Below are 72,089 nucleotides of genomic sequence, written 5' to 3'. Positions count from 1 at the left end.
AAAATATCTGGGCACACCTAGGCCTATCTATATACATATACATACATACAGTGTTGGGATTAATAAAGTGACAACTTTTACAATATATATTACCATTATCCAAATTAATTCCTTAACCGTCTTCCTGCCATTGCCGAAGCCCTTCGGCAATTGAAGCATTAATTTGATATTAACGCTTGCTGCCATTGCCGAAGCCCTTCGGCAATTGCCCTTTATTAGTGCATATGATTGATCAAGCCATAATGCTACTCACGTTAGCCGGTTAGCTAGCACTGTTGTTAGCACTGCACTGGATCGTTCATATTAATTCACCGTCGCCATAAGAATCCATTCTATCCGTTTCTTTCAATCGCCTGTATCTCCTATTCCTTGTCCCAGATGGCATTTTTGGTCAAAACAGCGTTTCTTTGACGGCACGAGCCGACGTTGTGGAGTGCAAAAATGTACCTGCATTTTTCGATCATGTAAACAAAGGTTGTCTTGGCAACGTAAAGCTGGCAGGGATAAGCTCACTTCCGGTTGAGGCAAAATGTGGCTTTTCAAAATAAGAGCTCAAATTAAAAAAATGCTGGCATGAATTAGGTCCTAATTTCTCAATAGATGGCAGCAGTAAAAGGGTTAATTATATATATATTTTTTAAATACATTTTGGAGAAAAAATAGCTCATATGCAATGTGAAATGCCACCTAATTCTTAATCCTTTTCCTTGTCTTTATTATGGGCCTTCTTGTGAAAGCTGCATGCTTTTATTGTGAAGGGTCTCAGTTCTCACAGCCTGCATATTTCCACATGCTAAAAATAGCTGATCGACAAGCTCACAACGAGTTGCGTCAGCAACGCGTTGTGAGCTTGTCGATCAGCCATTTTCAGCATGCAAGCATAACACGTGTACGACGAAGAATAAATCAGGCATCACTGCGCTTCTGTGGAGGGAGGGAGATACATTTTGTTGGCCGAACGAGGCGATCATGTTTGGACATCTATGGACAGCTATTTTTCGTGGCACATTATGTTTAATCACAACAACGTCACGTTTACTTTAGTCAATGTTTGGGTCGGGACATGTATGTGTCTGCTGTCTACGTGCAAATGCGCTCTGCGCGCTCCAGTCTTTCTGGAGGGAGCGAAATGTCTTCTGCATGCACCTAAGCATTAACATTTCAATGGCCGAGGGTCGCTAGAGTCTATTGTTCCGTGTTGTTGTTATCGCACGTCTAATGGTTAGACGTGTGACAACGCAACAATAGGAAGCCTGCAGCCCAGTAGCTATAATATTGCTTTCTAACTTAGTGTTACTTTCTGACAAATCAGGCGGCACACCTGGACAGATCAAACGGCACAGTAAAGTGCCGCGGTACATAGGTTGAGAAACACTGCCCTAGGGGACACAAGGAGAACATGTGAGGGTACCTACCCTAGGGGACACGGGGATAACATGTGAGGGTACCTACCCTAGGGGACACGTGGAGAACATGTAAACTCCACACAGAAAGGCCCTTTTTCCAACCCCGCCTCGGGTATGGGCACTGATGACGTGGAGGAGGGAACACGCCCCCAGCACCCACAGCGTCCCCAGCGGGAATCGAACCCTGCAGGACCTTCTAGCTGTCAGGCAACAGCACTACCAACTGTGCCACCGTGCCCTGAACGCAGCATTTTTGTGGACAGCCATTTCTGATCACACCGTTTATGGTGCTTAGGTTTCCCCCAGGTGTGGTGGAGAACAGTGTTGTTTTACTCAGTCTCTTGAATAGTTTATTTAGTTTTATTCACATTTTAGTCACCTGGAATGTCTTAGTGTTAGTCTAGTTTTAGTCAACAAATTTTATTTTGGCGGGCCTTCATAATCATTGTTTTTTACACTTTGTTTTTGAAAATAGCCGATCTACAAGCCCACAACGTGTCGCGCTTGAGCTTGTAGATTGTCTATTTTCAGCATGCAACTAATTGTAAAATGACTTATACTGGAAATATATTGGTATATTTAGTCTTAGTTTTAGTCATCATAGCTTTTCCTTTAGTTTCCATTTAGTTTTCATCAGTGAAAAAATGTAGTTAACGAACATTTTCCGTCTTAGTCGACAAAATCAACACTGGTGGAGACGACGCTGGTGTGCCTGCAGAGTACCTGACTGACTGAAACTCTTGTCACAATGTTTGCAGTGACAACAGTCTTGTCAAAACTCGACTATTGTAACTCCCTCCTTACTGGCCTACCAGCATGTGCACTTAAGCCTCTCCAGCTGATCCAAAATGCAGCAGCTCGCTTGGTCTTCAACCAGCCAAAATTCTCACATGTCTCCCCCCTGCTCCGCTCCCTCCACTGGCTCCCGGTCGCTGCCCGCACAGAATACAAAACTCTGATGCTGGCATTCAAAGCAACCAAAGGTATGGCTCCCCTATATCTTACAAGTATGATTGAACCCTACAAACCCTCCCGCGCACTCAGATCAGCCAACGCAGGGAAACTGGAAGTACCGTCACTAAAAACGCCGGGACAACGCTCCACACGTCCCAAACTCTTCTCCCTTCTGGCTCCAAAACTGTGGAATGCACTTCCCATTGCAGTCAGAACTGCAGCATCACTCCCAATCTTCCGCCGTAGCCTGAAAACCCACCTTTTCAGACTCCATCATGGCCCATAGCACTTACCCTAACCCCTTAGATAGCATTTCTGTTGGCTTAGATAGCATTTGACACAGACTTATAGCATGTTATGTAGACAGCACTATAATTGTATTGTATATAGTCATAGCACGCCATAGTACATATGTATAGCATAGTAGTGAATATGTATAGTTTATTATGTATAGTGTATGTATAGTTTCATCATATAGATATTCCACTGTTACCTTCTTAGCTTACGCATGTTTCATGATAAATGCTTTTATGTGATGTATTCCCATGCTTTTGTTCTTGCTTAAATGTAAGTCGCTCTGGATTAAGAGCGTCTGCTAAATGCCTAAATTGTAAATTGTAAATTGTAAGGCTTTTCTCCAGTGTGGATACGCAGGTGTGTCTGTAAACAACATGTGTAATAAGGTTTAAGTACCAAATGCTACTCCTGATTGTGAATCCATACATATATCATATGTTCAGATTGGATCATTTAATCAAAAGTTACAACAGTTTACATATTTTGGTAGGGCTGATGGGGGTTGGCACCTGACTACGCCCCCTATAGGCCAATAATTTTATTTTGGTGATTGCCACTCGAACCAAAATGGTTCTATAGACCCTCACCTTCAAATTAGTTGTAAATGACAACTAAATTTAACATGGGGTTCCGTCTCCATGTTAAATAGGTGGCGTAGTCAGGTGCCAACCCACATCAGCCCTACCAAAATATGTAAACTGTTGTAACTTTTGAATAAATTATCCAATCTGAACATATGATGTATGTATGGATTCACAATCAGGAGTAGCATTTGGTAGTTAAACCTTATTACAGACCGTCATTTACAACTCAACAAAAGTTTAACTTTCACTTCTAATTTGTAGATAATGACCTATAGAACAATTTTAGTTCGAGTGGCAAGTCTACAAATTAAAAAATATATATATTTTTGCCAAATTTCCAAAATGGCCAAAATCGGAATTATGTTTATTTGAAAAATGTCTTAATTTTCTTATATTGCTGTTTTTTCTTTGTTTTTGCCACAGCACCTCCAGAATGCCTTTTTTTGCACTGTCAAGTGCTGTTGCCCTATACAGATGCGGACAAGTTGTATGCCAGAATGCACACTTTAGCTTCATGGATTCTGCATCTGGAAGTTCAAAGTCTGGGTGGGGAGAAGCGTCAATTGCTCTGAACTGACTTGCAAGGCCTATGATGTCTGTGTAGGCTCCTTCTCTACGACTGTCAACTGGATTTGCAAGAGGGCAAACAAGTATTTCCTCAGTTTGCTTTTGGCACAAAATGCACAACTGCCATTTCGTTGTCCCAGCCATAACAAACACATACTTTATCCAGGTTTAGTTTTCTGTTAGGGTCATATCATGAAAAATATATAGAAAATATTATATTACTATATTATTATATAACTTTTGTATTTAACAGTTTGCCGTTTGCAGTTTGCAGTTTGATAGATACAAGAAAACAGTCAGCAGTGCATATAGCTACATTCACATTTACCATTGTAATAATAATGAAAATAATGAAAACACAATTTCTTCCTCAGCATAATTGCTATACTGTATAGCTATACTTTAGTTTTAGCCTGTGCTATACCTACAGGCTACTTTGGTTAATGCTAGCTCATACTATTGGGATGTAGTACTTTGGCCACTTATCCCACATGACTACCCATATTCATAAAAAACACTTTAGGATCCTTCATGACATGTTTAACTTTTTTGCTTACCTTCAAAATATCAATACCACAAGAGAGCAATCAGTGCAGCTCATGCTCTTCTGCAGTATGCTTAGTCTTATAACTAACAAGCTACCAAGTCTGAACAATTAAGACACACCTGTTCCCCACATAATTATGTACTGCATTGTCTCATTTGTGTAAAATAGTATATATTGTCCTATTATATGTATTTTGTTTTTATACAATTAGTCATACATGATAACATAGGTATAGGCACCAACATCACCATTCTAGGTTCAACAGGATAGAAGTTAGGCGTAATGTAGTAATTCAATGGCAGTCATCTTTATTTTGTTTCTATATCAGATTATTCAAAACATTAATATTTGAAATCCAGTTGATTCCTCACACAGGATTAACTTTAAAACTTGATATAGCAAGAAAAACAAAGAAAAAACAGCAATATAAGAAAATTAAGACCTTTTTCAAATAAACATAATTCCGATTTTGGCCATTTTGGAAATTTGGCAAAGATATATATATTTTTTAATTTGTAGACTTGCCACTCGAACTAAAATTGTTCTATAGGTCATTATCTACAAATTAGAAGTGAAAGTTAAACCTTTGTTGAGTTGTAAATGACGGTCTGTCTAGGGACCCCACTACTAGTTTTTAGCTCGTTTTTCCTGCTATTTTTGTGGATATACACCAATATTGGGTGGAAACAAATATTATATGTGTAATAAGGTTTAAGTACCAAATGCTACTCCTGATTGTGAATCCATACATATATATCATATGTTCAGATTGGATAATTTAATCAAAAGTTACAAGAGTTTACATATTTTGTTAGGGCTGAGGGGGTTGGCACCTGACTACGCCCCCTATAGGCCAATAATTTTATTTTGGTGATTGCCACTCGAACCAAAATGGTTCTATAGATCCTCACCTTCAAATTAGTACTGAAAGTGAAACTTTTACATGAGTTGTAAATGACAACTAAATTTAACATGGAGACGGAACCCCAATATTGACCAATCCTGTACAGAAACCCCACCACTGTCTTCTAAAGTCTAATTGAACTTACATTGCAACTTAATAAAATAAAAAATATAAAGGTACAGGAAGTGCAGTAGTAGGCCTATACTTGTAAAAGACAAGATGTGAAGGCGTGTGTACTATTTATGAAGACTGTTTGCAATACTATAGGGGGTGGGTGGCAGTTTGTGTTTTGAAAACAATAGTTTTGGAAAACTGTTTTTCTTGTTGTTTCTTCACCAGAGTTTGTTCTATGTTACTTAAATAATGTAAGAATGTAAAAAATCCTCTTAATTGCTCTGCTGCAGTAACACTCCATTAATATCCACTTATTCAATATTGTTTAGACATAAATTATATTATCCAGATCCACATATATTATCCAGATAGTCAGATATTCTATATTTGATATAGATAGATCAATATATTAAATATGAAGCTTACAAAGCAATCTCACAGTTAGCAGTATTTCTAGAATGTTGCATATAGAGCATTGGGGGGAGGAGTCAGAGATGGGTGGAGGACATGCAGCCGTTTGTTAGGTTGTGATTGGTGGCTGATGATTCCATTGTTCTCCTCTTTGGCCAATCAACACCAAGCAGTTAGTGGTTCCACCTCAGACTCTCTAGTATAAGAAGAGTTTGTAGTTGTCAGTTCTCCACAACTCCTCCAGGATATCAATACTTTCTAATCTCATCTGACTGTGGACTCCAGGCTTGAAGCGAAGATGGACTCTCTCAATGCCACCTCAAACTATTCTGCTCAACAGGGAGGACCCAATGATCATCAAGACCTATGTAAGTTACTTACTGTGTCTATGGATATACATCATGCAATAAGGATTTTTTTTATCAAGTCATGTTTGTTTTTAGAATCGAATTATAAATTGATGCTAAATTGATAATTTGGTACATTAACTTCACACTAGTTTTTTGCTATATTTAAGGAATGCCTCTAAACAACAACATGTCTTTGTTTCCAAATTCAGTGTAGCATCATCAGTCTGGCTTCCCTGTTCTACCAGAGGTGAATGAACAAAGAAGCTTGGCTAAGCAAAAATGTCACTGTTGTGATCAGTGTGGTAAACGCTTCCCTACAATGCCCAGACTTAAAATACACCAGAGGATTCACACTGGAGAGAAACCCTATGGATGTGATCAGTGTGGACAACACTTCTCTCAGTTGTCCAACCTTAAAAAACAACAGAGAATTCACACTGGAGAGAAACCCTATGGATGTGATCAGTGTGGACAACACTTCTCTCAAACGTCCAGCCTTAAAAAACACCAGAGAATTCACACTGGAGAGAAACCCTATGGATGTGATCAGTGTGGACAACACTTCTCTATAATGGAACGCCTTAAAACACACCAAATAATTCATACTGGAGAGAAACCATATGGATGTGATCAGTGTGGACAACACTTCTCTCAGATGTCAAACCTTAAAACACACCAGAGAATACATACTGGAGAGAAACCATATGGATGTGTTCAGTGTGGACAACGCTTCTCTATAATGACAAACCTTAAAACGCACCAGATAATTCATAATGGAGAGAAACCCTATGGATGTGATCAGTGTGTACAACACTTCTCTACAATGGGCAACCTTAAAACACACCAAAGAATGCACACTGGAGAGAAACCCTATGGATGTGATCAGTGTGGACAACACTTCTCTAGAATGTCCAGCCTTAAAACCCACCAGAGAATTCATAATGGAGAGAAACCCTATGGATGTGATCAGTGTGGACAACACTTCTCTAGAATGGACACCCTTAAAACCCACCAGAGAGTTCACACTGGAGAGAAACCCAAATAATTGTGATGTGTGTGGAAAAGCTTTTTAGTAATTCTAATAATTTTGACTTTCACAAGGTTGTACACATTGGATTTAAACTGTTTACTCTTGTGTTCGAATTTTACTAATTTGAGCCACTGAAAATGTCCTGACCACATATGAATCCACATCCTCTGTATGTTTTAACAATAGTTTAAGGCTAAACTGTTAAAACGCATTACATGTATGTTGATACTAGATTAATTGGATGGTGATTAAACAAATGTTTCCATGTAGGCCTATAGATGAATTGCAAGTAAAAACATACAATTTAAACTGACTGTTATTTGTAGTACTACTCCTCATTCACTGAGTCAACAGTTTCCAGATAAATGACAAGGAAACCAAACCACCTCGTATCAAGTCCACAAATAGTGTGGATCTTGAGGTGTTTTCTTTTTTTTTGTGTGAAACAATTTGAACGCACAACAGACTGGATAGATGGATGGATAGATTACACTCCACTGCTGTTGCACTGCATGGTACTGTCACTTATGTCTGTTAAGAGACTGAATCTGTATCTGCTGCTGCAAATGTTCGACTCCTTGCAAAAGAAGCATTTCCAATTGTATTTATTATTCCCATGCACAATATGTATATTAGACATGTTATATATATGTGTTACGTCATGTTCACATCATTGGCTGCATTCCAACTGAGAGAAGAAATTAGAAGAAATTAGAAGAATTTTGTAAATAATTGTTCTATTGATATGTGTTTTAAGTTGTAAACATGGTTGAAATAAAACGTGTTACCTTGAAATAAATGCTGTGTACGTTCTTAAATATCCAGGTTTTAAAACATTTTTATATTTTCCTGAACTGACTAATGACCACATAATGTGGTCATTAGCAGGTGATCTATTCTATTTGATGATCAGCATCATCTTCTTCTATTCTATACAAAGCCAGACAACCATGTGATTAACACCTTTAATCTCCTCATTTTAATGCATTGTCTATGATGAAAGCATCAGCCATCATCATTTAGCCAATTCACATTTGAACCCGGTGAAAGAATGCAGGTTGTCGTCATTCTTTTGCATTCAAATTACTTTGAATGAAAGCTCAATCACAACCCATTGAAACTAATGTCACACTCCTGAGAGACCCACATTCCTTCAGAATAACTCTGCTGTTCACCTGCTAATGACCACATTATGCATGACTGAACTGACTGAGATCATTTTAATGTTCCTTGAGGAGTTTCAGCAGAGCTACAAATCACATGATTATCCCCCACATCGGAATGATGTGTATACAGATCTGTTGCACTAGCAACTGAGTTGGGAAATCCAACTTACAAAACCACAAGAATAAAAGTACTACAGATGGAAAAACAATTAAACAATTATCCATAATGTATAAATTATGTGGTGAGTAAGGGGTCTTTTTCGTGGAGGGCTCAGAATAGAATTTGGACTTAAGCTGTTTTTCGTCTGTAGTACTTGTGCATTTGCTGTCAGAAATTGTCATTTAGCTTGGGATAAGCTTTTGCAATATTTTTTGGATAATTGCTATAGTATAGTATTTCTACACATTTTCAACAAATCTCATCATAATATAAGCTTTTTTATGTCAATAAAGTAATTATAAACACAGGGGTGACCAGGTGACCATGTCACTCAGGGCAGTTATAGTGTATATACGTGTGTAAGCTGCAGAAAAACAGACAGGATATTCACAACAATTCAGTCTTAAGTAAACTCCCAGATCTAAGAAGAACATGTAACTACAGTGTTTGTTCAGTGTTTTTGAGTCTGAAAGCATTCTGTTTTAAATGTGGAGTTTAATAGATTACTCACATGGTATTTGATTTCCCCACTGATTAAATCCTGGCTCAGCATCACGTTAGCCACGACACAGCCCAGTGACCACATGTCAAGGGCCTCTGTTAGAGGCCCAGGAATACTTCTGGTGCTCTGTGGTTTGTAAAAGAAAATGACGTTTTACAATAACTACCATAATAACAATAAATACAATACAATAACTATCTCGTCAAATGCAGTCATTCTGGGTGCCTGCCATGCAATGGCAGAAACACAGGTTGAAATCCGCAACACATACTTAATCGTAATCAAGACACGAAACTTTGACGTCTATGGCCGGCCGCACGGTTTACCAAAGCCCCACAATATATACATCGAAACGTGCGGCTCGGCCGGGAATGGTGTGCTTGTGCTTTTCTTTCCGTTTCGGGTTACCGTGCCGACGTAATTCGCAATAAACGACGCGAAAAATGCCCCATGCAAAGTCAATGGGGAAACGCGGGTAAAAACAGAAAACGACACGTTACTTTGGAGCCACATTGCTCTGGCATACTGTTACGTAGAAACACGATTTAAACCTCAAACAGCACACGAGGCCATCGACTTTGTTGTGGTTCAGACGGAATTCGAATGCGTTGCACGGTTTGCCCGCTATCTCAGTTCAAAGTGTGTGTGGTCTGAGCAAAACTCTCGACTCTCAGTGTCGCACGGCCAGAGAGAGAGCGGGTCAGAGGGAGAAGCCAATGTGAAAACTGTAGCGAAATTCTCCGAACAAATCGTCCTCACGGCCAAAATATTAACTTTACACGCATGGGTTTTGGTAATTTTGTAGCCACACTCGTCCTCTTTCACCCAATGTCACAACCACAGCCCAGATTCATACGGTACGTGAACTACAGCCCTGAAAGCGACAGGTGTACCATCATAATGTGTCATAGAACTTCAGCAATTTTTTCATCACAAACACAATTTCTTAACTCGCTCTTATGACCACGTGTTTTATCGTACCAATACCACGATCGCACACGGCGTACCTCAATGTCTCGGGTCACTCACGGCGAAAACAAAAATCACATTCGACTTTTACTTTTTGCGCTAGAGCAATTTGTTCGGACCGTATGTCTGAACAAATTCTCTCATTGAGTCAGTGTGTTTTTTACTTTCAATAGTGGGTGCATTTGCATAGCGTATCCCAGCTGAAAATGATACATTGTTAATGATTCAAGGTCAAGTTGACCACCTCTCAAACACGCGCACACACGAACGCACATGCACGCACATGCACACATGTGCACGCACACACACACATTGAAAGTCAATGGAGAAAATCGGGGAAACACGTAACTCTGTCATTTCTCGACCGTTTCAGACGCGGGGTGGCTCGCCAGAACCGGGTTGCCCCCCTGAGCGCACACACACACGCACACGCACGCGCACGCACACACACAAACCCTGTCTTCCTATTGGCTGGCCTTTACACAGCTCCAACTATTGCTTACAACATGCTACAGCCTCAAATTTTGGTACATGGACGTAGACCATCAAGAGGAACAAGCTGTAATGGCTTAATTGCTTAAGCTCCGCCCCTCTGTATTCCTATTGGCTGGCCTTTACACAGCTATAACTTTTGTTTGCAACATGCTACAGTCTTGAAACTTGCTCCATGCACTTAGACCAAGTTGACCACCACTCGCACACACACACATTGAAAGTCAATGGAGAAAATCGGGGAAACACGTAACTGTCATTTCTCGACCGTTTCAGAAGCAGGGCGGCTCGCCGGAACCGGGCCGCCCCCCTGAACGAAACCAAATGGACCCTTACAGCTCAGACATCTTAGCATTAGCATGTTAGCATGATATCATTAGCATGTTAGCATTAGCATGTTAGCATGTTAGCATTAGCATGTTAGCATGTTAGCATTAGCATGTTAGCATGATAGCATTAGCATGTTAGCATTAGCATGTTAGCATGATAGCATTAGCATGTTAGCGTTAGCATGATATCATGTTAGCATTAGCATGTTAGCATGTTAGCATTAGCATGTTAGCATGATAGCATTAGCATGATAGCATTAGCATGTTAGCGTTAGCATGATATCATGTTAGCATTAGCATGTTAGCATGATAGCATTAGCATGTTAGCATTAGCATGTTAGCATGATAGCATTAGCATGTTAGCATGATAGCATTAGCATGTTAGCATTAGCATGTTAACATTAGCATGTTAGCATTAGCATGTTAGCGTTAGCATGATATCATGTTAGCATTAGCATGTTAGCATTAGCATGTTAGCATGATAGCATTAGCATGTTAGCATTAGCATGTTAGCATGATAGCATTAGCATGTTAGCATTAGCATGTTAGCATTAGCATGTTAGCATGATAGCATTAGCATGTTAGCATTAGCATGTTAGCATTAGAATGTTGGTGGCAACGTAATGCGCAATAAATAAATTGAAAGTCAATGGGGAGACCTGGCTCACATGTAACCATATGGACCCTTCTGAGAGGCTAAATGTCATCAAATGGTGGTCCGTGGCTCAAATGCTGCACAGACTTGGCGAGCTTCAGGCACCCAGTAAAATTTCTTGAAATTTTGTTTCTGTTTCAGTCATTAAATGTTCTTTCACATGCTTTCAGAAAACACATTAATTTAATGTATTTAGGATACATTACCATTCTGCACAGAATACAGTTTAAATTCACTTAAAGTATGCTTACAGTAAGCAGAGTTTCACTGGATAAAAATAGTCAGTTCAGAGAGCAAATCTATTAAATATAACGAACTACCTATTTATTAAGCTTACAATTACAAAAGTGTGAATCTGAACACTTTATTGTCAGACCATAAAAGTAAAATAAAGGTGAAACTCAGAGGTGAAAGAAGACAAAATGATGTGGGAGAATAGGCTACAGACATGACTTTATGAATATTTCATTTGTATCTCACTTGAAGATATAAACTGATGATATATGACCCGACTCACACATTACTGTTCACACTGCAATACATACACAACAAGCATCATGTTATACTATAGGCTACTATACTACAATTCATTTTTTATCATTATTAGTTCCATTCATTGTGAGAGCATGTTCCTTTTATATAAAGTAAATCTGACTGTGATCATACAGTTGAGTCAAATTCCAGATGGATAGCTCTTACATGTAACAGGGACCCAATACCCCCCCCCCCCCCCACACACACACACACACACACACACACACACACACACACACACACACACACACACACACACACACACACTCCCCCCATCAACAACTCACACCTTGGTTAAGGGGTTACCTGATTGGTCAGAGAGGGCCCTAAGTACCCTGACTAGACTGCATATTATATAGTCAGTGTTTTCTCCAGAGCAGATCATCTGAATCTAGAGGTGGAAGCAGCAGCATCTTCACTAAGTACCCTGACTAGACTGCATATAGGCTATAGTGTGGGGTCAGTGTTTTCTTCAGAGCAGATCATCTGAATCTACAGAAAGCAACAGGAGAAAGATCGAGGACTCAACAAACACACCATGACTACATTAATGACCAGGAGACAACAGGAGAGCAAAGGATTAAAACTCAAAGTAGGAGGTCTGAAAAAGCATCGATTTGAACCATACCAGCGCTCTTCAAGGACATGTACAGGTGAGGTTCAATGACCAAACATTTGCTCAACTGTGAGCATAACCATAATTGTATTAGTATGGTCTCTGAGTCACCTATAGTAAATATATACTATCGATGTCTCTATTCTGTAAGTCAAAATGCTAATGATATGATGATATTTATACATTTTATTAGGTTCCAAGTGAGGATACATTGCTAAATGTGGATTCAAAATGTCTCTTTTGTCAACTTCAGTTAAATTAGCAGTGATAACAGATAGCCTATAATGATTTCTGAAGCAACTGCTAGTTAAACTAAAAGTGGAGATATGTCTCAAAGATGCCAATGGTATGCCATTAAGGATTGAGGAGAACTCTGGTTGATTCTTCTATTTTGCATCATAATCCAATTGAGTCTAAATTCTCCGTCTGTCTCCTCTCTCTTTAGGTGGTTCCATGGACAAACCCATCGGACACTCCAGCATGTCCAGCTCTGAACCAGAGTGGGACACGTACGAGCCGGGCCTGTTCATCTCTGAAGACGTCCCGTCGCCAGCGGTCTACATTGACATCCTGACCACCAGCTCCCCCGTGCACTTTGACACAGAGTGGGGCACCGTCGAGCAGGACCTGTTCAAGTTTGTCATGTCGTGAGAAAATATGCCCACATTGTGAGCTTGTGTTTTCACTAGTTTGGATCCCGGGGAGACATAAAATTAATCTTTTGTGTCTGGAGATAAATTGTTTGGAAACAGTGTGTCAGGTATATAGGGGCCCTGTGGCACATATCATCCATACCACAGGTATATCTGGGCCTCAGTGTACTGTATATATCATCCATACTGTAATATTCTCACAGAATATGCTTATATTGATGCTCTATCTCCACCTAGCGTCTGTTAGATATAGCCACTGTGATTAGTTAGCGCTACTGCATGCTGGGAGTATCTAGAGGCACACAGCCAGTTGTGTGAAGTCAGCCTTCCGTATACAATGTGATCCACCGCAATTCTGGAATAAAAGCCTAATGATTACAGCACGTCATCCTTATTGATTGTACACATTGTGCAACACAAGACATGGTGTCAGAATAACTCGAACCCGAAAACAAAAAAACAAAAAAAAAAAGAGAAAGATGGACGTCGCTGGAGTGCCTTCACCCCGAATGGACTGGGATGCAAGCAACCTGCCCGAAGCATGGCGAAAATTCAAGTTACATGCAGACTTGATGTTTTCTGGTCCTTTCAAAAAGAAGAGTGAAGATGAAAAGTGCAGCTACTTGCTTCTCTGGATTGGAGATAAAGGCCGGGATGTCTACAATACATGGACGCTTACAGAGGAGGAACGTAAAGTATTGAAAACATACCATGACCGTTTCCAAGCGTATGTAGAGCCCAAAGTGAATGTGATTTTCGCTAGATACAAGTTCACCGAGAAAGTACAGGGAGCTAACGAGCCTTTTGAACAGTTCGTGACAGAATTGAGACTGCTTGTTAAAGACTGTAACTATCACGACAGTGAAGAGATGGTACGAGACCGTGTGGTTTTTGGGATTCATTCACCAAGAGTGAGAGAGAAGCTGCTCAACATCGGGTCCGATCTAACTTTGGATAGAGCAATATACATTGCCAGGACTCATGATATGGCACAAGCTCAGCTCAGGAGTTTTGCAAGCAGCAGTGCGAGCCCGCGCGAACAGGCTGTTCATGCAGTGAGCCGGCATTCTTCAAAGGGTGCCGCAAGGGAAACGCGCCAAGACTGGACAAGAGGAAGCCAAGCGCAATTCCCCAGGAATCCAACGGAGGGAGACAGAGGCCACTCTAAATCGTGTGGATACTGTGGAAACAGGGCTCATGGAAAAGACACTTGCCCAGCGAAAGGCAAGCAATGCAAAATCTGCGACAAGTGGAACCACTTTGCAAAGGTATGTCGTTCCAAAACAAGCAAAGTACACGCAGTTAGTGAAATTAATCAGGATCAAGATTCAGACAGCAGTGATGGTTTGTTTATTGATGCAGTGACACAAGGAAGCAACACCAAAAATACAGAGCAAGCCTATGCAAATATACAAGTTGGCCCAAAAAAGACTGTAGTTCGCTTCAAGTTGGATACTGGTGCTGACACAAATGTCATAACACCAGAGGTATTCAGATCTCTAGGAGTACAGGATGTACTGGAACCTTCACCACGCCCACTTTATGGCTATGGAGGTGAGCAACTCAGTGTCCGGGGCAAGTGCAACCTAAAATGCCAATACAAGGACATTAAGCTTATGTTGAAAGTGCATGTTGTCGACACACGTGCACCCCCAGTGCTAGGCTTAAAATCATGTTTGGATTTTGGACTGATTAAACTCATACTGTCAGTGTCTGGGGCACCAGATGTGTCCATTCTAGATGAGTTTGCAGATGTTTTCACAGGAATAGGACTATTTCCTGGTGAATGCACAATCCACCTCGACCCCAATGCAACGCCTGTGGTCCACGCACCAAGGCGTGTCCCCATCGCACTACGTGATCGTCTCAAGCTGGAGCTGCAAAGCATGGAAAAGCAGCATGTCATTGTCAAAGACAGAACCGACCGAATGGGTCAATTCAATGGTAGCAGCAGAAAAGCCACGCACAGGCAAGCTGAGAATATGTCTCGACCCCAAGGATCTGAACCAGGCTATCAAGAGGCCACATTATCCCTTGCCCACTCTCGACGACATCACAGCTAAGCTGGCTGGAGCCTGCTATTTCAGTGTCATGGATGCCAGGTCAGGCTACTGGGCGATTAAGCTCACAGAAGAGTCGTCCAAACTGACCACTTTCAACACAGTATTTGGGCGATACCGGTTCCTCCGCCTGCCTTTTGGGATTGTATCGGCCCAAGACGAGTTTCAACGGAGAGTCGACGAGACCTACGAGGGTCTACAAGGAGTCACAGCCATAGTGGATGATGTCCTTATTTTTGGTAAAACTAAAGATGAACACGACGAGAACCTCCGTGCCATGTTACAGCGCTCCAGAGAGCGAGGAGTCAAGCTCAACCCAGAGAAAAGCACTCTCTGTGCCACAGAAGTCAGCTATTTTGGGCACATCATCACCAAAGATGGAATCAAGCCAGACCCAGCCAAAGTCAGGGCTGTGAGAGACATGGAGCCACCCAAAGACAAAGGTGAGCTCGAAACAATTCTTGGCACGATCAATTATCTGTCAAAATTTGCACCTATGCTCTCAGATATCAATGCACCCCTGCGTCAGCTGATGAAGAACACAAGTGAATTCCTATGGGACGCACAGCATGATGCAGCATTCAAGAAAATGAAAGAGCTGATCACACGAGAGCCAGGCCCAGTTCTCACATTTTATGACCCCAGCAAGGAGCTCAGACTCCAAGTCGATGCATCAAAATATGGACTGGGTGCTGTCTTGCTACAAGAAGGAAAGCCCATCGGATATGCATCAAAATCACTCAGTGACAGTGAAGTGAACTACGCACAGATTGAGAAGGAGCTATACGCTATCTTGTTTGGATGCAAGCGCTTCCATCAGTATGTCTATGGCCGCCACACCATTGTGGAAAGCGACCACAAGCCACTGGAGTCCATTATGAAGAAACCACTTGCAGCAGCGCCCCCGAGGCTACAGAGAATGATTCTCCAGCTGCAGAGGTATGATTTCACCATTATCCACAGACCAGGCAAGGACATTCCTGTTGCAGACACACTGTCCAGGAAGTCACTTTCTGACCAGGATGACAGTATCAGAGAAGGTATGGACATGCAGGTGCACATGGTGTATAGCAACCTACCTGTCAGTGACACAAAGCTGACAGACATCAGAGCAGAGACTGAGAAAGACACACAGCTCATACTACTGAAAGAAACGATCAAGTCAGGCTGGCCTGAGGAAAGAAGAATGTGTCCTCAGAGCATAGCAGAATACTGGAATCACAGAAGTGAACTTTCTGTGATGAATGACATCATATTCAAGGGGGAGAAAATCATCATCCCTACCCCACTGCGCACAGAACTGTTATCCCGAATACATGCAGGTCACATGGGCATGGAAAAATGCAAGCTGAGAGCCCGTGACATCTTATTCTGGCCCGGGATGAACAAGCAGATAGAGGAGATGGTTGGGAAGTGCCCCACCTGTCTCACCTACAGACCTTCTAACACCAAAGAGCCCATGATTAGTCACCAGATCCCAGATAGGCCATGGCAAGCAGTGGCTACGGATCTGTTCACTTGGAACAATGACAACTACATCGTCACTGTGGATTATTACAGCCGATATTTCGAGCTAGACAAGCTACACAGCACAACGGCCTCCGCTGTTATCCACAAGCTGAAGGCAGCCTTTGCCAGGCATGGCATTCCTCAGAATGTATTTTCTGATGGAGGTCCCCAGTATAGCTGCAAGGAATTTGAGCTTTTTGCCAAAGAATGGGAGTTTACACATGTCACTAGCAGCCCATACTATCCTCGCAGCAATGGCCTCGCCGAGAAAGCCGTGCACATTGCCAAGTCACTCATGGAAAAGGCCAAAGCGGATAAAAAAAGACCCCTACCTCAGCCTACTCGAATACCGTAACACACCCGTGGACAACTTCAGATCACCAGCCCAACTGTTAATGAGCCGCCGCCTACGCTCAATCCTACCCAACACCCACCAACAGCTTCAACCAGAGGTCGTCAGCCACGGAGACGTCTACGCCAGGAGAGTCCAACAACAGCAACATCAGAAGAAGTACTACGATCGATCAGCGCGCCCGATGACATCACTGCAGCCAGGACAGAGCATCCGACTCCAAGAGCGTGGCCACTGGAAACCAGCATTCGTCATCAAGCCAGCTGATACGCACCGATCCTACCATGTACGTACCACCGAAGGACGAGAGTACAGACGAAACAAACTCCACCTTCTAGACACAAATGAAACACACGATGATGAGGTGGGCTCAGATGAACATTACACCACACCACATGCCCCACAGGCAACAGGTGACGCCCCACCTCCTGACGTGACTGTCCCTTATCAGACCAGGTACGGACGTACGGTCAAGCCTAAAAGCGTCATGGACTTGTAGGTAAAGTCACACAAGGACTGAGTTTTATGACATGACAGTGGTTAAAAAAAAAAAAAGTTGTGAAATGTCATTTGTCGTTGAGTTATACTTGGGTCATTTTGATTGATATTCGACGTTATTGATTTTCTGCATTTGAATGTTTTGTTGCATACAAAAAAAAAGAAAAAAAAGAAAAGGGAGGAAAAAGTTGAAATTTTTGGTTCTGTATTTGGGTCAGTGACGTGACACCCCAAAAAAAGTGTTTTTTTAAAACCTTTAAATAACAGGAATAAAAATGATTTACTTTTGTTCTACTCACTCTCATCTTTATGGAAACATATTTTGTTTTTAGATATTTTATTGGAATCAGAATTTATTCAGCATTTTGTTGTTTTGTACCTAAAATCGTCATATGGTGTGACATGACAATAATTGTTTATAAAATGAAAATGGAGTACAACTTTCTTAAGTTGCTCACTTTATCAAAGTCCTTTATCATAACTAACCTGTGATCCACTATAGTTTTGTGAAAATGTATTAAATCTGTATATTATTTTCGTAATCAACACTCAATGTGAGGCCCATGTTATCGGTCTTTCAATATATTTTGCATTTATTGTGACAAAACTTTCTCTAAAATTACACAAATATTTGTGACTCTTCCTTAGACTATTTGCTATGTAATCCATAAACATTAATGGTTTCATCATTAATAAAGGTATGATTTTTTCACTATTTGGAACGTCACACCAAATTATTTAGTGTCACACCGTATGATCATATCTTCATTTTTCAAAGCAAACTGTGTTTTAACCTACTTATTAGTGAGTACTGAACTTTACAGATTGATTAAACAATTACTCAGGAAAAACAGCAACAGGAAAATTGCTTTAACATTGAATAACATGGCAATGACTGAATAAAACGAAATTAAACACAATTTATTGTGGATAGTTGCAGATTTTAGGTGAAAATGTTTAAAACAAATGTTTAAATGGACAAAAGAAACATGTGACTTTGTTATTTATTGCTATATCTGTAGGAAATTACAGTTTTTATCATATGGTGTGACAAAAAAGTCATATGGCGTGACAGGAAAACAGTCACACCATTATGATAAAGTGTCACACCATATTACATTTTCTGCACTTAACATAACCTTGAGGCTACTAGCTAAACATTAGCATGCTAACAACATGCTAGCTATAACAAAGCAACATAGATTTACATGTAATTATGACCAAAAAATCTAATACCTTAAGCTTTTTTAATGAAAAAGGTGTCACACCCACAGACACTTGGAAGAGTCGCATTTGTCAGCGTTCCAACAAGATCGTATTTTATGAAAATGTTAAAATGATAATTCACCACAGGCACCTGTCATGCTATTGTAATGCAAGTGCTGAACAGCCTTACTGAAGAAGTACCTCTCTATCCCAATGGGTGTGTAAACAATTGCCTGTTGAAATTTCCCAAAATGGTGTCACACAATATGATTTTGGTTTGGGGGACAAAATATTTTTGATCAGAAATGGCTGAAAACATTATGCTTGGACTTTGAAAAGATTAGGCTCACAAATAGACATCTATATTATATTTATGGATTTTTTAAAATAATTTTAGCATTTTTATCCTTAGTTTTATTTAAGTTCCTACTTTGAGAAACAAGGCCAGGACAGTCGCACCATATGAGTTTTGCTGTGTTTGGTTGACAATTCTGAAGAAATGAGGAATGAAATGTTTTAATCTTGAGTATATTCACATGGACCATAATGTCCTGCACAATATTCAGAAGGTTTTTGACAAATATATTTCTTATTTATACATGAGTGACACTAAGGACAGCCAGGGACACCATGTCACGTCACCCACCCATTTACACTTTTTGTTTTCAAGGAATCTGCCTACTGATAACTGAATTTGAATATTTCTTTGCACTAGTTACAGTATGTATTTGGTCTACAGTATTTCTGAATATTATCACCAGTTTGTTTTGAGGCATCTAACAAGAACTTACTGCAAAGTTTTTCAAAAGAAGGGGGATGTAATATTCTCACAGAATATGCTTGTGTTGATGCTCTATCTCCACCTAGCGTCTGTTAGATATAGCCACTGTGATTGGTTAGTGCTACTGCATGCTGGGAGTATCTAGAGGGACACAGCCATCAGCCAGTTGTGGGAAGTCAGCTTCCCGTATACATGTCAATGTGATCCACCGCAACTCTGGAATAAAAGCCTAATGATTACAGCACGTCATCCTTATTGATTGTTACACACTGTGCAACACAAAACAGATGCGTGTGTTCATGAATATTCTGATTTATGGCAAATGTTAAATGAGGGTGCAAAGACATCAAACAGGACATGCTACATTTATAAATGCGCAACAACAATATGGCACTTGACATGTGCATAGAAATGCACAGAAATAACAACCACAGAACATGCGACATATAAATGAACGTGACAAAAAAGAACAGAACATGTACATACATATAACATGACAAAACAGAACATGCGACATTTAAATTTACAAAACAGAACACGCTACAAAACAGAACATGAAGCACATAGCACTCTCATTAATCACCGTAAAAATGTACTAATTTGGTGAATGTCCTGCGTACAAGTTTGCCTTGCTTAATTTGTTCAGTCTTCCTTCTTGCCAAATGATTCAGTCTGATTTTGCAGAACAAGGAAGATGCCATCTTAACCAGAACATGTACATGGTTTGATTCAACACACGTATCGAACATGTGGTCATGTCATTTGGGGAAAAGGTTTTTTCCTAAACAATCTTTCATTACTTGGTTTGCGATTAATGACGTTGTTCCTCGTCCTTTTGGAACCTCCCCTTTGTTACGATTCAGCATCCTCTGAAACAGAAGCTCGGTGGTCCGGCTAACTGCAAGAATGCCATCTGATGGATTCTGTAGGCCACCTCTGCTCTTTAATTTCACAAAAGAATCTTCTTCTTCTTCAAAATCCTGTGTCAGTGCCTCTGTACAAGCCATACAGGTGAGCTTCTCCTTGAGCTTTTTTGAGATGAAGCCTGCTATGTACTTGATGGCTTCTTCCTTGAATTCTGAGAGGCTGTCCACATCGGGGAGGTCAGGAATGTCATCATCTTCAGGTAAAACCATTTCCACAGGCTCCACATCCATCCGGCGTGAAATGTTGACATTTGCTGGTGTTGAATCCAGGATGTCTGGGTCGTCACGGGCAATCAGGATGTCTGTGTTGTCAAGAAGAAGACAGTTGCCTGTGCCCCAGCGCCGTATCCGGCACTTCACAGATGGGGGGGACGAATCCGAACCGGCCCACATGCACGGGCGCGAAGCGCCCGTGCATGTGGGGCGATTCGCACGGGCGCTTCGCGCCCGTGCGGAAAAAAATCGGGTATTTGCGGTTATAAAGTCGTTATTTTCGGGTAAAAACGGGTCTGCACAGCAGAAATAGCCTAGTGCAAATCTTACCTTTTTGATGAGCCTGCCCGAGACATACACGGCTTTAACCAGCACTGGGCATAACATATAAACAACTTCCTGAATCCTATCCAAGTTCCCCCATAGAAATACATTGAAATCTCCACTATAGCAGAATCACACGCACTCGCACAACACTGACAGCGAGTCAGCGGCGGCCGCATGGTCCAAGTGCCTGCCCAATTTGAGGCTTTTTTATTCCCCGTGGCCGGCGGCCCAAAACGGTTCCCCGGGGACCCCCGTGGTTCCTACGGCCCTGCTGTGCCCGTCTTCACCTGGTGCCTTACAAGGAGTCGTTTGTAGGCCGCACGGAACTGTCTGGCATTGGGGTTGTTGTTAAACCCCCCACGTGCTCGGACCGCAGAGAAGAACAACTCCAGATGATCCTGGCTCAACTTGTATGTCAGAAGGTATCTGCATGGTGCACTTGGTTTCACCACAAGGTCTTCATAAATGTTGAGCACACTTTGACCACATGCAATGAAGCCCAAAATGGGAGTCTTTTTCTGAGTGGCATGCATGTAGACCCAGTTGTTCTTTTTGTCTTTGATCTTGAGCCCACGGAGACATGTCTCTGCTTTCTGTAGAATAGCCCTGGCACGATCAACTGTTGTTGGCTTGATAGGTGCCTTAGATCCTTTACCCAATGGATTACGGCTATTAAGGACATCAAAAGCGGCATCAATGGTTTTTATAAACTCTACTGTAGCCGTGCATCCACTGAACTGGGGTTTTTTTAGGCTTTTGTCACAGTACTCTAGAGCATTTGCAACACTGTCGCTGAACACCTGGGCTGCAAGGTTGACCTTCATCTTTTGCTGTCGCCACTCAATGTGTTGCATTTTCAGATTGTTTCCAAGCCGCAGACCTTCATTTTCTTGAAGTGTGTTTAATTGCTTAATGTACTCCCATTTGATAATTTGTAATTTGTAATTTTAACATGTGACATGGATCCAACAGCACGTGTACCTTTTTGGGGGAAGCAGGGGGACCTTCATCATGTTGGAGAGCTCCTTCATCAGGAAAATCAAAATGTGGTGTCATGTTTGCGATGTTAATTTTGGCACCAAGATGTTGGAGCATAGAAAAGTTGCAAGATGGTCCATCACATGTCAGTGACACAACCTGGACTCCAATTTTGTGAAGGCGAATTAGGCTCTCACGGACAATGTTGGCCCTGTCTGCTCCAGTCAAGCTGCTAATGAGGAAGTATGCAATGGGGATTTTCCATGAATCGTTGACCGATACAACCATGAGAACCAGTGCTTGCGTAGCTACTGTGTTTTCCATTTCACCGGTACCAAGGTCAACATAGCCATGAATTGCATCTCCACCAAACTCAATTTGCTTGTGAATGTACATTTCATCAAGCATCAGTGAGCAGATGGTGTCCTTCCCCTCTTCCCTTTTCTTAGCTACATGACTTTTCAGAGCCGTGAAGGATGCCTGGGTAAATCCTGGGTCTGCCTCAACACTGCTGTACCAATCACGAATTGTTTGAGGGTGTGGCAAAGCTTTTAGGAACTCCTTTCTAACATAATCATATGCCCTTGCAGAGTAAAAGTGCAATGTAGTCGCAAACTGTTTGAGTTCCTCACAATAAGCTGACTTCTTCTTCTGTTGCAATCTATTTATAATATGTTTAGGAACATCACTAACAGAATCCAGCAGAGCTGCACATTCACTTGAGATCATCAATTTTTGCTGAAGAATCTTTGTAATTGATTTCAATGAATTTACTTTTGATTTCAATCTCCTTGTCTGCTGATTCCTCAACCTAAGCTTTTGCCGAACTATACCAAGCTTAACCTGTAATTTAGCATGCTTACGTTTCATTTTTCTAGGAGACTCAGCAATAATCTCAGGAACCACAGGGATGAAATACTCATGATCACACGCAATTGTTTTTGGATTGTCTCTACACTCTTCAACAAAAGGATCGTCGTCAATCATACTAATGTCCTCATGATACACACAGTCAACATCCATGTTCTCACTCTCGGTGTGTTGCATCACAACGGCATTGTTATGATCAACAGACTGTATAATACCACTATCTCCATTGTCTTTGTCGATAACAGCTTCACTATCGAAGCACAGAGGTGCACTGGCAGACGGAATGTCACTTACCTCCACAGCCATACTTACCGCCCGGGTCCGTGTGGGCCCACTGGCGTAGGATAAGGGGGTGCAGCCAGTGCAGTGCACTGGGGCCCAGCGCCCCCTAGGGGCCCATGAGGGGAAGGGGAAAAAAGAAAAGAAACAGCTGACGAGCCGCTGTTTTGTGAATGAAATAGCTGTGGGCTGTGGCCGGTCGGTAAGGGGTTAAACTTCTGTGTGATGTATCCTTCCAAGCCCACTATACCATGTAATATACATCCTGCGTCTACTACATCCTGTAGTTCACTTAAGAAATACAAGTATTGTCACAAGCAGCTTTTATTTTGAAGAGGAAGAGGAAGTTGTTTCGGTTGTAGCCAGCTACCATGACAGTCTACTCGACTAGAAGTACCGGGTGGTAGTGGAATAATACAAAAAACATGCTTTTAGCCAAAACCGCATGCGTCTATGACTTAAACAATGTAGGCTAAACACTTTGGAATTACGTTAAACATGGTATATCCTCCGTGGCGGCGTCATTAGGTGAGTACTAGTTAATTAATTGTTAAGTTTCATAGTATCATTCATCATCAACAGGCTGTTGTCGATGCCCCCCAAAATGAACAGGTTACACAGCCTACAGGATTCTCATTCTGTTACTGTCACTGCCTGCAAGGATGGCCGCCGTGCCATTTCTTAGAAACTATCTAATTCATACGTGGGTCGTCGTGGGTACACGTGGAGTTGTTGTTATTGTTGTTCATGCGCCATGGTGCGCGGTGTGGAGAGGGCATCAGAGCGCAGCGCAACAGCCTTATGGTATTGTCTGAATGATGTCTGTACTATCTCTGCACTAGCTCTTTCTGTCCAGTCCTACGTGTATAGGCTGGCGATTGTGGCGACTTATATTGGTTAATAAAGAGAGAGCTGTAAAGGGGATATATTGTCTATGGTCAGTTCATGGTGTGTATCATTCTCGTTTTTAACCGGGCCGTGATAATGCGGCGCAATGACGGTAGGCAGTAGCCTAATACAATGTAACCAACCTGCGCAAGCATTAAAAAAAAAACGTTACTTTAGAAAGTAACGATGCCCAACACTGCATATAATGAGCTGTGTTTTTATTTATTTATGTTTGATAGTTTGGAGACATCAGGCTGTGGTAGTTTTGTTTTTGTGCCCAAGTCAGGGCAGGTTGTTTATTGATGAATATATGGACACTGAGCTTAAGGAAGCTGGTGCTGTCTGCATGTGGTGCTGAAAGGCTGGTTTAAATGAGTGATTGAAATATTTTGTTTGTTTGCAGAATTACAGTACATTTCAAGCACAAACTCAATACAAAGACTGTTAACTGTGAGTGGATGAGTTTACTCAATGCTGTACCATACATATGTTCTCATGCCAATAAAGCCCCTTTGAATTTAATTGAATAATTTAATTGTGTGGCCGGTCACCTCACCTGTAATGTTAGTCTATACCTATTGTGTGTGTGTGTGTGTGTGTGTGTGTGTGTGTGTGTGTGTGTGTGTGTGTGTGTGTGTGTGTGTGTGTGTGTGTGTGTGTGTGTGTGCATGGGCGCGCGCACAAACACTTGTTTATGGCGGTGGTGGGGGGCCTACAAAATATTCTCGCACCGGGGCCCACCATGACCTCCCTACGCCACTGTGTGGGCCTGATCGCCTTCTCCTTTGTCAAATGTGCCGGAAACTGGAAAATGGTAGGTACAGCATCAGCCTTCAGCTTCCTCTGGCCCTAAATAGAAAACACGACCAAAAGAGTAGGTGCATATTATGTGATTTAATTTACCTACGGTCCCTCACCATATATACCTATGGTGTTGGTAGTATTGATTTAAATAGACTTGTTAAGGGTGTGTATCTTTTTTTTTCTTCCTGGAACAAAAACGTATAGCGTAAAGTGCAGCAACAGTGCACTTTAACAGTGCTCTTAATTTACATTCCACAGACCAGAAGACAGCGATCGGATGTGTTCAGGTGTTTAATAGCCGGGGAGCCACAGGCCCACGGAATCATGAAAACCCCCTAGTTTGACATGTCACAATTGTCACATGCTACTTAAAGCATGATGAAATGTGGGAAATGAATTCCTGTACTCTCTACATCCAACAATGATGTTATATATTTTGGCATTATATAATGTCATGTTATTTGCCATGCTGTGAACATATCCTCAATAACCATCTTAAAACAGCCTGGTATACATTAATGCTCTGCGTTAATATGATCCAAACCACATGCTGTTATTATCAAGAAAATAGCATCTGAAACATCACTTGACTTTACCACATTACTGGCCAGATCAATATTAAACAATTGCATTATTCTTAACACAGTTGAATAGGGAATAGGGTGTCTGAGCCACAGACACCCTCCTCAATGTCAGATGGTAGTGGTACTGGATCTAATGGTGTTTTACCATTCATCAATTCAGGGAGATTGTACCTTACTGTCTGTGAAGAACTGATCATCCTCGAAATGCTCACTGCAAAGACGGGCATAGCTTGTAGGCTCCCAGTTCGCTCTCCTCATCTTTGACACCCATAACTTCTGCCTGTCTTTGTCGGTTCCAAAACTGTGTGAGTGAGTGAGTGAGTGAGAGAGTGAGAGTGAGAGTGAGAGTGAGAGAGAGAGAGAGAGAGAGAGAGAGAGAGAGAGAGAGAGAGAGAGAGAGAGAGAGAGACACACATACACACACAATCAGAGACTGGGGCTAACCTTTGCTGTAATGTCATATCCGACCGAGATACTGGTTTGACCTACAGTCTATGGTTTTGATTGATTTAAATACTTATTAACAGTTTGTAGAATTACAGTAGCCTACATTTCAAGCACAAACTCAATACAGAGACTGTTAACTGTGAGTGGACGACCCGATTAAGCATTACACTTGTTTACAACAGGGTCCACATTGTTCAATTCATCAAAACATTTAGAGACATACAATTAGACACTTCTATATAGTTAATGAACAGAACAGGAATTCATCATAAAGGAAGCAAAAAGGGAAAAGATACAGTGAGGGGAAAAGGGGGGGACCATTATGCTATAAAAAAGGCTATCTATACAAGCTCTCAATCATAGACTGTAAAAAAGCTGTAAATGCACGACGTCCACGACAGTATGATCATTGCAACAGATATATATCACACATACTACCGTGTGAATGTGAACGCACCATAACAAAGCATCATGCAATTGTAATTGTGTATTTATGAAAGGCCACAATTATAGGCACACTATACCACGGGTGCAATCAGCAATGTGTGTCTGCTATTTTGTGTAGATTAATTTATAGCCCCTCGGCCCTCTCGGAACCCCCTGAAACTTTACTACCATTGGGTTCTGTGTTTCATTTAGGTTACAGTCTATGGTTCTGACTCCCGGGGCTAATTAATTTAGTACACGATGACCCCAAATGAAAAAAAGCCAACATGCTTTATGGACAATCGGTTTAGCAGCATTGCATTGTAAATGTAGGCCTATACTTCCCTATGCCTGTCCATGCAAACTGTAAATAAAGTATTCAATCAAACAAATACAATAAGAACAGTTATGCTTTTCACGTGAAAAGCGTAACAGCATCGAATAATGTTGTATCGCAACGGTGCGAGTGCGACAAACTTACACCACCATGCCACGCTTACATATGAACCATATATGAACCCGTTGTGGAAACGGAGAGCGAGTAAATTACGTATTGCATATTGTGATCGATAACAAATGGAACATAACATAAAACTTACCGGAACAGTTGGGTGCCCAACGGTTTGCCACAGCGGTTTGTACATCCAAAGGCAGAACACGAGGGCATGTTGGCTTGCTCCTCGTCGAATTGAAGTGAGAAATAAAATCGTGCAAAAGCGGTGGTTTAGGGCGGGGTAAAGTTCGATCCAAAAATAAGTCAACGTCTGATACAATCAAATTATAAAACCAAACTTTTGTTTCGGAGACAAATTTGTACAGTCTACTATACACCTGCCCTGAAATCTGGTTACTGACAGTCTGACACTCAGAGTCTAGACACGCCTACCTCCCTTGAAGCTTGCACGTCAATCAAATTCATCCCAAGGTAGCCACGCCCCTCAAAACATACTCGACTTTATGGTCATTTCTTTAATAAATGGGACCATAATTTTCCAAAAAGAATATTATGACATGATAAATGAGACTTTAAACTAGTGACTGGAAGCAGAAAGTATTCATGACCATGTTTATTAAGGTAATACAGTCTAGGTGAAGTTGGGCCAAAATACATGGGCCTCTATGGAGCTATGGGGCTTTTTGGGTCCAGTCCAGCGCCACAACAGGCCATTATATGAACTACCGATTTCAAATGAGGCTTCACGAAATATCTGGCTGACTGCCCCCCTGCTCTTAACCCATTTAGACCCCCATCTGAAAATATGTTGTTCCAGGGACCCCCAGGAGCAAAGATTAGAGTTAAAAACTTTTGCTGTGAAAGAATAGGCTATATATTAGATTTGCACCACATTTTCAAAATATTAAAACATAGCAGATCTACAAGCTTGCAGCAAGGCACTCGGTCCCACGCTACGAGCTTGTAGATCTGCTATTTTTTCAATAGCTAAAGTATAGCATAATGCTTAAAACACCAAAAGGGGTTCCCGCCCAGATGTTGTGTGTGTGCACACTGCATTCCATGTACAAATAAACATGCTTACTCTAACGGGCAAAGCAGTGCTGTAATTTCATTACACTGTTTAGTAAATCAATTAATAAATCTAAATATTATTAATATTAGACAATGAATCAATTTGTATATTTATTCCAGAGTACATTTGCCTTTTATGATCAACTAGAATAACAGAATAAAGTAAGTCTACATAGACTCTATGGTACATGATGTGTATTGAAATCAGACACCTTGACGTCTCTCCATGTTGCAGGTAGCATACAGTCTGAGTCAGGATACACAAAGCAGCAGTAGATACAGTTAATTAAACATCTACTGATGCATGAACTTGGACACATCATCAGTGTTGTAAACCTGGGATCGTTGGGTGTTTCTGGTTCTTACAACAGACACCCTCCTCCATGAGACCCAACCATGGCTGATACCCCGGCCACCCAATTCGACTGTTATCAATAGACAAGACCGCAGTGATCACTTAGGATCAATACGATTGTTTTCGACGAATATGGGCATGCTCTGCCGACAAAAAAAAACAAAAAACGACAGGATTAAGTTTGGCGAACATGGGTTAATATTAGGATCGCGCTGCGACATGCTTGCGGTTAAGTTTAGGGGAGGGTATGAGGAGGCTTGTCATTTTCAGTAGGCTCCCAGTATGTCCAGTAGACCTGACTAGACCGATATGATCGGTTATCGCCAATGCCAATCACAGCCAGCAGGCTCCAGACGAGCCGATCGGCTAGATAAGATCGGCGTAATAAGTAACCTACTGGGAATTATCGGTTGATTTTCGGTCGAAACGGCTGCCCCGGCCTGTGTCCTAGTGGCATGCTACACTACAGCCCCAGAGCCCCCACTGTCTCTGTCCTGTGTACTAGTGGCATGCTACACTACATCCCCCACTGTCTCAGTCCTGTGTCCTAGTGGCATGCTACACTACAGCCCCCACTGTCTCTGTCCTGTGTCCTAGTGGCATCAGCTTCGGTACAACTCCAGCTATACAGCCAGCCTCTCAAGCTGCACCGAGGCTAATTTTAAACCCTCCTTGCAGGTGTTACTGCAGTCTGTAGCGTTTTGGGTTCCTCCTCACGGAAGTGTTTTGGGCTGCCAACCCTCTCCGGCCGTCCTCTGTCTCTCCAGATGTCACCCTCTTGGTGGCCGTCACCCAAGCTGTTCCTGGTTGTCACTGGTACTACAACTACCAGAGTTCTTCAGTCTGTTCCTGGTTGTCACTGGTACTACAACTCCCAGAGTTCTTCAGTCTGTTCCTGGTTGTCACTGGTACTAAAACTCCCAGAGTTCTTCAGTCTGTTCCTGGTTGTCACTGGTACTGCAACACTTCCAGAGTTCTTCAGTTAATTAAACATCATGAACTTGGACACATCATCAACCAAGACTTGTTTACATGATTACATCAGGGTCCTCCATTTTCAATTAATCAATAAAGCTGTATACTTCTGTAGGTAGCCTATACTGCAGAAAGTATACAGAAGAAAGGAGGGAATGGAAAGAGCTGGATTAGCTGGAGTTAGAATAAAGGGAATATTGGTGTAATCAAATGTATTCGCTATAATACAATTCCTATGATGAATATGATTATTTTGCGCACATTTTAAAACAACACATTTGGAACAACAACATATTGTAGGGTGAGATTTAGAAAACCGTGTGGGGATTTATAAGGTTAATCTAATTTAACAAAATAAATCATAAAAATCAAACAAATAATACAACAATGGATACACAGTATAAATGAAAAAGTAAAAATACATATTAGTAGAAATGTAATTGTGTAGTGTGTTTGGAAGAGACTGACTGAATGAATTGTTAGATGTGATTCATCAAATGGTTTTAAGTTTATATTTAAAATTATTTAGTGAAGATAGACTTTGATGACATCACAGTATAAAACATAGAAGTGGGCGTGGTTTTCTGGACCCACTGAAAAAACCGACCAATCATTTATTTTCCCAAGAATATTTATACATTTATTTAAAAAATATACTTAAATGTATTCAAATATTTACATAAATTATTTTAAGCCTATAATCAAGCCTTCCAGGATCCTGGTGAATCATGGCCATAAAACCTCTGATTCTGAGAATAAATGAAAAACGCTAAACAAAGAGCATTTATGAAATGTAGTAAATCATATAATTGCAATCTTGTTGTTTGTTTGTTTTCTCAGAATCAGAGGTGTTATGGTGTCATGACTCACCGGGATCCTTGATGGATTGAGTCTAGGCACAGAATAATTGATAGGCCTATAAATATTTTAGTAAATCTCTATGGGAGAGTTTTCAGCTCTCTAGCTGTTCCATAGCTGCTCCCCATTGTATTACACTGTACTATGGCTCCCCCTAGTGACCGTATACGGTACGTGCACCGTGCACGCTCCAGGCTCCAGCAGGGCAGAGCCACAGAGAGAGTTACGACATTAGGGGGCAGAAAAGGAAAGGAAAGGTACTATGTTTACCCAGGGTAACTGAACTAAGCTCAAGAACTTGTTTACAGCCAGGCCCTGCTCATAGAACATTTCATGGTAGGGGTTCAGTGCCTTGTCCAAGGTCACTTCAGCGGTGGTAATTTTAACGTGCCGGGTGAATGTCCCCATTATAGAAGTCTATGTAGAAGAGCCGCCATTGGACTGAAGCCCCGTGACGTGAACGGAGTTGTCGTAACTCTGTCTCACTTTATATGGCTCGGCAGCAGCAGGGCTAGTGCGCATGCGCACAGCGCATGTGCACAGACAGACAGTAGGCCTATGTGCGTTCGCACACAGCTAGCTGTTAGCCTGCAGTGTCGTTAGAAAACACTTTAATAATAATAATAATAATAATAATAATAGTAAAGGTTTGGAAACAGTGTGTTCGTTAAGCAGCTCAAGCCTGAAACCCAGCAGGTAAGATGATTCACCTTGTTTTTACTACATTTATCTTTTATATTATTGACTCATCTTTTAACATGGAACAACGTCACAACGAGTATTTCACTCATATCTGCTTGTTAGTTATACATGATCCTAAACAAGCAGTAGTTAATACTAGCAGCAGCAATAATATTGTAACTTGTTATAAACAAGCAGTAGTTAATACTAGCAGCAGTAATAATGTAACTTGTTTTAAGACCACCTACGGACGGCTGCAATTCTAAACTGGACCCCTTTTCCCATTATATCTAGCTCTGGTCCATAGCTCTAATGCGTTGCATTTAGAGCTATGTTACTCTCAACTTCCGCCGCTCGCATGAATGCAGACCAGCCTCTTCTTCTTCTTCTGTTGGGATTTCCGGCAGTGTAGACACTTTCGCGTATTACTGCCCTCCACCGTTCATGATGATACTCCGCTCTGTGCTCTATATCCTCTTATAGAGGTCTGTATTGTGGAGGAAGGCTAGGACGCTCCTCTCCACAGCATGTTGCTCCTTTCCCCGGCTGAACAGGGTCTTGTACTCCACAGTGGGTATGCCGATATTGGCTAGTTCCTCACATAGCTGGGCTCTTTCTGCCCTGTATCTCTCACACTCAAATAGGGCGTGGACAACAGTCTCTGCTCTTCCACACTCACAAAGGCCGTCTGGGTGTTTTCCCACTATTCTCAGGCAACTGGCTAGCCCGCAGTGCCCAAGTCTTAGCCGAGTCAGTTTGACTGAGTCTCTTCTGTCACCTCCCGTACACACACTCCTCCTTTTGACAGATGCCTGTGCTGAGAAATACAGTCTCCCTCTCTCTTCATTATTCCACTCCTCTTGCCACTGTTTCTCAAGCCCCTCCTTTATGGCACAGTAAAACTCAGGTTTGCCCAGCAGGATGCCCACATCTATGTGCTGCCTCTTGAGTGACATTCTGGCCAATTTATCAGCTATTTTGTTCCCCTCTACCCCTGCATGCCCCGGGACCCAAAGGAAACCTATATCCACCCCCACTTTCTGTATCCTATACATGCTTATCATGGCCTCATTCACCAGGTCGGCTCTGGCTCTAGATGTCCCACTCCTCAAGGCCATCAGGGCGGCAGCTGAGTCAGAGCAGATTATAACTTTGCTTGGCTTAACTTGTTCAATCCACCAAAGTGCCCAAATGATTGCCATTAGCTCTGTGGCAAAAACAGATGCTCCGTCTGTGACTCGCAAGCCTTGCTGGACTTGAGGCCCCACCAGGTAGATTCCACACCCTTCTCTTTGGCTATCTGGGTCCTTAGACCCATCTGTGAAGATCTGCATGTGTGTCCCCCATGCCACATTTATGTATCCTTCTACCTGGGAGCTTGTGATGCCCCCCTCCTGCTTCCAGTCTAACAGAGTTAGATCTACAGTGGGCTCTGGGAGTAGCCACACTGGCACCGCTGACCAGAACGCATGCACTAGGCCTACTTTATCTACTCCCACTCTTTCACCCAACTCTCCAGCACCAGCTAGGAAGTTTCCCTTCTTCTTCCCATCGGCAAACTCCCAACTCTTGTTCACTAGACACTTGGCTGACAGACTCAGGCTAGATCCTTTCAGTTTGGCCCAATAGTGCAGTCCTAGCTTGCTGCGTCTAATTCTAAGTGGCCACTCTCCCGTTTCCACCAGCAGGGCTGGGATGGGGGTCGTTCTAAACGCCCCACAGCAGGTTCTTAGCGCTCTTGACTGCACTGCGTCTAGTTTGTCCAAAGTGGACTTTGCAGCGGATCCATAAACAAAGCTCCCATAGTCGATTGCTGACCTGACCATTGCCTGATAGATCATTAACATTGTCCCCCTCTCAGCTCCCCATTCTCACCCAGCCAGGCTCCGGAGGACGTTTATTACCTTTTCGCACTTGTTTCTCACTTTCCCTATGTGGACTTTCCATGTTAGCCTTTCATCCAGCCACATGCCAAGACATTTGAATTCCTTGACTCGCTGTAAGGGAGCCCCGTATAGCTTTAGCTGTACTTGCGGTACTTTACGTTTTAGTCCAAACACCATGAAGTTGCTCTTTGGCACCGAAATTTTAAAGCTCCACCTGTCTGCCCACTCTTCTATCGCCTTTAGCCCTTCTTGAATTTTCTTAAATAGGAACTCCACATTCCTGCCTCTTCTCCAAATGGCCCCATCGTCCGCAAATAGGGACCTGCCAAATCCTTGCCCTGTATTTTTAAAGATGTCATTAATCATGACATTAAATAGTACTGGGCTGATTACTGAGCCCTGGGGGGTACCATTCTCTATATGGACTGTTTCGGAGCAAGCCCCGCCCACTCTCACCTGGATTGTTCTACCCATGAGAAAATCCTTGATCCAGTTGAGCATCCTCCCCTTTACCCCTGCATCATGTAGCTTAATTAGTACCCCTTCCTTCCACATAGAGTCGTAGGCTTTTTCAATGTCTAGGAACACTCCTACCATAGCTTCCTTATTAGCTATAGCCTTTCTAATCTCCAAGTCCAAGACCCCGCCCACTCTCACCTGGATTGTTCTACCCATGAGAAAATCCTTGATCCAGTTGAGCATCCTCCCCTTTACCCCTGCATCATGTAGCTTAATTAGTAACCCTTCCTTCCACATAGAGTCGTAGGCGTTTTCAATGTCTAGGAACACTCCTACCATAGCTTCCTTATTAGCTATAGCCTTTCTAATCTCCAAGTCCAAGACTGCTACAGAGTCCATTGTGCCTCTTCCTATTCTGAACCCATTTTGGTAGTCAACAAACACTCCTCTTGTTTCTAGAAAGTACACCAGCCTGTTGGTTACCATGCGTTCCATTATTTTGCACACTACTGACGTCAAAGCTATAGGGCGATATGAATCAGGCCTTGATGCATTTTTACCTATATATTTACTATATATTTTCAGTATTGGTATTATGACTGCGTGCTTCCATTCTGCTGGCAGACTCCCTGCCTCCCATACCACATTAAACAGTGCTAATACCTCATCAAGCACAAGGTCATTTAAATGCTTAAACATGTCATAGCACAGCCTATCTCTTCCTGGGGCAGTGTTGGCCCCGTCCTGAATAGCATCTCTCAATTCCTTGAGTGAAAAATGCAAATTAAAAGGGTCACTATTTTCATGGCAGTGGTTAAGCTTCCATTGCTCGTTCCTCAGCACCTCCGCTCTTTTCCTCACCCCTTCTTCTCCCAAGGCTGTTGAGTTGTGCACAGCCTGGAATACTCTGACACACATGCTCGCCTTCTCTCCGCTGCTTACTGCCTCCCTTACCCCGTCATTCAGAACTGGCATTGTGTACCTCAGTCTTCCTCATTTTCCCTCCAGTTGTGCTCTCTACTGAGGCGCTTCGCTTACTTCCAGTTCTCACCCCCCCCCTCCCCTCCCCTGGCCGTAGCCATACAAAATTCTCGCACTTGTCCTCCTCCTACAATGCAGCTTATTTCTACCCTGAACAGATATAGAAGCTCCGTTAATTATAGCAAACGGCCAGAAATTAGAATATAGTTCATGAAAGGGTTCGACTTAGCGTTCGCTCTCTGACAGCTAGCTGTCAAACCGGCGTCCGACGTCACTCCTTCCTCCAACAACCAGCATGCAGCGCGGGTCCTCCCTCGCCGTCCTGCGTCGTCGTTCTTCTGAAGCCTCCAGACCAGCCTCTTGTCTTTAGCGTAAATAAAAACAAAAAAATTGCTACTCACCAAAACAAAGGTGGGTTGTGTCATTAGAAAGCCTATACTTTCCTTAGTGGAAGCACTCTGAGCCCCCCACCACACGTATAAACGGTACTTTTTGGCCAGAAAGGGATTTTCTTTCACCAGAGAAAAAAAAAATCTCTATGAGGCAATTCTCTGGGCAATATCGGTAGAAGGCACAGTGGAGTAACTAAAAGTATTTTTTTCCCCGGTGGAAACAAAATCCTCTTTTGGCCAAAAAGTACCGTTTATACGTGTGGTGGGGGGCTCAGAGTTCTTCCACTCCACGCCATGTTAAAAGGAGTTAAAGACGTCGTTGGCAGTCCAGTCCGATATTTTATATCCCAATTAAATTGTCTATAATTAGCTTTCAAAGTCTGCAAGATTGGCCCGTTTTGAACAAAAAACCTCAAATCATGTGAAATTTACGTGAAATCTTTCACACACTTTCTTACTAGGCTGAGAATTATATCCCATCCTTTTAACATTGGCCTGTTATAGCGCCACCAGGAGGCCACAACCTGACCTGGCTTGGTGGAGACCTGTGCCCCGAGGGGCACTTTTATTTATTTTTAATTTTTTCGACTTCTCCTGGTGCGAGTTAACTTGTGACAATGAAGTCGACTTGTGGTTACTGTCCTATTGTGTTGTGGTGGTGAAATAACCCTGTAACCCTAACACACCATTGAAATGTAACCCTAACACACACACCATTGTAACAAATCTTAATACGGTATTGGTTTGTACTAATGTATCATTTGTAATAAGTACCCAATATACCCAACACTGACCGTCACACACCCTAACATAAGATCATAACTTCCGGTATGGGTTTTTTGCTCTTTAAGGTAAGAGTTAAACAGGGAAAAAATGTATCACAAGTTATCAATAAATGCTGACGGCCTAAGCGTTACAGCATAATTACATGTTGACATCTTGCCGTATATAGGTAATGGTATGGTCACATACCTTATAAAATGCATTGGTCAATACCGACAGCCGGTCAGCAAGTGGACTCATTAATTTAAGTATATAGGCAATATTTTAGGCCAATAAAAACACATTTCCCACTCCACAGCCCTGGCTGCCAGACTATAGGTATCCAGTTATTAAAGTCCTTCCTTATTCACTTGATTTCAGACCGGAGTCCAGACTGCAGGTGAAGACGAACTCTTCAGACTCATAAGAACTACAATACCCATGATGCATCACTCCCAGTTGAAGATGAACTCTCCAGACTCAGCCAGGGACGTTTCTATTAAACAGGAAGCTGAAGACATTTATATTAAACAGGAAGCTGGAGACGTTTATATTAAACAGGAAGCTGAAGACGTTTCTATTAAACAGGAAGCTGAAGACGTTTCTATTAAACAGGACATTGAAGACGTTTCTATTAAACAGGAAGCTGAAGACGTTTATATTAAACAGGACATTGAAGACGTTTCTATTAAACAGGAAGCTGAAGACGTTTCTATTAAACAGGAAGCTGAAGATGTTTCTATTAAACATGAAGCTGAAGACCAGCCACACATCAGTAAGTTTCATGTTCTCTTCCTTTCTTTAATATGTTCTGTTCTGTGGGGCTGCCCCAATGTCTTATTTTCACTGTACAATAACAATGGCAAACCAGAAAATATTGTTTCTGGAGAAACGATGTGGGGTCGCTGCAAGCCATGTTTGTAGTATGAATTAGTGATGGGAGATTAACGGCAAACACATCGGTATCGGCCGATTGTTTTTAGATTAATCTGCATCAGTTTGATTAATCAATCAGACCACTGAATGAATTGGTTCAATTAATCGGTCTGTCTTTACAAAAGTAAAGCCCAAAGTAACAGCTTGATCAGATCTACAAGCTCACAATATTAAATGCCTGCAGTGCAGACACCTGCTTGCATAGCTGATGGTAGTCAGGGGGTGGAGGGGTATGGGGGGCAGGAGTGATGGCTCAGGGGTGGGAAGGGTATGGGAGGCAGGAGTGATGGGTGTGGGGTGATCCCTCTGGCTCAGGGGTTGGAGGGGTATGGGAGGCAGGAGTGATGTGTGTGGGGTGCTCCCCCTGGCTCAGGGGTGGGAAGGGTATGGGAGGCAGGAGTGATGGGTGTGGGGTGCTCCCCCTGGCTCAGGGGTGGGAAGGGTATGGGAGGCAGGTGTGGGGTGCTCCCTCTGGCTCAGGGGTTGGAGGGGTATGGGGGGCAGGAGTGATGGGTGTGGGGTGCTCCCCCTAGCTCAAGGGTTGGAGGGGTATGGGAGGCAGGAGTGATGGTTGCGGGGTGCTCCCTCTGGCTCAGGGGTTGGAGGGGTATGGGAGGCAGGAGTGATGGGTGTGGGGTGCTCCCCCTGGCTCAGGGGGTGGAGGGGTATGGGAGGCAGGAGTGATGTGTGTGGGGTGCTCCCCCTGGCTCCGGTGAGCTTGTAGATGAGATATTCCCAATGGTTTACACCAGAGGTTCCCAACCGCCGGTACATGTCCCACTGGTACGTGATAAGGGAATCCCATATCCCAAGTTTTCCTGAGCGTCACCAGGACCTTTTTCAAAGTTGACTGTCTGGTTGAATGAAAATACTAAGGATTTGTCATCCATGCGTCACTGACTGTGGTTTTTAAACTGCTTCGAGTCCGTGTTACTTCCGTGTTGCGTAGCATAACAGTGACATCACTCTCAAAGCCTTTGTATATTTACAGTTCACGTGTGTTCAGAGCAGCAGCAGCGGAACAACAACAAGCTGTAGCCTACATGGTACGGGGTTATTATTTGAACAAAATAATACCCAGCTTTACCTGAGTGCTGCATGTTTAATCAAAGTTTTCCACATGTCCAAAGTAATTTCTGAAAAAAGACAAAAGACAGCCTAACGCTATTTTAATCCTACTATCCTTGTTGATATAAAGCCATTTAGGTCAACGATATGACATTATGTTGATATAATATTATAGCGGCGCAGCAGGTAGGCTACTTAGGGCAGTCAATGGTCTTCCCCGTGGGTTAGGTTTTGGTATGCTGATGTGCCCCAGACACACAGGCAGACAGATTCACAGACTCACAGACACATTTACAGACGTGCTATACTTGTTGATATAACAGCCATTTAGGTCAATGAAATCTCACAAACTGCTGTACGATGGTAGCTTAACAATCTATGTAAAAGAGTGGAAATCTTTTACATAGATTGTTAAGCTAACAACAGTCCACATTTCAAGCTTTCATTGTCAGAAGTGCTTCTGTTTCATAATGTCATGCTCTGAGTGGCATGACTAATTTACTACCAAATCAGAGCCCAGGTGAGAAGTATCATGTTTTTTTTTTATTGTTTCAGAATTTCATGATTCAAATGAAATATTTGCTCTAACATCTTTATTAATTTTGTTGTTAAAGTAAGAATATATTACTTCACACTAGAAGTATGTCGGGAGTGGCTTATTGTCAGTATCAGCCGGTAACGTGCAGGAGGCTATCCCCTTCACAATGCGCTAGACACCTGGGAGATGGATTCTGAGGTGGAGCACCACACCTACCATCAGCTCCCAGTACTTCCCACACGACTTGCTGCACCAAGCCGTGCTACTCATACGCTGAGTTGGCGGTGCCCGGGATCGAACCCATACTTGTGGTCCGAAGGCGAGAGCTCTGCCGACTGAGCTACCCGGACACAAAACTTCTTAACATAACTTTTTTTGTATTTTGCTAATTGTTTCTGAACAGTAATAACCTGTAGTTAGTAACGGTTTAGTCAATCTTATCTTGGTCATTTTGTACATGGAACATGGAAGAAGAATGGATTTACATTTTAGGAATCCAGTGTTGACCATCATGTTATGTTTCTGCTCCTAGACATCCTGCACATGGTTGTGTGTAAAGAGGAGGTTTCTCCTGAACAGGAGAGGAGCCCCAGTCTGCTCCAGGAGGAACCAGAGCTTCCACACATTAAAGATGAACAGGAGGAGCTTAAAGAAGAACAGGAGGAGCTACTTCAAAGACCAGAGGAACCTGTTGAGTCAACGCTGACATTACTAGCAGTGAAAGGTGAAGAAGAAAATGATGATGAGGATGATGAAGAAGACATATCTTCCCACTGCTCTGAGATTGAAGTTGAACTTGAATCTGATGAGGATGATGAAGAAGACATATCTTCCTACTACTCTGAGATTGAAGTTGAACTTGAATCTGAAACTGAAGTCACTGTAGACAGTGATGATTGGGAGGAGACCAATGAAGACGACGATGACGAACAGCATGACAATAGTTTCAGTGACTCAGGTTCCCTGAAGAAGCACCAGCTTGTCCACACTGGAGAAAAATCATTCCAATGTAAACATTGTCACAAGAGTTTCAGTAGGTCAGCTGACCTGAAGAGACACGTTTGTGTCCACACTGGAGAAAATCCTTTCCAATGTCAACTTTGTAGCAAGAGTTTTACTGTATCATCCTACTTGAAAATACACCAGCGTGTCCACACTGGAGAAAAACCTTTCCAATGTAAACTTTGTAACATGAGTTTTACTGCATCATCTACCCTGAAGTCACACGTTTGTGTCCACACTGGAGAAAAAACATTACAATGTAAACATTGTGACAAGAGTTTCAGTCAGTCAGCTGACCTGAAGAGACACGTTTGTGTCCACACTGGAGAAAATCCTTTCCAATGTCAACTTTGTAGCAAGAGTTTTACTGTATCATCCTACTTAAAAATACACCAGCGTGTCCACACTGGAGAAAAACCTTTCCAATGTAAACATTGTGACAAGAGTTTTGCTGATTCATCCTGCTTGAAAAGACACCTTCGTATCCACACAGGAGAAAAACCTTTCCAATGTCAACTTTGTGACAAGAGTTTTGCTGATTCATCCTACTTGAAAACACACCTTCGTATCCACACTGGAGAAAAACCTTTCCAATGTAAACTTTGTAACATGAGTTTTACTGCATCACCTACCCTGAAGTCACACGTTCGTGTCCACACTAGAGAAAATCCTTTCCAATGTAAACATTGTGACAAGAGTTTCAACAATTCAAGTAATCTGAAGAGACACTTTACTGCACTACACTGGCTGCAATTCGAAACTGGCCTCTGTAAAATCTGAATCCCCCCCACCCCCCCCCCCTTTCCCCTCACTGTATATGTATCTTTTCCCTTTTTGCTTCCTATATGATGAATTCCTGTTCTGTTCTTTAACTACATAGAAGTGTCTATCTGTATGTCTCTAAATGTTTTGATGAATTGAACAATGTGGACCCTGTTGTAAACAAGTGTAATGCTTAATTGGGTCGTCCACTCACAGTTAACAGTCTTTGTATTGAGTTTGTGCTTGAAATGTACTGTAATTCTACAAACTGTTAATACATATTTCAATCAATCAATCAAAAAACACCTTGGTGTCCACAGTTCTCACAGGGCATAAAAAGGTGTCCACTTTAAAACGGTGTGACCAAAGTTTAAATAACTCAGGTCACTTGCTAAGACAAAATTGCTTTCACACCACGGTGTAAAAATAAAATAAAGTTTCCACTATAAATCGCAGGGAAGATTAAACAGCTGTATGTTCGTAGGGAGTTCGATAGACAAGGACAATATTTATTATACTGCTCCTATATTTCAAAACAAATTCTAGGTAAATGCTCCTTCTACAGCACGGCCACCCAGGCGTGGAATGCTCTGACCCCTTCCCTCAAAAAATGCAGATCACTTACATCTTTTAAAACAGGCCTGAAAGTCCACCTTTCAGCAGGCCCAATGAAGAGGAATTGATCACTTCTCTTTTAAACAGGTGACCATGCCCCCTCCTAACTGTCTCCCACTCTGTTTTATATTTTCCTGTAATGATATATTGTGTTGTTACTGATGATATAGATTTTTTGTTGAGGTGTGCTAGCTCGTCCTATTGGGCTTTGTCTTTGTGTGAACACAAACACGATGATTTGATTGGCTGATCATCATGTCATAGAGATGATTTGATTTTCTGATGTACATATTGGGGATAAAAAGAGGGGTCAGAAAAAGTGAAGACGCCAAAAGTGATTTGTAATGATTTGATTGTCTGAGCATGGAATGTGATGTATTAGATAGGAGCACCCCTCACTTCACACAAGTGTGATTGTCGTTACTGTATTCTTCATGTCTATGAATTGATTGCATAGGGTCTGAATGGAAACAAGACCGCAAGGACTTAAGTGTTTGACTGTACTCAACTCTGTGCTGTTTTTGATCCTTCAGCTATTAGTGTAGATTTTCATCTTACACCAAAATTAAAATCCCATTGAAAATGAATGGAGAATGTCACGTCATAGTGTCTGAGCAAATAGTTAGTGTCTATTTTACGTTATGTTGATGTACAGGTTTTACCAAATTGTACGGCGATTTCTATGCATGAGGAGTCCAAGCTGCTTCTAGTCACCTGACAGGGGAGAGCTTACCTGACTGGACGTAGCACGGGGAAGGAACACGTTATTCCGACCAGTTCCTTTCCCCTCCATCAGGCACCCCGGCGGGCCAGGGCGAACTGATATGAACTGCAGTTGCTGCCAGTTCATATATTGTTTTATTTTAGGTTTTGGGTTGGCAGCCCAAAACACTTCTTCTGTGAGGAGGAACCCAAAACGCTACAGACTGCAGTAAAACCTGCAAGGAGGGTTTAAAATCAGCCCGAGAGGCTGGCTGTAGCTGGAGTTGTACTGAAGCTGATGCCACTAGGACACAGGACGGAGACAGTGGGGGCTGTAGTGTAGCATGCCACTAGGACACAGGACAGAGACCGTGAGGGCTGTAGTGTAGCATGCCACTAGGACACCGGACAGAGACAGTGAGGGCTGTAGTGTAGCATGCCACTAGGACACAGGACAGATACAGTGAGGGCTGTAGTGTAGCATGCCAAAGAATGCTCCCTGGTTGGATGATGAATTGAGATTAATGGCCAACCGTAATGATGCAAAAAGAGCTGCAGATAAATCAGGGTTACTATTGGTTAGGCAACATTACTGCAAACTTAGAAATGCAGTGACAACATTGAATAATAAGAAGAAGAAGGAATATTTTGTGCTTAAAATTAATGATGTTAAAAATAATAAAAAGATGCTGTGGAAAACGCTGAATAATATAATGGGGAGGAATCCAAACTTGTATAAATCTTTTATAGAAACAGACGGGTCATTCATCACAAAGCCATATGAAATCGCCAATTATTTTAATAATTACTTAACAATGGGTCAAATAACATCACAAATTGTATAATGAGAGGAAAGGAGTGTATGTTTGGATTTCACCAGGTTGTGGAGGGAAATATAGAAAAAATGCTGTTACATCTATCGGATGACAAACCTTCAGGTACAGACAATCTTGACTGCAAATTACTTAGAATAGCAGCTAAATATATTTCAAAGCCCTTATGTCACTTCAATAAATGCCTAGAGTATGGTGTGTGCCACAAAGATTTGGAAGGAAGCAAAGGTTATTCCACTGCCCAAGGATAAAAGAGCAGCATTTGCTGGTCCAAACAGTCGTCCTATAAGTCTTCTTCCAGTACTGAGTAAGATTCTAGAAAAGATTGTATATTATCAGATTCAAGACTATCTAGCAAGTAATGAGCTGATAACAAGCTGCCAACATGCATACAGAGAAGGTCACTCCAAGCACTGCTCTTGCACAAATGACTGATGATTGGCTAAAGAATATGGATGATAAGAGGCTTGTGGGGACGGTACTGTTAGATTTCAGTGCTGCTTTTGATGTTATCGATCATAATCTGTTATTAGGAAAGCTTGAATGCTATGGTTTTGGCCCTGTTGCTTTGTCTTGGATGGGGAGCTACCTGTCAAAGAGAAAGCAGAGGGTATATTTCAAAGGAAGCTTTTCTGACAGTAAGGAGCTGCAGTGCGGGGTTCATTAGGGTCTCTCCTATTTTCGATACTTCCTTTGGTATTGAATAAATCTAATGTAGTAACAGTGTTGTCAAGTAACTTAAGTAATATATTACTTTTAGTAATATTATTACTTTTTTCCAGTAATATGTAACTTAACTAGTTACTTTCACATTTTGAGTAAGAATATTACATTTACTTTTTCCCAAAAGTAATATTATTACTAGGGATGCACCGAAAGGAAAATCTTGGCCGAAACTGAATACCGAATATAGGAAACAGTTGGCCGAAAACCGAATACCGAATATCCGAATATGATTAATATTATACATATTTGTTTCCTACCATTGCTGTCATGGCCGTACCTTAAAGCTACTTGATTTATGGCAAAATAAATGGTTATGGCAAAACTTAACTTAAATAATAATCACTATTATGGGTCCATAAAACATGTATTCAGCCCTTTTGAATGCATTAATTGCATACACTATACGATGATATATTTTAGGGCCGAAACCGAATAGGTCAAAAAGCCATTTTCTGCCGAACATTTTCTGCGGCCGAATATTCGGTGCATTACTAGTTAAAATAGTATGTTTATACAGAGTAAGTAAAGAATAAATAATCTCTCAATCACCTGGTAATGACTGTGACACAATCCTGTAGCTGAAATGTCAGAAGGTCAGTCCTTGCAACCACAATGTTTCCAGCCAGACTGGTCTAGTCCAGAATGCCACTTGAGCACTATATACTTTGTTGTACAATAAATAGCGAAAATAGTTGACCTACAAGCTTGTAGATGTTTGGAAAATGTGAAAGCTTTAGAAAGCTTTTGCCTATAATGCCATGTTGAAAGTGGTTATCACTTAACATACCTACACCCGCACAGTATAATTGGTATGAAGTGTAACTGAATATCGCTGTTTTAGTATCCCCATTAAGACCTGAGTTTGATTCTACAAATGTTATGTTATGGTTATGGCAAAACTTAACTTAAATAATAATCACTGTTATGGATCCATAAAACATTTATTCTGCTCTTTTGAATGCATTAATTGCATACACTATTCGGTGATATATTTTCTGCTTATTTGGGCCGAAACCGAATAGGCCGAAAATGCATTTTTAGCCATTTTCTGCCGATTTCTTTCTGCGGACGAATATTTGGTGCATCACTAATTATTACTATTTTCATGAGCCTTGGTGGAACTGTGGGTTTGAGTGTTTATTCATAATGGTAGACTGGGTTGTGGTGGAGTTGCTTTGCAGACTGCTGATCCGCTCTAGATCTAGACTCTAGAGCGGATAGGGAAACGATGCACACTCGTCGGTACGTCGTACAGTATGTGTGAAGTATCGGATGCAGCCTTAAACCGCCCGGAACGCGGAACAACAACCTAAACTAGTGTGTGTAACTCGTTAGACTGCACTGTTAGAGAGAAGAGACATAAACCAACTAACCATGGAGGAGGTGGAGGAGACAGAGACACCGGCACAACAAAGCGTTATAACGTTCAATACTTGGAAGTATTCGCATTATTTTGAGTATATGTTCGCGATCAAGACGAGATGAACATTATTGTCCGCTGCATGTTGTGCATAGTGAAGAAGCTATATTCCACGTCGAAAATATCTACTTCTAATGTGTGTACAAATGGACCCATCATCATGTGTACACTATACAGTACACTTTTTAGAGTTATGGGGAGGGGGGACTGCTGATGTTGAAAATGCAAAGTAAGACTTTTGGGGACAAAATATGCAATTACTGGGGGCGAGAGGAAAAGGTAATAAGTAAAGTAATAAGTAACTAGTTACTTTTCTCACTAAAGTATGAAATGAAAACAGTAGCGGATTGGGTTGATGAGAATAAATTAGTATTGAACATTGCTAAAACCAAGTGTATGGTGTTTGGATCTAGACATAAGCAAGAGGGTGATCCTCAACTGAGCCTGTCACGAGAAGCCAGTAGAACAGGTAACAGAGGCTAAACTACTTGGAGTGGTACTAGATCCTAAACTTAATTGGACTAAACAAATTGACAATATAGTAACTAGAATGGGAAGAAGTATTGCCATAACCAGGAAATGTTCTAGCTACATAACACTCGGAAAGCAGTAATTCAAGCTCTAGTGTTATCACATCTTGAGTATTGCCCAGTCATTTGGTCATCGGCTACAAAAACAGACATACATAAATTACAAATAGCTCAAAACAAAGCTGCCAGATTAGCTCTCCAGTGTTCCAACAGGACACACATTGCAGAAATGCACAGAAATCTATCATGGTTTACTGTTGAGAATAGATTACATTCACGTATTCTTACGTTTTTCAGAAATGTATTAATGGACAAAAAAAACACAGTATTTATTTGAACAGGTAGCACATGTAAGAGATGAACATAATCATATGACTAGACAAGCCAGTTTGGGTGGTTTGGTAGCACTTAAACCAAGAACAAATATTCTTAAATCTTCTATTATCTATAGAGCAGTAATAGGTTGGAATGCACTACCAAAGTGTATAACCAATACAAATACAAAATTCATCTTTAAAATCAAGTTAAAAGAACACCTTATGTAAACCATACTGCAGTAACCCTGGGAAAAATAATAATTCTAATGTATAATTTGTTGAAAGTGATTTTTCTATTTTTTTCTATGTTTTTTATTTCTCATATGCTTTTTATTTTATATTTTATTTTAAAATGTTATGTTTTATTTTGAGTTAGTGTTTGTAAACAATTGTAAGTATTGCATTTGTTAAATGTTAAATGTTTGTCTGTGTCGGACCCCAGGAAGACTAGCTTTTGTCAAGGCAAAAGCTAATGGGGATCCTTATAAACAATGCCACTAGGACACAGGACAGAGACAGTGATGGCTGTAGTGTAGCATGCCACTAGGAGACAGGACAGAGACAGTGAGAGCTGTTAGGCTGTAGCATGCCACTTGGACACAGGGCAGACAGTGGTACTTTTTTCTTATATTCTATTTGATCAAAAAAATGCAAATGTACTCTAGAATAAATATATCGATTGATTAATTGTCTAATAATAATACATTTTGATGTATTAATTGATTTACTAAACAGTGTAATGAAGACACAGCACTGCTTTTTCCATTAGAGTAAGCATTATTTGCATAGGCGGCGGGTGGATTTTACCTTTGGGTAGGCTAGAATTGCGAAAGCAAATTATAGCCACTGCATCTAGCTTTTAATTAAAGTTCCCCGAGCATTGTTTCGGGATATCTTGGCCGATATGGGTCTTTTTCTCAAGTCTCGAGTCAGTGTGGAGATTACCCGGCGGTGTTGCTGCCCCTCCCGGCTCATGGCTCTTCACAGACGGCACAGAGACGGCAGCCACTCCGCTGAACGTGTCAGTGTTGCTGCGGTGGTGTGAACCGTGCGGTTACTGGTGCTGCTGAGTGCTGACAGCCGATTCACAGCTTCTTCTGAATTACTTTATCTTTGCCTTAAAAACTACTGTTTGCTACAAAGCGACTGGAAGGAAGAGGTTTACAGACTAGAGGTTCACCCAGACTGTTGAACACTCAACAATGGTTTACTTACTTTATTATTGAATTCAAGACATTTTTTCCACACATTGCTAACAATTCATTTTCAAAACTTCCAAAGTATTTTATCTAGGGGTGGGCAATTAATCGGTCATCAAATCTGTATGGGCCGATGTTGGCCTTAAATGCAATATCGGTATTAGCCAATACGTTTTAATGAAAAATATTACATTGAAGCTGTTTATGTTGGGACATGGGCTAACATTTCAATAACTGTGAATCCCTATAGTTTTGTTCTCCAAAATGTAAAAACTTATTACACTTTTTACAGACAGATCATTTTGACATTGGTTTATATCGGTTATCGGCCATAACAGCAATTAATTATATCAGATATCGATATCGTCCAGAAGTTTCATATCGCCAGGCAGAAACTCACAGATGTAAAGCAGTGATTTCAAAGCACTGCAATGGGTCACAGACGAAAGAAGCTGAGAGAGCCACCATGCATACACAGCATTGAAAACAACGGCAAAACATCCAGCCGCGATTATCTATTAGTTCACCCCGAGGACGTGTCGTCGTGTTGAAACCTGCAGTGAAACCACAGTGCTATGCTACCGCTAATATCAAAGATTGGATCAATGTGTATACCAGCCGGTCGCATAAGACATTATTACCACTCAAAGTAAGGGACTGGTCGTTATTTATTCACCAGGGGGGGCTGGTGCAGATGTGATTTAGTTTTTTTATATTTTCCTAGACCCCCCCCCCCCCCCCCTCAGCCTCCAAATATGCGACGCAAATGTGTGAACTCACTATCAAATCATGTACTTTTAGTCATTGCCTACATGCATACCATTGTTAATAGGCCTACTACAGCTTCATACTCCACAGAGAAAGGCACAATTTGCGCAACACAACGGTCCAACAACTGCCTGCATGCTCAGCTCATTTAGCCAGCCAGGCACCGCATGAGCATTATGCTTTATGCATCATCAAATTTGGCCAAACCGAATAGTTTAACTCTTTATCTTTAGTCTATTAATTTACAACCAGTATGCAGACAAGAGTAGGCTACACCATTGGCACCGCGGCCAAGTACTAGTCTCTGACGCACACACCAACATTGCAAGGGGCACAGTGCGCAAAGATGCACATCACGGCCAGCCAGCCCTACCTTTTAAATCAATGAGCGTCTGTCTCGTCTGTGCTCTTCTCCGCCACCATGTCGACGATGCGTTGTCCAAAGACGGTAGAGTAAATTCCATCAAAATGTTCCATATAACATAAAGGCATGTAACATAAAGGCAAGGTGTTCTTGTGATGTTTTGCTACTTTCTATGTGGAGGAACTTTGTTCACAAGCAACTTGAGTCACCAACAGTAACTTGTAAGAAGCCTTTTTAAGGTTATATCGTTACGTCATCCACGACCTCAGCCGCGACATTATTATTATCTCACATCATTATTATCACCAAACCACAGAAAATCCACTGAATGTGTGGGTGTAATTGAGCAGATATTGGATGGACTGCCCCCACAGAATACAAAACTGATGCTGGCATTCAAAGCAACCAAAGGTATGGCTCCCCCATATCTTGCAAGTATGATTGAACCCTACAAACCCTCCCGCGCACTCACGCCAGGGCTCCACTGGGCGCGTTGCATCTCCGTCGCGTCACGCGTGCGGCATGAGAACGTCAACGTCACGCTTGGGGTGCTCCACCACGGGCTTTTGAAAATGGCGCGTCAGCAACATTCTTTTATTTATTATGGGTAAAGTATAGCTTACTGTATCTACATTGTATGTGGTTTTAATAAAGTTACATTTACGTTTGTACACTACAGTTGTATTAATATAGGCCTACATAGACCTATTTAGATATTTAGAATAAATGTTGCTAGATAAAATCACAGATAAATTCCCCTTTTCCCCCCTCATTGTATGTCTCTTCTCTTTTCCCTTGTTACCTCTATAATTCCTGTTCTGTGCTTTGACACAAGCAAGATGGCCGCCGCTGTGCTGCGTCGGTGTGATGTGGGAGCGTTAGCCCGCATCAAACCTGTGATTTATCACACTATAGATGGAAAAACTATAGTTGAAGATGAACTTTTGAACTTTCTCTTGATTAAGTCGAGAACACTTGACCAAGACAACATTGTCAAGATTGTTAAGACTAGCTTCAGTTCACAACGGATTGAAGCCTCCAAAGACATAATGGCTGAGCTGTTTCCTGACTCTAAACGCTGGTCAGCTCACAGAGGTGAGAAGAAAGACGAACTCTACTGTACATCAAAATGTGCTTGGCTGTGTTCAAAGAGAAAGGGGAGCTACCAAGATTTGTGTCACACTTCCTTGATGAATTGCCTCCCATTTCATTCAAACATGTGGACGTCTCTGCGCTACTTGGAAGAATGCAGCAGATCAACACTGACATTGAACTTCTGAAAGGTTCCCTTACCTCGCAGGCGGCTGCAAGTGAGAAGCTGCTGGAGGTTTCTGGCTCCATTAACCAGCGACTGGTGGCGGTGGAAAACACCGTTACTGTTGCTGCGGGTGGTGTCGGGTCCTCCATGGCTGCTCACCAGGCTGTGTTAACTGCGGAGGAAGGCCCCGCAAGCGGCGGGTCTGTACTGAGGCCCAGCCCGGCTACAGCAGAGGAGGTGGCGCCGGCGCCGGCGCTGGCTAGGCAGCGGGGACCTTCCCCCTCTGCCCGTAAAGCCCCGCAGCGTGGAAGGGGGTGGTCGATGTCTGAGCCCCTTGGTGTGTCACCTGCTCAGGAGAGTGAAAATGCACTGGGGACTGCACACGGCTGGAGTACAGTGGTGAAGCAGGGAAACAAACGAAAGGCAGCCCCAGAGAGTGCTGCTCGTCGCGCTGCTAAACATCCGCGAAAGAAGACAGCTATTACTGGGACGGCGGTGATAAACAATGAGAAACTTTCCACGGTGAAAACTAAGCTATTCAGCGTGTTCGCTACAAAGTTCACATTGGACCTTGACGCTGATACTCTCCGTGACTTCCTGCAAGGGAAGATGAACCGGGAGGTAAAATGCAGGAAAATTGAGACGCCACACAGCAGATTCAGCTCATTCTGTATTACTGCTGAATGGAACGAGTGGAAGGAGATGTACGACCCTCAGTTCTGGCCAGCCGGGTCAGTCATCAGACAATTCTTCGAGCCTCGCCGACCAAGAGGAGTAACAGGTGGGACGAGGCTACCAGAAAGGATCCCTTCCCCGAGGAGAGAGGGGATGTCGCGCCCAGGAGTTGGTGCACCTACAGCCCCTGCGGACGTAGCTGTGGAGGTGACGGTGGACAGCGGTGAAACCAGCTGCCCTGACGGGGATCTCTCAGCCGCATAATGCGGGTTGTGTCATACAATTCTACGAGTAGGGCATACGGCTGCTGACAAAGCTAGGCGGCTAGTGGTGGATACACTGCTGGATGACTGTGATGTATTGTGTATACAAGAAACTTGGTTGGCCAAGCAGGACTTGGATAAACTAAACACCCTGCACCCAGACTTCCATGGTGCTGGAGAATCCACCACGGACCTCAGCACGAGAATTATCCGAGGTAGGATAGCTGGAGGAGTTGCAATTTTATGGAATATTAAATATGATCCCATGGTTAAGATTTTACGTTTAAATGTGGACTGGGCCATTGGGCTTGAGTTTAATTTCAATGGTAAGAATTTTATTATTCTGAATATTTACACGCCATATGAGTCCTATGATCATATCGATGAATTTGTGAGCAGGCTTGCATTTATTCAATCCTTTACTGAGGATAACAACCTGTCATGTATTTATGTCTTGGGTGATTATAATGCCGATCTGACCGATAGTAAGTCTTTATTTGCTAAAAGCATGGTGAAGTTTACAAATGACGCTAATTTAGTAATATCAAGTAAAGTGCTCTTGCCTGATACAAGTTTTACTTATGTTAGTGAAGCATGGAATACTACTTCTTGGTTGGATCACGTGGTTTCCACTGTTGATGCTCATGCAGCGATAGAAAGCCTTGATATTTGTTATGGGTTAGCTACATCTGACCACATCCCTCTTGCCATGGTACTAAATGTGGATAATGTCCCCTCGCTGGCTAAGAATGAAGAAAACAGAGAGGTTAAAATAGACTGGGGTAAACTATCGGAAGCGGATATCCTTAAATATTGCTTTTATTCTGATGAATTATTGAGTAAAGTGAATTTGCCCATGAATGCCATTTGTTGCACAAATGTAAACTGTGAGGACTCCTCCCATGGTGAGAGTCTATGTCATATGTATGATGATATAGTGAGAGCGCTTCATGATGCTAGCAGGTCTTTATTCACCCGCCCTAGGAAGGCCAAGAACATCAAGCCAGGGTGGAATAAATTTTTAGCTAGCCACCATGCAGAGGCCAATGAGGCCCATAAGGCCTGGGTAATAGATGGCAGGCCCAGACAGGGACCTGTCCTTGAACATAAAAAGAAAACGAATGCAAAGTACAAATATGCATTAAGGTTTATAAGCAAACAAGAACAGGCCCTGAGTGCTCAGTCTATGGCTGATAATCTTTTTGATAATGACATCACTAACTTTTGGAAAGAGGTAAAGTCCCTTAACAGGGCTAAAACAGCTCTCCCTTGTAATGTAGAGGGGGTAACAGATCCAGTAGGCATCGCTGCCCTCTGGAGGCAGCATTATGCAACATTATTTAATTGTGTTAAAGGTGAGCCTTTTCATATAGGCACTATTGAAGAAGATAGTACTTTTCTTAACACCCACGAGGTTGTTAATGCCATACAGCAACTTGCTGACAGAAAATCCAGTGGTCTGGACAATATTACAGCAGAGCACTTAAAGCTAGCTGGTCCCAGATTAGCAGTGTTGTTGTCTATATGCTTCTCTGGGATGTTGACTCATGGCACTTTACCAGACTCCATGCTGTCTGTCGTTCTGGTTCCCATAATAAAAGACAAAGCTGGGAAAGTAGGGAGTATAGATAACTACAGACCTATAGCTCTTGCTAGTATAGTGTCCAAAGTACTAGAAAAACTTCTCCTTGATAGACTAAGTATTTACATTTCCACCACTGACAATCAGTTTGGCTTCAAGCCCAAACATAGTACAGACTTATGTATTTACGCTCTGAAAGAAGCAGTGGAGACCTATAGAAGGCAGGGCTCTACTATGCTGGTTGGTTTTATTGATGCGTCGAGAGCCTTTGACCGAATCCATCACTACAAGCTTTTTAATAAACTCAAGCTTAGGGGTGTGCCAAAATGTTTATTACGCATTCTTGTCTACTGGTATGCTAACCAGAAAATGCAGGTAAAATGGGGGAGCACATTATCCACCCCTTTTAGGGTGGGTAATGGCGTCAGGCAGGGGGGGATTTTATCCCCAGCCCTCTTCAATTTATATATGGACGGCCTGTCAATGCAGCTGGGGGGGTGCAGAACAGGTTGTATGATGGGTGATAGCCTAATTAATCATTTTATGTACGCGGATGACCTTAGGCCTACCATACTTTCCCCAAGTAGCAGTGGTTTCCAACAGCTACTCAATATATGTACAAATTATGGTATTGACTTTGATATTCAGTATAATGCCAAGAAGAGCATGATACTCATATGTAGAACTAAAGAAGATCTGGAACTTAAGTTTCCTGCCTTTCATCTGTCTGGTCAAATTATGGGTGTGTCCAAAATTACAAAATATCTTGGGCATATCATAACAGATACCTTAGAGGATGACGAGGACATGTTTAGACAGAGGAGGATGCTTTATGTACAAGCCAACATGTTGGTCCGTAAATTTCACCATTGTACTACGGATGTTAAGGTAAACCTCTTTAGAGCGTATTGCACCCCTCTCTACACAGCTCCACTGTGGGTAAAGTACAAGAAGGAGAGCTTACGCAAACTGCAAGTAGCCTATAATGACTGTCTTCGTATACTGTTAAAAAAACCAAGGAGCACTAGAGCCAGTGGGCTTTTCTGTTCATTGGGACTCACTACTTTCATGGCTCTGTTGAGGAACTTGATATTTAAATTCATGAGCAGGCTGGATCGCTCACTGAATGGACTCATTGGTCAGTTGACAGACCCAGGCCGTAGTTCTGTAAGGTACACTTCTACCATCAGAGGACACTGGTATAAGAGCCTCGACTAGAGTAGTAACCTCTTGGGCTGGGTAAATGTACTGTATTTTTTTTATTTATTTTTATTTGTATTCTCCTATTTGTGATGTACTGTCTTACCGTGTGGGCCACGAGCCTGTAATAAAGTTTATATATATAGAAGTGTCTATTTGTACGTTTCTAAATGTTTTGATGAATTGAACATGGTGGACCCTCTTGTAAACAAGTGTAGCTTAATTGGGTCGTCCACTCAGTTAACAATCTTTGTAATAAATATCTATCTAAACAATAATTAACCCAAATTCAGCGTTTTATGTAGATTTTCATGCCATGTCGAATAAAGAGAACTAGATAGAAAACTTTCTAACACAGAATATTGTTTTGCCTAGTTTAAAAAATGACATGTAGTTTGGCCATAGCTTTCTATGGCAGATTTCTTTTAGATTAAAAAGAAATCCAGTGGTTTTATAGCTATACCTTTTTACTCATGCGAGGCATTAGTAATACAGTATTACCTTGTGCTTACTGTACCTTGCTTACTGGAAATCACTGCCTGTCCATGCAAACTGTTTAAGTATTAAATAAAAAAAGATTGAGTTTGCTAAGTGACTAAATTGTAAATGTAGAAACCTAAATACATTCACACATTCTATCGTAATATCTTTTCAATATGTATCTGTATACATCTGTCCAATTTGTTCTCTATCAACTGCTACTATATCAGAATTCAGAAACCCATTTCGGCTAGCAATTACTACCATCAGAAACCATATATACCCCATATATATATAGTTACCCCACTCTGACTCAACATCAATGGGAGGATCAACGGCTCTCTGCTGGGAGGACTGGGTAGAGCTCTGAGTGTATGGTGGTGAGAAGGCTCTCTGCTGGGATGACTGGGTAGAGCTCTGAGTGTATGGTGGTGAGAAGGCTCTCTGCTGGGAGGACTGGGTAGAGCTCTGAGTGTATGGTGGTGAGAAGGCTCTCTGCTGGGAGGACTGGGTAGAGCTCTGAGTGTATGGTGGTGAGAAGGCTCTCTGCTGGGAGGACTGGGTAGAGCTCTGAGTGTATGGTGGTGAGAAGGCTCTCTGCTGGGAGGACTGGGTAGAGCTCTGAGTGTATGGTGGTGAGAAGGCTCTCTGCTAGGAGGACTGGGTAGAGCTCCGATTGTACGGTGGTTCAACGGCTCTCTGCTGGGAGGACTGGCTTGTCAGGTCTGTAGATGGAGTGTATGGTGGTGAGAAGGCTCTCTGCTGGGAGGACTGGCTTGTCAGGTCTGTAGATGGAGTGTATGGTGGTGAGAAGGCTCTCTGCTGGGAGGACTGGCTTGTCAGGTCTGTAGATGGAGTGTATGGTGGTGAGAAGGCTCTCTGCTGGGAGGACTGGCTTGTCAGGTCTGGGAGAAGGGCTCGGTGGTCCTTGCCTCAGCTGTTTGTAATTAAATCAACACGTTGGTAATGGGCATCCGGGCAAAGCTTCTCCCCATGTCACTCAAAGCGTTCATCATTGGCACAATGCTCATCGCAAAGAAATACATCTCTTCATTCCGACGAGGAACATGTAGTTCTGGAGGATGGGTTGGTTCTTCCAGTATCTGTAGAAGCCTGTCTTCTGTCACTGCATGGTGGGCGATATGGAAAAGTATTATATCACAACCAGCATCACGATATCACTATTTTTTTCATGCATTTTATAGTTATTCAACAGTACAACCACCTACATAGTAATACAAACTAAAATAAGGGAGTAAAATACTTATTCTACACAGGCATTGACACTAAGGGTTGCCCACCTGCCCCGGGCAGGTACATAAAAACTTTGGGGCAGGCGGAGTCTGCTTTCAGGTTGCCCGATCAGGTGAGTGCTCTTTTGAGAGGGGACACAACCATCTATGAACACAAAATATAAAACACCTGAACGTGGCCAGAGCGCTTGTTGTGCATTGTTGCTATAAAATCAAGTGTGAACCCATAGTCATTCATAGCTAGTATTTGGCATAGAAATTGAGGTACATTTTGTATCGTACAGCCTAGTGAACGGAAATGCACATTTGACTTACAATTTTACAATGGACTTTTTTTTACTTTTCGCTTAACCGATTCAGGGCAGGAACCCCCATTGGCGTTTTAAGCATTATATTAAACTTTAGCTATTGAAAAATAGCTGAGTCATTTGAATATATGACTCATATATTTGCTTCTGGGGGTGGGGGGGTCAAAATAGTAAAAAGGGAAAATAAGTTTAGGGATAAGGGGTTTAGCGGTGACAAAAAACCCCTACCTGTGTCCCATGGTTTATTTTTCTTCTTTCCTTGTCCATGGTGTTGGGTGACAGGAGAGGGTATAACAGGTGGGAAGGCAAATCTGTGAGGATTTCCATGTCTGGGCGGTTCACGCCTGGAAGCAGAGCTGGGTCGTGGTGGCGAACTGTCCAGCAGCGGACTGTCTTGGCGGCCCGACACAGAGCAGGGTTGTGGTGGCGGACTGTCTTGGCGGTCAGAAGCAGAGCTTGGTCGTGGTGGCGGACTGTCTTGGCGGTCAGAAGCAGAGCTTGGTCGTGGTGGCGGACTGTCTTTCTTGGCGGTCAGAAGCAGAGCTTGGTCGTGGTGGCGGACTGTCTTTCTTGGCGGTCAGAAGCAGAGCTTGGTCGTGGTGGCGGACTGTCTTGGCGGCCAGAAGCAGAGCTGGGTCGTGGTGGCGGACCGTTTTGGCGGCCAGAAGCAGAGCTGGGTCGTGGTGGCGGACTGTCTTGGCAGCCAGAAGCAGAGCTTGGTCGCGAGGGTCGACTGCGTTCACGGCCTGAAGCTGGACCAGTTGTCCTCAAGTTGCTCTTTGAACTGTAATAGTTGGGGATAGAAGAAAAATAAAAATGTATTAACTTATAACTGTTATGGCCATAGTCTCCTGCACAGACGACTCTGAACTTGTAATCGGCATCAACTACAGCCGGTTTTACAATGGAAAAGGTTTTCTTGTAGTAAAAAAAAAGTTTCCAGAATTTCCAGGTGCCTACAAGGACATGCTTTCCTTCAAAGGCCCCTATGCAATTAATTAAGTCTTAAAATGCTCATATTGTGATAGTAGGCTTACTCATTGCTATAGAGTGTTTGTTGCAGTAACATGAGTCTCCATATCTCTCCAGCTTTTTATTAAACAGAAAATGCATTTTCAGAAACTGGGATACCAATTTTATCCAATTAGGATAGAGAACACAGTCAGGATACAGATTAAACTAGAACTGCACTCTGTCGAGTGCCTACTTGCTTGTTGCACACAAGTAATAGTGCGCAAGCAGAGCGCGCAAGTACTGTCGACTGCTACAAACTGTCAAATCTCAGCTTCTCTGTGAAAGAACGTTTGAAATATTGAATTATTAGGTTTAGCTATTTGCCATGTACCTAGTTTTTGGAGGTAAAATGTTAAGTATGGTAAGAGGCGGCTTCCGATGGTGACGTATATGTATATGTCGATCAGTGTCTGGTATGTATATGTAATTTGTAAGTTGATTAGAGGTATGCTGTGGTTACTCTGCGCCCTGTTCTGTTTATTATAGAGCTGGAGAGACAGGGAAAACCCAGTTACTGAAAAAACACTAGCAATGACTACTACTAGAATATAGTGATTTAACAAAAATCCATTTTGTTTTAACAAAAATATATCACTTACACTTAATGTCATAATTTCATAAAATAAAAACTCACGGTCGAGTTTGTATATGGGGCAAGAGAAATGACATCTGTTCCTCAAACTTCCACTTTGGAAGTGATCCGGCACCGGAGCCACTGGGAAGAGACTTCACTTTTTTTAAGTGCTTTGAGAACTGGTCCCTCCGGGATTTCCACCACACCGCACATTCACCACCTGTTGATTGAAACAAGGTCATTATCATTAATGTGTGGATTTAATTATAATTTGCTCAAAACATCTTGTTTTTGCTCACAGGTTCCTGGCAACTGGTGAAAGCTTTAACAGCCTAGCCTACAACTACCGCCTTGGACGGAAGACAGTGGCAGAATCTGTGCACCAGACGTGTCAAGCCATTGTTAAATTGATGTGGGAGACACAGATGCCAACTCCCACAGAGGAAGATTGGAAAGCGATTGCTGACCGTTTTTGGACCAAATTGCATTGGGGCCTTGGATGGAAAGCATGTCCTTGTACAGGCACCTGGGAATTCCGGAAGCCTATTTTTTAACTACAAGAAAACTTTTTCAATTGTATTACTGGCCTTAGTCGATGCCGACTACAACTTCACAGTTGTCTGTGCTGGAGACTATGGCCGTAACAGTGATGCTGGGATCTATGCAGACTCACCACTAGCGAAGGGGTTGGAAGCAGGAACACTGAATGTTCCTGGGAATATCCCCCTGCCAGGCTCAGGCGAACTGGGGGAAATGCCCCATGTGATCATTGGGGATGCTGCATTTCCCCTCAGGACCTATTTGATGAGGCCATATGGTGGCAGAGGTCTGTCCAAGGACAAGGACATATTCAATTACCGTTTATCCAGGGCCAGGATGGTTGTTGAATGTGCCTTTGGTATCCTAGTGGTTAGGTGGAGGGCACTATACTCAAGGCTAAACATGCTGCCAGCTCATGTGGACAATGTCATTCTTTCAGCATGCATCTTGCACAATTTCCTCATGACACCACACGACGCCAGGGCCCTGCAACAAGGGGGTGATGAGGAGGGTGTGCAAGGGCTACCATCATTGCAAAACAGGGGGCCAAATCGAGCTAAGAGAGAGGCCTACACTGTGCAGGACAAGTTTTGCACATTCTTCAATGGCGAAGGAGCAGTGCCCTGGCAAGACAGGATAGTAAACAGGGGAAGACAACATGCAGGACAAGGTGGACAGTAATTACCATTGACAATGAATGGGAAATTTACAACATATGCGTCTGAGCATATCGGCTAATCAGCTAACAAACATTAAATGTCATTGACAATGAATGAAGAATTGACCTCATCTGAGGACGAGCAAATCAGCAATTTTGCCAAATTCCCATAGACAATGAATGGAGAATGTATGTCATCTGTGTCTGAGCAAATCAAATCGGCTAATCAGTTAACAAACCTTAAATGTCATCGACAATGAATGGAGAATTGACCTCATCTGAGGACGAGCAAATTGGCCATTTTATTTATTATTATTTATTATTTGCTCTGATTAGTTCAGAGCTGAAGGCCTTTTTAACCTGCAGTTTGTTCCTGTCCGAGACCAGCAGTACCGAGTCATCTCACTTCACATGGGTGTGATTTTTTTTTTTTTTTAAGTTAAACCAGAACGTATGTTAAAAAGTTAATTGGTTCAATTCATATGGCAGGATTGTTGGTTTAGTCAAATAAATGAAAATACACATTTTATAGCAGTGTCATCTTGTACTCATTCCAATGCAAAATGTCTATATACAGCTCACAATTGTATAACCTAAAACTAATCATTTGTAAATGTAGCACTTAGTACAGGCTATGGAAAAAGAGGGGTCAACCTCAAACAAATTGTAATTATGATTTAAGTAGCATGTGAGGTGTCAAACCATGAGGTTATCATGATTCTGGGACGTTTTTAGCCCAAAAAATGTTTTTTGTGCAAACAAATGCTTGCAATGGATTCAGAATTCAGAGCATATACTTATTTGCACGCACCACGACAGTGCCAACAATGCAATCATGGAAGGACACCATTTATTTCAGTATTCCTACTATGGCCTACCTAAAGAATTGTGTGCAGGCCCTACCTCGTTCCATGCAAAGGATTCAGAATCATTAAAACCCCATATTGCATCAGTTGTACTTGTTTTGTTGCATGCATGCATTCAAGAGTTTGTCCATGAACTCATAGGAAAGCAAGCCAACATGCTAGCTAGCGGCTGGCATTGCATAGCCTACTAGGGTTGTGTTTTTATAATTACCTGGGACTCCCAAAAAGGAACCGATTTCCTCCCACGCTCGGTCCCTCACCGCGCCGTCCTTGTACCACGGGTCTGATGTGTCGTACAAAAATGTGTACTTCTCCACCTCTGTTATTAGTCTGTCGTCGTCCATTTTTTCAGCGCTAGCTACAACCACTCGCAAGCACATGCAATATGGCGGATCGGTCTCTCTCTCTCTCTCTCTCTCTCTCTCTTCCTTTTCTGGCTGGCTGAGTGGCTGGCTGTACCTGGTCCAATAGATTATATATGAAGAGGCGACACACAGCGGTGGTGCTTTGACGTCATCACACCAAGATGGCGGTGGCACTGGGCGCTGGTTGTTATTATGGGACATTGGGACTTAATGGGAGTATCGCCTCTTTATATATAATCTCTTTGACCTGGTAGGGTGCACGTACCACTTTGTTTCATCGTGATTTATGATTTATGTATAGACCACTACACATATACATATAAAAATGTTAGGATTCATAATATACATTTATAATTTAAAAAATAATATATAATATATATGTTTTAATCATATTTATATTTTTTTTATACATGACTGGACGCGTCGCGTCACGCGTGCGTGCGTCAAAAAACGAACCGGGGCAATTTTTTAGTCACCGAACGCAGCACAACGCAACGCAACGCGGGCAGTGGAGCCACCCTCCATTGATTAAAAGGGCACATTCCCGACACTGACGGAGACGCGCCGCAGACGCGCCGCAGACGCGCCCAGTGGAGCCCTGGCGTAAGTATGAGTTGTATGTGCTGGCCATAGAGGAAAGCACTCATCCACATACCAGTCCCCTGCCGGTCAGACAACAGGTGAATCCCAATTGGGAGTGTTCACCCTACAAGGTGCGGTACTAGGTAGGATAGGGAAGGGCACTGCACTGGCACTACCCTGTGGAGGTGGCATAGTGCACACGCAGAGGGCATGTCTGTGGATTGGGACAGCGTTCACTGGGCTGAGCTGGGCGGAGCCGAGTGGAGCTGGGCGGAGCCAAGCCGTGCCCAGCGTTCTCGACTGGCGGCCATTGCTGTTTACACGGACTGACTGCAGTGTTGTTAAAAGTAGTTCAAACTACCTTTTTAGCCCACGGAATTTACTTTCAAGTAATTTTTGGGGAGTATTTAGTTGTTTAAACTTCATGTATGTGGTCAATTAATCATAAAAGGGCCTATTTAAAAATATCCCACAACGGCGTCGGATAATTCAGAGAACCGTAGGTCTCGCTTTGGGGGCTGTCAGCAGGGAGCTGAACCCGTTTTTACCTCTCCTTTGTCGGCGTGGGCCGGGGCGATTCCCCCCGTTTCTCTTGCAGGGCGACGTGGTGCCCGTGTGTGATGTGTGTCTGTTGTGGATGTTTGCAGCCTGCATGCGTTTCGTTTCCAGTTGTTTTGTTTCCCCGGGTGTCGGGTGCAGTGTAAATAAAAGCTATTCTATAAAATGTCTATTTTTTGTTATTGTTATTATTATTGTTATTATTACTATGTCGAATCTGATTTGGCTTGAGTCCTGACTCGTTGCAAAGAGTTGCTGAAAGGAAGGACATACCAAACTGCATATAGCCTGCTATACATAATACACTTCATAATGATAAATGTTTTTACATTTGGACAGAATACAGACCATCGTCGCATCTGTTTGATTTGTATTTAAACTGATTTTGCTGCTCATAAAGAATATAGCATGGATTATTAGCTAGTATATATATAAACGGGTGCTTTGGGAGTTTTTATAAAACCCGATCCATACAACACATACAACGCTGGGAAAAAAAACAAACTCACGCCTGTTTTTGACAGCGAGAGAGCAATATGAAAACTAGATCATAGTTGCTCAATTTGCGTTTCATTTGTGGTGTTATTTTTATTTTCTCATAATGTTGGTGTGAATATATATATACATGCCGTTTATGGCGGGGGGGGGGGGTGTCATATATTTTCCTGTAGTCCCTTGGGGGAGAATTATCACAAAAAGATATTTGGAGGCCGGGGAGAAATAAAAAAATGAAATCACATCTGCACCACCCCCCCCTGGTGGATAAATAACGATCAGTCTCTTAGATAGCACAGCAGGCACCAACAATAACTGATCTACAAGCTCATAGCGCAGCGGCACTATGAGCTTGTAGATCTTCTGTATATTATATATATACTGGCATAAATTCCCGCTTCTATATTCCCGCGTCAGTGACGTCAGTCTCCTATAGACCCAGTTTGTCGTTTTTGCTCTTTCTTGCTCATTTTCTTTCTTGCCAAGATGGATTTAGATATAGTTATATTATATTTTTTACTTTATTTTATGTTGGAAGAGTTGGAGATGCAACAGCGCCCTCGTCGGCGCTTGTTTTATCTCAGGCTGGGAAGGACAAATGATGAACAAGTAAGTTCATGGTTAATGTGTGTATGCCTATACCTTTACAGCCAGCTAACAGCTAGTTCGTTTTCATATAGGCTAAGTTTATTGCTATAATGTCATTTTACTTTGACAATATAGGTCTACTTTTACATTTAAAACACATAGGCCTATATAGCCTATTGTAAAGTGGGTATAAACTGTTAATTCAACTGAGAGAAATGAATTCATCAGAATGCTACTCTTAGTTAATCACATTTACATACATGAATGAAAAGGTTAAACCAGGCCAACTCTCAGCTCCAAATGGATAGCCTACATTTATCACAATATTATTTTACTGTGTAATCTAACACAAATCTTACAAATGTTGTCACTCAGTTATTTAAAACTGGTTTAGTATAAGACCGACCAACCTAATTCTTCTCATTCTTTCCCTAACTCAGCCAAGAGGCCCGAGAGGCCCATACTGCAGGGTCAACCTGCATGTGCCTGTCCTGGTCAGGTTCTTCGATGGTGTGGACACACGGCCTGATTTTCGCCTGAGCAGAGAGTCTCTGGCAGTCTTGTTGGACCTCCTTGCACTAGACCGACGCCATGGATGGGGTGCCACGTTTGAGACCCTGGTGTTTCTCTACTGGCTGGCAAGTGGAGCATCATACAGGGTTGTATCAGATGCCTTTGACATTCCTCGTTCCACTGTCCACCGCATTGTTCACAGGGTCACAAGGGAGGTGGTGGCCAACCGCCACAGGGTCATCTACTTCCCCAGTACCCCTGAAGCCCTGGAGGAAGTGACCCGTGGGTTTGCAAGGCTGGCTAGACACGCTGCTTTCAGCAGAGCAGCTGGAGCGATCGACGGCTGCCATGTCCGAATCACTGCACCAAACGGCCCCGATCACCAGTGCTACCAGAATAGGAAGCTTTTTGCTTCCATTATTCTGCAGGCAGTCTGTGACCATCGGGGCCGTTTCCTGGACACGTACGTGGGCTGGCCTGGGTCGGTGCACGACGCCAGAGTGCTGCGCTACAGCCCACTGTACAGTTCAGGTATATAGTTTCATCATATAGATATTCCACTGTTACCTTCTTAGCTTACGCATGTTTCATGATAAATGCTTTTATGTGATGTATTCCCATGCTTTTGTTCTTGCTTAAATGTAAGTCGCTCTGGATTAAGAGCGTCTGCTAAATGCCTAAATTGTAATTCTACAGGTACCTACCCTCCTCCAAACCACTTCATCCTCGCAGATGGAGGTTACCCGTGCCTCCAACTCCCTCTCCCTCTCATCACTCCGTACAGACGGCCAGTACCTGGCGATGCCGCACAGCGGTTCAACCACCACCATACCAGGGCACGCGGCATTATTGAGCGTGCCTTTGGTATGATGAAGACCAGGTGGCGGTCCATATTCCTCCATGAACAGGAGGTGCACCACACCTTTGTACCCTATGTAAGTAATCATTGAACGAGAGACAGCGAAATCCCTTCACGACGGACGACGTACGTCGCGACGTATATTTTTCCGTCGCAACGTATATTCGAGTACGTCCTGGCGTAAATATCAATTCGTCCCGGCAGAACGGACTCGTCGCGGCTATATCTACCCGTTTGCGACGTAATATGTTGGCTATTATTTTCCGTCGCGACATAACGGGACTCGTCACGGCTATATCTACCCGTTGTGGCGTGAGCTGGACTCGTCGCGACAGAACGTGACTCGTCGCGGCTATATCTACCCGTTTGCGACGTAATAGGTTGACTTTGTTATATGCCCGGTGCGCGGTGCCCTGCGCGGTGCCCTGCGCTGCCCTACGCCCACCGCGTGCACCTTGCCGGTCCGCCCTGCGCCCTGTGGCCTGGCACGTGTGCACGTGTGCCAGGCCACCGCGTGCACCTTGCCGGTCCGTGGAGCCCTTCGCCGTCCCCAGGCGACCCTGCGTTCCAGAGCTGTCACCTGCCCACCGAAAATAGCAGATCTACCAGCTCCTATACGGGATGGCCCGACCCGCGTCTGTGGACCCCTGGGGATCACGGTAGTCCACGGGGGTCCGTCTGTGTGTGTGTGTGTGTGTGTGTGTGTGTGTGTGTGTGTGTGTGTGTGTGTGTGCGTGTGCGTGTGCGTGTGCGTGTGTGTGTGTGTGTGAGCGTCTGAGCGCTTGTGCTGCTATCCGTGTGCCTCCCCCCACTTGCTGCGTATATAGCCTCATACTGGAAAAAAAATACTATTTTACGCACAGCGCAACGGCTATATTCAAAGCTCACCGCGCTCGTATAGCGCATTGACTGTCTGTCTGTCTGTCTGTCTGTCTGTCGGCCGGCATCTGAGCTCAGAGCGCGGTTCTGCGCAGCCCCGTGCGCCTTGTGGATCAGAGCGCACGGGGGTTAATGATAATACCCCCGGGCGGTACGGGTCCCCGTGGACCCTTGGGGATCAAGGGGGGCCACGGGTGTCCACGTTTGCGGAGACGCTGCCTTCATATTAGCCTATACTTTAATAACAAGCAGCTGATCTACAATTGACAATTTGACATGTCATTGCGTCGTATTCTGTCTGTCTTTCACGCACGCACGCAGACATGTCACAGACCACCACATAACCATATTTGTATGGCCATATCGTTTATAGGCCTTATAGCTGAATAGCGCCGGCCGTCGGGGGTTCATTTGGTTCCACTTCCAACCGTCCCATTATGGTCAACACTTATGATATGCTATTGCATTCTTCCAACTAAAGATTTAAATATTAATCTGGCAGCTCCGAAAATAGCAGAAGATGTAATGCAGTAAATGACATGGCACGGACTGGCTCAGAAAATCTCCCTGCATCATTATAAACCAGGCCTATACTGAATGTAGGCAATTGAATTCCATTACGTTTGTTTCAATCAACTGAACTAGACCAATAAAATAGTAGGCTAGTATTTATGTTTTTCGTTAATAATAATACTGCTGGCCCAGGCCGTAGCGTAACGGTCTGGGCACCGGACTGGTGATCCAGTCGCGGTGTGCCGCGGGTTCGACTCCCGGACCCGACACGGCCTTTACCGCATGTCATCCCCCCATCTCTCTCCCGTTTCCTGTCAGCCTACTTTCTATCCCTTAAAAAATCAATAAAGGCGTAAGCCGCAAAAAAATATCTTAAAAAAAAAAAAAAATAATAATAATACTGCTAATTATTATTGAACGGTAAGTACGCTGGTATGTACGCTATGGTACACTATAAGCTTGTATATCTGTTTATTTTAAGCATGCCGCCGCATTCTGTCAGAATCTCGTGTGTGTGTGTGTGTCGCACGCGTGCGTGCGTGCGAACTTCATGACAGTGGTGCAGCATTACATTGTATTTTGATTTGAAATAAATAATGATGAATAGATGTCTATACTGTTGCTTGTGTGTGTGTGTTATGCTATAGGGTTAGCTGGAACACACGCCCTGTATGATCTGTGGTGCGCATCTACAAGCTCCAAGTGTTGCGTCCACATGCAGCGCGTTGTGAGCTTGCAGATCGTCGGTGCCCCACTATAGAGAGATGGTAGGGTAGTGCCCAAGCCTATTCGTATTCCTATATGATCTGTGGCTATATTAAAGGCCTTTTATATGTGATCTCACATAATGTGCGAGTCAGAGCTAACGTTACTCAATCATCATTTGCCGACTGATTTATATCACAGCACAGCTATAACATATATAGCACACATGTGTGCACATGTGTGCTTGTAATAAAAGTGGGTTTCCTATGTTTGCTATAAATTGTAGCTATGTCAGAACCTGGACGGACCACAGACAAGGGATTTAAATATATAACAGAGCAATCTTTATTAAAGGTAATACTCAGTGGGTTATAGCACAACAATAATAGAATGAGGCAAAAAGGTAATAAACTATAACAGGACATTTCATATATGCACAGCACTTAATGATAAAACCACTCTATAAAATACCAGCCTATTTACATGTACACATAGTGACATAATACAACAGTGTTTGGTCATGTACTTAACTAGCCGCCAGGGCGGGACCCCCCAGGGTCTGAGCTGTGACGCCGTCCAACTCCCCAGGGGATGCTTAGCTGGCCGGCGTGCCGCGCTGACAATACAGTCTCTTTAAACTTGGGCAGCTGTCATCGTAGGTCGCGGAGTGAGGCGGCCGATCACCCTGCTACTTGCCCAGCCCTGTCTATGGAGACCGTAAGTGTAGTCTCCCCTCCTGCTTCATTCAAAGCTAACTCCCCCTCGCTGTCTGTCTTCGCTGTCGGCTGGACTAAAACCAGCGAACGGCCCCTCCCGTCCCCAGAGTGCCGTGCCGCAAGACGTATGCTCCGACCTGTACAAACACCCAAGTGTCCCTTTTATACTGGCGTCCACCACCTGAATTCACTGCCGTCAATCAGTGCGTCTCTGCTCATCAATCACTGAGCTCCTCCTCTGCTGCACACATCACAATATGTTATAGCTCTAGAGACGCAGAGACAGAGACATATTTATTTAAAATAATCCTGTCTCGCACGGCCTATATAGAGCCAATAAACGGAGCACCCCCCCCCCTCTCTCTCTCTCTCTCTCTCTCACTCTCTCTCTCTCTCTCTCTCTCAGCACACGCTGTGCTGTGATATAAATCAGTCGGCAAATGATCATTGAGTAACGTTAGCTCTGCCTCTGACTCGCACATTATGTGAGATCACATATAAAAGGCCTTTAATATAGCCACAGATATAGTACAATAATCCAACATTAATGGTCGATCTTTTTTCCAGGCGAGACGAAGAAGTGGAAGAAGAGGTACAGTTATCTTTTACTATTCATGAACATATGAAAATAACAAACATGCTTGTGAGAATGTACAACGATTTAAGTAATGTAATTTCTTTTGTTTATTCCACAGACTGACAGTGAGGACTAAAGGAAAAAGAAATCTGCGTTTTTTCAATGTTTTTAGGCGGTGATTCCGGAGGAAAATCTGTGGGATTCTGCGGAGTGTATTATAATTTTTTCTTTTGATCCATGCATCAATGTGTTTAGAGAGCAAAAATAACTCTAAATATGCTAAATAAACATTAAAGTACAAACCTTTAAAAAAATTAAAAACATCTCCTTAATCCTTGGGAAGTACAAATATCTTACTGCCTTGACAACATCACTTTTAGGTATAAAATAACAGCAAATATAGCACATCTCGGGGAATTTAATGTTGTAATAACATATCCAACAGGCTGTGTACTGATAACAGGTACTTGTACGTGAATATGCAATGTACTTATATATGTGCAGCCGCGTCACGTTCCTATAACGGCGGTGGGTGCCAAAAAAATAATAATAAAAAAAGCCCAAACTGGTACACCCGATACTATTTAATATTTCCCTTATTTTCCCTACATTTTCTTATCACATCTATGGTATGAAAACAATGCTAAGGAGTTGCTTCAATGAAATATAATTGCTTTAAGCTGAAAACGATATGTTTAATGATGTTTTTTAGCGTTGTTACATTTATCATGCATGCCAATTAATCCGACATGCGCAGCAATTGTAACACTGGAACAGCGTCCACGTTCGGTTTAATAACTCCCGACCTGTTTTATAAAAAAAATAACTTGAAGTGGTTTATGGTAGCTGACATGTGTAGGTCCGTTGCCTGAAAATATTACATGTGTAGATAAACGGATCTCTGAGTAAAAAAATGAAACGTGCAAAGTGTTACATCGTTGGCGGCTGTCCGAACCATGGAAATGTCAACCGGGTCGTCACACACCAGAACCAGACGAGGGTCCGAGTACTTAGATAAGAATCATAAAGTGTTTATCATAACATTTAATACAACAGTAAATTGAATGAATGCATTGATGAATGAACGAATAGTTTATTTCGGTGCTAAGACAATGTAAGTGAATGTTAGTCAATAAAATGAGAAAGACAGGCTGTTATAGAAGTAAGAAAACAATCACTATATATTTTGCGTGCTCTGCGCTGGCTGGCTGGCTGGCTGGCTGGCTGGCTGGCTGACTGACTGACTGACTGACTGACTGACTGACTGACTGACAGACAGAAATGACGCTATGAGCGTGGTGAGCTTTGATGATCGGCTAAAGTATAGGCTAATATAGCCTTGTATAGAAATGCATATGACCCCCCCCCCCCGGCCCCCTCAAAGGGTCCACATGGGGTGGGGGGGGGGGGCACGGATAGGAGCACAAGCGCTCAAACTATAGGTGCATGCGAGAATAGGCCCTATAGTTGCACACATGGCTATGTGCACAAGCCACGCATTATCACAGTTTCTCTGTAAAGGTTGCTCACACACACACACACACACACACACACACACACACCCTCACACACACACACACACACACACACACACACACACACACACACACACACACACACACACACACACACACACACACACACACACACAGACGGACCCCCGTGGACTACCGTGATCCCCAGGGGTCCACAGACGCGGGTCGGGCCATCCCGTATAGGAGCTGGTAGATCAGCTATTTTCGGTGGGCATGGGTGACAGCTCTGGAACGCAGGGTCGCCTGGGGACGGCGAAGGGCTCCACGGACCGGCAAGGTGCACGCGGTGGCCTGGCACACGTGCACACGTGCCAGGCCACAGGGCGCAGGGCGGACCGGCAAGGTGCACGCGGTGGGCGTAGGGCAGCGCAGGGCACCGCGCACCGGGCATATAACAAAGTCAACCTATTAGGCTACGTCGCAAACGGGTAGATATAGCCGCGACGAGTTCCGTTCTGTTGCGACGAGTCCACACACGCCACAACGAATTACCTTTTACGTCGAGAAGGGTAGATATAGCCGTGACGTGTCCCGTTCTGTCGCGACGTAAAAGAATAGTCAACCTACTAGGTCGCAAACGGGTAGATATAGCCGCGACGAGTCCGTTCTGACGGGACGAATTGATATTATACGTTGCGACTGAAAATAATAGATCGCGACGCAAAAAAAAATCAGTCACAACGTCGTCGTAGGTCGCGTCTGGATTTCGCTCCACCTGCATCTTTCTTAGCCGTGTCTAGCCCCACAAACTCCTCCAGGATATCATCGAGAGTGCCTTGAATATCATCAGATTTCTTCAGCTCAAAAAGAATAGCTTCACAGGCTCCCTGGATACGGATTGCATCTGTAGAAAAACCGCGTGTTTCCAGGAGACGTGCGAGTCCGGGAATGAAACGGTCAGTCCACAGCCTCTTCATCAATGGATCGAACCATTGATTGTAGAAGTCATGCTCTAGAGGAAATAGACAAGCGTGCTCCCGTTGAGATGGGTGATCAGTCTGACATCCATAACAGGTATGCTTCATCTGTTCACCTATGACGATAAGCAGAATTGAGACAATCCCTGTCTTTATTGTCTCCAGAAAGAGATCGTCAAACATGCCATCAGGGTGATCCGTGGTTAGAGTTGTATTTAAAGGAGACAGGGTAGATTCAGCAACTGCTTCAGCTACCTCAACTGCCTCTACAATACTGAACAGAGGGGAAGACGGTGAATCGCTGTAGTCACATCGCCGGTATAACAGGAGTTCAGGATCGCTGATAGGGTTGAAATGGAGTGTCTCATTGCCCCCTCCTCCAGGCCGGTAAAACATGACTTCAGGATCTGCGAAAGGGTTGAAATGGATTGCACCATTGCTCTCTCCTTCAGGTTCTTCTGTGAATAGCGGGACTGTTGCCATGTTGATATAGAGTGTCTCATTGCTCTCTCCTTCAGGTTCTTCTCGGAATAGCGGGACTGTTGGTCCGTTGATATCGAATATCGGGACTGTTGCCATGTTGATTAGCTCAACCTTCACCGTTTTGAAAAGCAGGGGATGGCAGGTTGTCTGAACAGCCACATGTCTAACCCTCTCATATATATAGTTTCCCCAACAGGGAGAATTATGTAAAAGCACGATATGGGCGGAGTTATGATAAACATGGGAGGGGCTATGATAGTCATAGCCTAACCCTAGACCTAGACCTAGATTCTAACCCACAACGATGTTTTTCTTGAATATCCTTAGAATTCTACAGCTCAAAATTTAAAAAAAAAAAATAGCCTCACAGGCTCCTTGGATTCTGCTTGCAGATGTAAAAAGAACGGAGAAGACGTACGAGTCCAGGAATGAAACGCTCCGTCCACAGTCTCTTCATTAATGATCTGAAGTCATCCTCAAGAGGGTCCAGACAGGGATGTTCCTGTTGAGTTGGGTGGCCATTTTGACAACAATTACATGTAAACCTAATTTCATCACCCAGCACTGAATCAATTCCAGCTTTTAATGTCTCCAGAAAGAGCTCACCTAACAGACCATCAGGTTGATCCATGGTTAGAGTTGAATTTAAGGGAGAAGGGGTAGATTTATCAACTCCAGCTGCTTCATGACAGTCCTCTTTAAGGGATAGTGGCACTGTTGCCATGTTGAAAAGCAGGGAAATCTGTATGTCTGAACATCCAGAAGTCTAATCGTAACCCTATATACAGTTTACAGCAGGAAGAATTATGTAGAAAATAAAATAAAATAAAAGTGTGAAACTGACAGACTAGATGTAACATTACGGCCTAGAATCTAGATTCAAGCCCATAATGATGCACCGGGGCCATCAGTTTCCACATCAGCCTCATAACCCATGGTAACCTCATTCATGACTGTGTCTGAAAACCCTGCAGGGGCGAGCTGCACACGTCTTACGGTTTTCCGTTTCTTTGCACCATTATTATCGAGCATATTCTCACCCGCCCGATTTCCACAGATGAAACGTCTCTCCAGCAGAGCCATTTTCACCCCTTCCACTCTCAGACTTCCAAAGTAAACCTCAAGTTCTTTCATTAACTGACGCACAATCCAGATATCATCCAGATGGAATGCTAGATGAATAGGATACCCCCTCTCCTTCTGCATGACAGTCGCAGGTATGTGTTCTGAATCTTGACCATCCTTCCTGAATCTCACCAGAAGCCATTTAAATGATCTGGAACAGTCGACAATGAAAGCCTGCTCTCTCCCTCCACGTCCGACGGCCTCTGAATCCACCTCTACCATATGAGAACGCTTGTATTCTCGGTACTGCTCCATTTGACCAGTCTGTAGGTAATCACAAAACTCCAGGATCGACTCCTTCAGTGTTTCAAATTCTGCTGCATACACCCGCAGCTCTTGCTGATTTTCCACATACATGCTCTCTCCAGCTTCAACAGTCTTCAAGGTAACCCATGGTGATCTACCATAGCACGGCATGTAGAGGCATAGCAGTCTTCGGGAGCGGACCAGCTGCCATATATTCTTATCATCACTGCGATAGATCAAACCTTTGGACTGCATTTTCCTTCTCTTCTCTTTTTTATTTTATTTTATTATTTTATTTTCTGATTTATATGACATCAACTCCAATCCAGTCTACGGTATTTAAAGCGGGTTGCTGACAAGGAGGCGGGGGGAACTGAACTGGGGTGGGTGTGGCCTGCGAGTGTGGGCGTGTGCGTGGCCTGCATGCGCACGCGTGCCATTGTATAACCATAGCTTTGAACTTGATGGTCCCACGACCTTGGTGACCTCTAGGACAAAAGCTAGATGGACCCATTGTCTAATTAATTGATTAATTGATTGTCTAATCATAAGGGGGCGTGCCAAGGTCATCAATCAAACCTATATTCGACATTGACTAGTATATTATATCTCTCGTGTGTTGTTAATCCAGTGAACCACGAAGGATTTCCTTTGACTTTGCTTTGACTGTTTGGACTGCTTTTTAATGAAAAATAAAGCTGCCGCTTCGTAACTCATCACATCGATATCCTGTTCCTGTTTTTGTCCATCGCTGCACGCTGAAAATATACCACATCATCCCTCAAGGCCGGTCTTTCATTTCTAGGCTGCTGTGCCTGGCCTCCTCCGTGCCAAATCTATTCGATCGCGTGACTCTAGATGATGGCTGCAGGTCCGATTTGCGCTTTTGGTCGCTTCTGCTAGACAAATGGAATGGGGTTTCGTTCTTTTACGACGACATTGTGCATTCATCAGATTCCATGCATTTTTTCACGGATGCAGCACCATCCGTGGGTTTTGGGGGATATTTCCAAGGTCAGTGGTTCGCCAGTAAATGGCCAATTCAATTTGCTGATCTTTCGCCCTCCTCCGCTCTACATGAAATGTACCCCATCGTCGTTCGGGCTTGCTCAGTCTGGGGCGCGTCATGGAGCCGTAAGCGCATAGCCGTGCTCTGCGACAACCAAGCCGTGGTCGAAATTATTAACAAAGGGCGTTCAGCTATCCCCGATATCATGCTGTTAATGCGGCGTTTGACATGGCTGTCTGTCACTCATAATTTCATCATCACGGCGCGGCACGTCCCCGGCCACGCAAATCTAATCGCAGATTCTTTGTCTCGATTCAAATTTCAGGTATTCCGCAGGCTATGCCCGGAGGCCGATTCGACTCCCACTGCTCTGCCCCCTTACTCGGCATTAATCCACTCCTAAGCAGCTTGCTTATATCCGCTAAATCCTATATGAGGAATGGTTTAGCTGCTAGCACTATCGCTACCTATGATTTTGCTTGGAAGTCTTTTGCTTTTTTCTGCCTATCTGTTAGCATGCCTCTTTTGCCTGTCAACTTTACTACTGTCTGCACATTCATTTGCTTTTGTAAGGATGTGAAAAAGCTTAGTCCAGCCTACATTCGCATTCTGGTCGCAGGGGTTCAGTTCAATGCCAGGTGTCATGATCCCTCATTTCCTAGCTTGTTCTCTCATCCCTCAATAAAGTTGATATTAAAAGGCATCGCTAAAGAGTCCCCCTTGGTCCGAGATAAGAGACGCCCCTTTACTCTTTCCATTATTCACAAAATGATTAATGCTTTACGGTCTGGCATGTTTACCCCCTACGTGGGTTCCCTACTGGAAAGTGCCTTCCTCCTCGCTTTTTACGGGTTTTTAAGAAGTGGCGAATTTACCTCTTCAAGCTCCTGCTTCAAACCCGATAATGATTTGGCTCTTTCCGATTTAAATTTCCACCCTGACTATTACACCCTAATGCTTAAACATTCTAAATCAAAAGGCGCTTGCTCTATCATCATAGCTCGCATCAACTCTCCTTTCTGCCCATTCGTTGCCATGCTAAAGTACCTTAAACTAAGGAACCCAGCCTATCAATCAGGCCCCCTCTTTCTAACGCCAGAGTTTAAACCCATGTCCAAATCCTGGTTCATCAGGCATTTAAGGCTAGTTCTTCTCCAGTGTAGGCTTTCTCCTCAGCTCTACTCAGGCCACTAATTTAGAATAGGTGCTGCCACTTCTGCTGCTAGCCAAGGGATCTCCACGGCTTCCCTCCAACAGCTGGGACGGTGGTCCTCGTCTGCCTACGCGTCCTACATCCGCCCAGACGCCGAAGCCATTCTCTCCGCTCAAAAATCATTTCAGCCCTGATCTCGGTGAGTTCTAATCTGCATATAGCTGATGGTGGTTCTGTCTGTCTACGCGCCGCTACGCTGGTCGCACATTCAGTGACGGATTAACCCCTCTCAAGGCCCTGGCGCTTCACCAAATCAAAAGGCCCCTATATTGATTCAGTCAATTAATTAATGAACATGCATGCGTTTAGCGCATATCCACTACTGCCTGCGCTGCCCGCTGACACAAGACACAGCAGCCAGCAGGCATGCCGCACTGGGCACAGCCTTTCCAACTTCAGTCTCTGCTAAACTATCTGCAATTTCCCCGAAAAATAATTAGCCTACTATATCTACAAGCTCCATTAGCAGGCAGCAGCATGTTTTGTCTAAATTGT

The sequence above is a fragment of the Protomyctophum parallelum genome (assembly GCF_964188405.1).
Source record: "Protomyctophum parallelum genome assembly, chromosome: 15".
Lineage (NCBI taxonomy): Eukaryota > Metazoa > Chordata > Actinopteri > Myctophiformes > Myctophidae > Protomyctophum > Protomyctophum parallelum.
Note: the sequence above shows the minus strand (reverse complement) of the source record.